The sequence below is a fragment of the Dermacentor andersoni genome, chromosome 2 (genome assembly GCF_023375885.2).
Source record: "Dermacentor andersoni chromosome 2, qqDerAnde1_hic_scaffold, whole genome shotgun sequence".
Lineage (NCBI taxonomy): Eukaryota > Metazoa > Arthropoda > Arachnida > Ixodida > Ixodidae > Dermacentor > Dermacentor andersoni.
Genome location: NC_092815.1, coordinates 56,501,506 through 56,573,594, shown reverse-complemented (window position 1 = coordinate 56,573,594; position 72,089 = coordinate 56,501,506). Strand labels below are relative to the sequence as shown.

At 46.4% G+C, this 72,089-nt stretch overlaps 1 protein-coding gene across 1 annotated transcript; it reads right to left on the bottom strand.

The window, feature by feature from the left end:
* Positions 1-33,493: 33,493 nt before the first annotated feature.
* Positions 33,494-58,584, bottom strand: LOC129380190 (arylsulfatase B-like). The gene is made up of 9 exons (XM_072286129.1): positions 58,472-58,584; positions 54,550-54,709; positions 53,848-53,960; positions 50,351-50,461; positions 46,788-46,913; positions 45,992-46,118; positions 38,369-38,662; positions 34,283-34,719; positions 33,494-33,634 (listed from the first exon to the last, which is right to left on the bottom strand). Exons 1-9 carry the CDS (start codon positions 58,559-58,561, stop codon positions 33,494-33,496), a joined length of 1,599 nt encoding a protein of 532 aa, XP_072142230.1. The 5' UTR covers positions 58,562-58,584.
* Between the last annotated feature and the right edge of the window lie 13,505 nt (positions 58,585-72,089).

The window sequence follows — 72,089 nt, the reverse complement described above, 5'->3', positions numbered from 1 at the left end:
TTCGTAGTGCGAAGATTGTGTCTAATAGTAAACATGATACAAAGCTTGAAAATACTAACAAAAAATTAGGCAGAGATACTTAACACTGCTTAAGTGTGGGGATGCGAAAGCATTATGCCGTTTGTAGACTTCGGAATGCCATGAACGTGCTCATATTATGCACTCGTGACGTGGTGCCGCAGCCTCCCCATTGGCTGTATCGTCAGGTACCCAATGACGCACGCACTAGGCACAACATTTGTCAGCCAGAACCGTGGAGCCGCAATGGCGTCGAGGAAGCGTGCTCTTCTCGCACCCCGGAGGCCCGGGTTCAGTTTCCACTCAGAACAACATTTACCAAATTTTCTTTTTAAATCCATTAATTTACACCAATTTACATTGTTTATAGCAACCTCCCTCGGAAACTTGACCTCAATACAAGTATTTTCGACCTGTTTATACTATTTGCGTCATCAGTTATTTTGGTACCATCTTCCGGTCCCGACGACTTCGACGTATTTTCGCTCAATGGGGCATATAATCTTTCACCTTAAATAAATATGACTTACAAAATACGAAGCGTACGCTCTCGCAAGAAAGATACGTAATTAAGTACATAAAAGACGCTGTAGTTTTTCAGAAGTCTTATACAAATTAGACAAACTACGTAATAAACGAAATATCAAGTACAAAAGATGTTAAAAATTATACTTTGCCTCATGTCTAGAACATTTATATCGGAAAAAATTGTTTCATTCGTAAGTGCATTCAACTGATGTTCTATGCTGTTATAGCCATAATTTGCATTACATAGGCGTACCCAGAGAGGTCAAATTATAGAAACTGTACACTTTTTCTGGAGCGCTCTTAGGTTTTCGTGGAACGTCTTTAGGATTTGCTGCCATGCCAAACTGGCGAACTTCACTGTTTTGTCATAATTGTACCGTCGGCTATGAAGTTCCGCTTGAATCACCTTCGGGTTCTTCATATTGATGATGCTGCCTCATCGGGAGGCTCCATGGCTACGTTAACTTTGCCAGTACCGCTACGGAGAAAAATTTGCAGCGCTAGCTCCGGGCGAGTGTCCGAGGCCAGGGGGGGAAACATGAATTAAAGCAAGGCTGAATAAACGAAAAACAAACAAGTTTGTTTGCCTAAACGGAGAAAGAAAGGGTCTAAGAAGGAACAAGAACAGCAAATAAATACCACCGAACACTTCAATGAAACCCCCAAAGCAAAAGATGTGAAAAAAAAAAACACAGACCGTACGTTCTTCAGAAGGTGATGCCGTTAATCGCAATATATGGAAGTAACTTGTTAAGCCAAGAAAACAAAACCTCCAAAGTAAAATATACACGGTGTTCGTTTCTTTTCCTTTACTTTTAGAAATAAATATCTATAGAAATAGTTCTAATGCGGTGAGAATTCTTTCTTCGCTACTCGCAATCAGCTCAATATTTCGCGAAGGGTTTATATAACGTTTTCTTACTCTTAGGTGCCATATTTAAGTGGTACTATTCCACCGGGGCGTCGTAGAAAGATAAACAACGTAGAGATTCTGGAAGCGTCACTCATTCTGGAGAAATTTGTAGCGTCACCCATTCTGGAGAAAACAGGTGGCACGAAAAAGGGCTAAACAATCGCTCAAACAAATTTTACCACCTCGTTTTGGCTCGTTACACCAACGAATTTACAGCGATTGAGCGCATCTTATCCTGTGTGAAAAACACTGACGTCATTTCGTTATTTCACCGGGTATAGCATCATTGTAGGTTTTGTTTTGAGTTAACTGTTCTTTCGACACACAGAAAGCACTCAACATGAACCGCCGAAACGCCATGTTTTGGCCGGCTTTTGTGAAACCTTCCCTATCACGTATACGCATCACGATACGTTCTATCGGCTGTGCTCGGCGGACTTGGCCCAGTACCTTCGGTCTGTTATGGAGTTTTATTGGATGTGCTCTTGTTCAGGTGCTCTGCTAATTACTGCGTGCACATACTCGCCCCCCCCACCCCCTTAACCTCTCCCATAGTTTTGTGCTACTTCGGTTATTTCTTGTAACGTGTACATTTTTTTTTTCGTTTTAACGCGTGAGCGCGGTAGTGGCGCATAGCAGCCACTCCCATTGTCTTGTGAGAAAAGCACGCATTCACGTAGGCTAGTGCAAGCCACTAAACAGCATGCGCGCAATTTTCAAGCCACAGTTACAAGGGGTAGAGATGAACCACAAGATTGGTCGCGTCGGAGGGTGATCAGTCGCCGTCGTTTGTCTCGCCACCAATTTTGGCCCAGCCAGAAACTTTAGCTCGTGGCACGCAAGTCCCCCTGGCGGCTTGAAGCGGTTACCATGATTTCGCAACAACATGGCAGCACCCAGGCTACTCGCTTCGATTGAAATTCGCTATATCTGCTTCCTTACCGTCGTACCAGCAAAAAATGATAATTTTGTCTCGTAGTAGGGATGGTGGAGTACACAGCAGCAAAACTGTGAATAACATAACCTTTTATTGGGCGAACCTGTGCCCACAAACGTAAATTACGCTCAGAGCACAATGATAACGGTGAGTGTTAAGGAAAACGTGCGCGAAAAATACGTGACGACTGCGAGACAAACGACAAATACGGGCGCTTCTTTCTTGCTCGTCTACGTCTTTCTCGCGCACTTTTCCTTTAATATGCAACCACACCAACTCACCCAGCTCTCAGTTTTGATGACTAGTAGTGAGGACAGTCGGCGATCGACGGAACCTGATCAGCGGGTCAAACGCGTCGTTTTTTTTTTTTTAAACGTCTTTATTTCTAAATTTAATAGGCGAAGCCTTCCGGAAGACAAGGTGTGCTCCATGGGGGAGGGGGACCGGTGCTCTCTTCTTCCTCGAGGTGCAGTGGTGCCGAGGTCTTCTCTGCAAAGAGGGGGACAGGCTCTTCTTTTTCCCTGAAAAAGTCCAAAAAAGCACGCCAAAGGGGGAATGAGTCCTTGGGCCCAATATGCGATGGCGGGTTCGGCTTTAAATATGAGTCGTCGAAGCATCCAGAGTAATCTGTGGTGGCCGCTTGTCTTCCAGAAAGGTGGTGGTGGTGGTAACAACTTTATTGAGACTCTGCTCAGTTATGATCTGGCAGGCCCGGGTCCTAGAATGGCGCCTCACGAGGAGCGACCCTTTCGGCCCAGGCAACGAGGGCTTTTTGTACTTTTTCATCCGGCGTTCAGAGCAGCTCTTCCGACGTCTGTTGTGAGGGAGCTGGCAGGAGCGACCTGGAAGGGGGTAAGTCCTCGCACCCCCAAAGAATGTGATTTTGGGTAGCCAATCTTTGATTTGTGCAGTTTTGACATATTGGGTTCCATTGCCCGTTGGTAATTATGGCTAGCCAATGTGGGCTGCGGGGAACGATTTAGTTTGGATTCGACGCAGGATCGGGGCTTGCGCTCACGTGAGGCTTGCGTTTGGAGGCGGGTAGATTCGCCTTTTTTGCTTGTAATAGTTTGTTATTTCGTGGTATGTCGTCGGTGCCTCATCCATGGGATCCGAGTCTGAGGGGCACATCTCCCGGTTGATTAGACCTCGGGCTACCCAGTGCGCCTCCTCATTCCCTTGATTTCCCGAATGGGCAGGGACCCATACGAGTTCAACAGTGTTATCATTATTAAAGTCCCGTAGGACTCGCGCTGCACAGACGCCTATGCTGCCTCTCGAAAAGTTGACTATTGCCCTTTTGGAGTCGCTTATGATAGTTTGCAGGGAGGGATTCATGATGGCCAAAGAAATGGCAGTCTCTTCCGCTTCCACGGTGGACGCTGTTTTTATGGACGCGGCGTTGAGGATACTTCCCTCTCCGGTCACGACGCTCACTACCTAAGTTTGGTGATTTTGCTTTGCTGCATCGACATAAGCAGTGTGCTGGTTGCTTTGGTACCTTTCTTGAAGGGCCTTGGCTCTGGCAGACCGCCTCTTGTCGTGTCTCCCAGAGAGCATGTTCTTGGGTAACGGTTTTATAACCAAACGGCGTTTGACCGCACCGAGTAATGTTGTACTACACAATTAGCGTCCCGCATACAATCAGGTTACACACTTTTCTGGGACAACAGAGAACGGTTATCACTATCGATAAAATTCCAGATACTTCCGGTACATACAGGCGTGTCATGCCTGAGCCATAACATGTGTAAGAAGGTTAAACGCGGTCACCGGAGGAACAAGTACACATGTCAATACCGCCCTCTTAAAAAGCGTCGTCCTCATGCTACGAACAGACACGAAACTGAAAACGAAGCCACGCATAATAAAGGAAGAACAAGAACAAAGCAGCACAGAAACGAAGAAACGAAGTTCCAAGGTTCGTCAGCGGGCGTAGAGAGGCTTAGGATGCACCGCATGGACGACTTCAGTTCGTGCGCAGAGCCGCTTTGATTCCGGGATGCCGTCATGGTACGACCTCATAGTCCAGTGCACCAATACGTCGGAAAATCTTGTAAGGTCCGAAATAGCGTGCTAACAGTTTCTCGCTGAGTCCTCGTCGGCGTAGCGGAATCCACACCCAAAAAACATGGTCACCCGGCTGGTATTCCACATAGTATCGTCAAAGATTCCTGGAAGTAGCTGGTTCTCGATGCGCAGGCGGGCGAGTTGTCGGGATTCTTCGGCGCGGTAGAGATAGGCGGCAAGGTCTAGGTGCTCCTTTTCGTTGACGTGCAGCAGCTGGGCTTCGAGAGTCGTCGTCAGGTTCCTGCCATTGATCAACTTGAACGGGCTAAGTCTGTGTTGTTTCTTGCACTGTTGTGTTATAAGCGAAGATTACGTAAGCAGGACCGCATCCCACGTCAGCTGGTCGACATCTACGTGCACCCGGCCACAAAAATATTACGGACATTAAATCTGACAAAAAGCTGAATGTCTTCCCAACCTCACACCGTAGTTTGGTATTTGCATTTCGGCCCTCGATTATAATATCCTAACATTGTTGTATAGTTTTACTGGCTACTGCTACAGGCTGGTAGCGTTTTCCATCGCTGGCGGCCGCGGCATATCTTTACGTAATGGGTAACGTCAGCGGTCAGGTGCAGCCAACGGCACTTGCCTTGTATTTTTGCTAGCGTACGGGAAAACCCAACGTGCCCGGCTGTCTCACCGCCGTGCAGGGCGTGCAGGACTTCTGGCCGGAGTAGTGCGGGCACCTCCAGAAAGTAATTTGCGCGGAATGGGGAGAAGTTATTTTTTACAATGACGCTGTTGTGTAAAGGAAACGTTGACAGTCCACATCTAAATACCCTAGGGACAACGTCGGGCCTGTCTTCTAAGTACTCCACAAGACTTCGTAACTCCGGGTCTTTTCGTTGCTGTTCGGCGAAGTCGTCTGCGGTCTATGAACGTGGCCTATGAACAAAAGTTGTTCGTAAGCGAAACGGCACTTTTCCGGGTTCAGTGTGAATCCAGATGACTTGATCGCTTCAGTAGTGTCTGGAATCACCCGAGGTGATCTTCGAAATTCGTGGCAAAGACTACAATGTCATCCAAGTAGACTGGACAAGTCTGCCACTTTAGTCCTGCCAAGACTGTGTCCATGACGCATATCACACGCAGGCTCAAAGCAAAGTCCGATCACCTTGAACTCTAAGATATAGTCTGGCGTGATAAACGCGGTCTTTTCTCGGTGCTTTTCATCGGCTTCTATTTGCCAGTAATCACTTTTGAGATGCATTGACGAAAAGTGCTTAGCATTGCAGAGGCGGTCTAATGCGTCGTGTATTCGTAGAAGGGGGTGTGCGCCCTTCTTCGATATTTTCCTCAATTGGCGCAAATTGGCATAAAAGTGTGGAGTTTCATACTTGTTCATCTTCAATTACACCACAGGAGACGCCCATGGGCATTTTCACAGCTGGATGATGTCGTCGCGCAGCATTTCGTCGACTTGTCACCTTATTGGTTCTCGTTCTCGTGCCGACACTCGGTAGGTGCTCTGGAGGAGTCCTCTAACAGATTCTTCCGTTATCATGCGACGCTTTGCAACTGGTATTTGCCGAATCCTTGGCGTCGAAAAGCAGTCTTTGTACCGTCGGAGAAGAATTTCGAGCTGTTGTTACTTACTCATGGGAAGGCTTGCATTTATGTCGAAGTTTGATTCGGGAAATATGGTGGTCGAGGTAGATGCGGCGGATTACGAGAGGAGAAACGCATTGCTGGTTTCCACAATTTTCTCGACGTATACGATCGTCGTGCCCTTGTTGACGAGCTTGACTCCTGGCTGAAGTTGAGTAGCACGATTTTCGCTTTTCCTTCGGGCAGTCGAGCGATCCCCCTTGCGACACAAATTTCATGCTCAAGCAGTGAACTGTGGTCGCCCTCGATCACGCCATTACGTCTGCGAGTGTTTCGGTGATGACGGAATTGACAATGCTGGAGCGAGGCGGGATGCTCCCTTGATCTTCGAGCACATTCAAGGCGTGGTGACTTCATTAGCGCTCCGGCGCTATCGCGTGATCTTCGCATCGCGTTATCGACTGCGACTTTAGGTCGATGATTGCCGTGTTGGTCCAGGAAGTCCATGCGCAGAATTACAGCTCGTGAGCACTGTTGGAGGCTAACCAAGGTGGCAGCGTAGCTTCGCTTATGAACGATAATGCTTGCAGTGCAGACACTGGTCCCCCACAACGGCCGAAAGCGTTGCCATTGAGGCAGCTCTAAAGATGCTACGGTTTTGTACGCCTCAACCTGTTGTCATTCTTACAGATTCAAAATCTGCCCTTCAAAGGTTAGAGCACGGGTTCCCTGCTGATGCCTTATGTCTTAGCTCCCTACGCTCGGTGCACAATCTCCATACCAAAGGTTTCTCAATACGTTTCCAATGGTTGGCCTGGCACATAGGTATCATAGGCAACGAGATGGCGGACAGTCTCGCCCATAGAGCGCTGTCTGGGAATCCATTGAGAAAACTGCCTCAAGAGGACAAGAGACTCCAGAGAAGCGGTGTTGTGCCACTTCAGTTCTTTGTGGAGCTCACCTCACAAGCATGTGTGACGAAGGGTCTCAAAAGAAACGAAGCAACTTTACTGCTCCGCATTCGCACGGACTCTGCTCGTACTCCTGCGTGGATGTATAAGACTGGCCTGGCGTTGTCTCCATTATGTTCAACGTGTGGTGTGTGCGGTGACACAGAACATTACCTTATGTGCTGTACTCTGTATAACGCGGAAAGGAGTGCGTTATTAGGGTTGGTCAAGAAAACAGCAGTTCCTCATAGTTCTCTTCAGGACATTGTTTTCCCGCGCGGGAACTAGTTGTGTAGGAAGGAGGTTTCTCGCCTTCTTTTAAATTACCTCCAGGACATGGATTTGGCCTCGACATGGTGACCTAAGGAGTGACTATTTGTAATCGTGAGGTCTGTGTCTGATTTGAGTGATTTACTTATTTTAAGTTTCGCTACGGTGGAGCAATTGCCGGCAGCAACTGCAAGGCTAATCCTACCAGTAGCCTACAACCACTCAACTCAACTCAACTAAACTCAACTGGCCAGTTTTATATGTGTCCTTCAGCTAGCTGGACTTAAGGGCCTTCCCAAGCATTCTTTTTTCCACTGGGTGACAATGGGTTCACTCATGACGGAGTAGTCGGCTCCTGTGTCCACTAACACAGTGACTGCATGGTCGTTGAGAAGCACGTCGAGGTCGGTGGTTCTTTGTCTTGCGTTGCAGTTTGGTCTTGTCGTCTAATGACAGCTGTGCCATGTTGACCTGTGGCAGGAACGCCGCGTCGTCAGGTCTTGTTTTTTCGGCGTATTCCTTGCTTCTTGGCTCCGCCGGGATAGCGGTGTATCTTTGATATGTCGTCGAGATGGATCTTGAAGCATCGTCACCGTCGGCAGAGGATCTTTGGTATTTCGACGTGCAGCAACCACACCTCCATCGGTTGCTGCTTGTAGATCTCCGTATACGCGCATGCGGACCGACCCCAGCTGAAGGCTCTACTGAGTGGCGGCGAGGTAGTCGGCGCTATCGCGAGAGAATTCACCTTCCTTCGGGCGCGGTGCCTTGACGGCGAAGCCTCGTAGTCCCATTTCGTCGTATGGGCGCCGGCGGTAGACGTGACCCGCTCCTCCGCAGCGATAGCACAGAGGACCGTGGTCGGTGGCACGCAAAACGTCTTTCTTACTTGGACTGCTGCGTAGGGTGACGAGTGAGTGTGCTGGGCGTTGGTGGCGGACGATGGAGCTGTTTTGCTACCGGGCCATGGCGCGGGCGCACAGGGGTAGCGTGACGGCGGGCGACAGCGGCGTAGCCAATTCCTTGTGGCCGAGGGTGCGGCGCTTCAGGAAATCGCAGTGATTGCTGGAGCTCTTGGCGCTACTTAAGCGTTATTTTGTCCAATAATCTTTCATGAAATGCGCACGTTAGAAATGTCATTATCATTGGCAAATAGAGTTCTTAACTTTTTAAAACGTCACCTTCATCACGCGCCTTAACACCTTTAATTACTAGCTTATAAGTCACATATCCGCTCCAAAGTAGAATATGCGTCAGTCATGTGGTCCCTGCCTACAAACGTTTCTATTCATCACTTAATAGCGCACCGTAGATCACCCCCCCTCCCCTTCATGCTTACTATGTCACAATGGTCACGAACTGCAAGTTTCTCGTACGCGTGTAAGAAATCTTAATATTTCAGCATCTTTCATTCCTCGTGTAACCAATGACTTGAACTGCCTTCTTCACAATATAGTCGCAATCACCTGTCCAGAATATTTATATGTCACTTTGACGGTGCATCTGTTAACACAAGTTTGAGTGTTTTATTGTTTCTTTATGTACATCCACCCCTTATGTGCTACCCCTCGTATGATGTTTCAAGTATATGAGGGAAATGAAGTCAAATGGAGGTCGACCAATACAACACCAAGTCATACCCGTAGTCAAGCAATATACATACCTGGGTGTATATATAATCGAATGAAATACCTATTAAAACACTCACCAGGGCAATGTAAGGATGAATTATTAGCCCTTTATTGAGAAACGTTTCCTACAAACAAAATAGCAGAAAAAAATTTTCTTCCCAAGTTTAAGTATTGACTACGAAGTTTCTAGCTAATTGTGTTCGGCCGACACTGACAGGCAGCAAGCGTCATTTGTTGTTTTAGAGCAGCAACACTGGACTATGAAGAAGTAGTTTGGCACACGATTCACTACCTTTTGAAAGCAAGGCTAAATGACACCGCGCGATGCAAGATATCCAGCTGCAGTGCTGTTACACATATGATATAAAGCAAATTAAACGTACACCTGTGGTTCACATATGATGGGAGCTCTTTATACAATTTGAAAACAAAGCCTTGGGTAGATTGGGGTGAAGCCCAATTCCAGTGTCCTTCCTGTGTTTTTTAGGTATTGGTGAAAAAAATTCCGCAAAGTATTTTTTTGTTGATTATGTGAATTCCTGATATGTTTTGCACATTTACATAGAAATGAAAACATTTTTCTGGGTATTTATATGTCCCTTCCTTAAAAGGTCAAATATGGAGCAATTTGGATGTACGTAATAATGAGGTAGTGCGAAACATTTAAAAAGGAGTAATGGTGCCTGTGATTATACTCGCAAATGCAATTCTGAGCTTATGTTCGGACACTTTGTCGGGGTTCAAAATTAACCAAAGGATGGTTAGCAGATTGGCTTCGAGGTCCACGGCAGTATCACAAATGAAGCAGTGCAGGGTGACATAGGTTCTGTCCGTTTTGAAGTAAGAGAAGCGCAGAGCAAAATTAGTTTTGAATCTCGCCTCTCCGCCTTCGTGAGTAGCTTTTGAATTCCCGGATTTGGGATTATCCACCTCGGAGGGCATAACTTCTAAGCCGAATGTAACGAGCAAAATGGCACCGTGCTTTGTACTGTTGTTGTTGTTGTTGTTGTTCTAAGTGGCCGTGACACATACCCACAGTGGCGGATTGGCCATGAATCGGGTGGTTAAATTAGCGTATAAAAACAAGGGAGTTAACAATTTGAACATTGAAGCTTGAAAAGAAAATGTTTTGGCGTGGATAAAAAAATATGATCAGAAGAAACCTACCTATAAATAAATCTAATAATAGATAAGAAATGAAAGAAAGCTATGTTCGGTAGGGCGACTGATCGGTCTGATAGGGTAATCGATTGGTCTCGATTAGGTAATTTTAGATTGTCAAGCAAACATTTCTGTGACTGAACCCAATAATGGAGGCTCCAAAAGATAGGATCACGGGCACTGATAAATTTAGGACAATATTTCGACGCGCAATTTCGAGTAGTCGTCTTCTCAAAATAGAAAAACGCCTGCAAGACAACAGGAAATCAGGACAGCAGCCTAACACCATAGCCACTGAGCAACCACGGCGGATAAAAACTAGGGTAACTAGTAATGACCTGTAATGACTACTAATGACTACGAAATAACCAGTGTGTCGAACGACGAATCGTAATGACTACAACTGATTAGAAATGACTAAATATGCTTAGTAATGACCAGTAATGACTAATAATAACTAAAATGACTGAAATAACTTGTAATCTCTACTAATGACAATGATATGACCAACATGTCTAACGACGGCTTGTAAGGACCACAATTGATTACAACTGACTAAAAATGCTTAGTAGTGAGCAGTAATGCCTAAAAGAAAGAGAAAGAGAAGATGCAAGGAGAATGAGGCCAATGATATGAAGAGGAAGAGTAGGCTTTCGCCGTTCTCCTCTCAAGAGATATCTTAAGAGACCCTGTAATTTTTTTGTGACCAAGACGAAGCCACAGATCATTTTATGTTCTTTTTTGACAACTGTATAGTGTACGAAAAAGAACTTTAGGAAAATTGTTTTGCCATCTTGAGCTCCATTCAACCGTTCTTTTTTCGCTATTTATAGGTGTGCCATCTCTTGGGCACTTGACGGCAAGGTTAGCTCACTCATTCAGAATTTTCTTTCAGATTTCATGTCGTTTCCCTGCTAATTACTTGCATATACTAAGTCAAAAATAAATATCACATCAAATACCCTAAATTGTATTTAGACAATCTTACGGATTTCTGGAAAAGATAGGAGTTCATTGCTAATCGCTTTACTCGGAAACGTACATAATTGTCAAGAACGTATGTTTTCTAGCGATTGAATGCGCTGTGCTCTAATTCAATCCTTAAATTCGTGCTTCAATCTGTATTCGCTAATTTCTTTCTCTTCTTATTGTATACATACTATACTCAAATGTATGAATTATTTTACATTTGCACAATTTAAAACATTGGATTTGTCTTACTCAGTCATTGGTCTACCCACCAGAGCGGTTAAGTCCCATTAACACAAGGAACTACTACTACTACAAGATGGTGATAATGCGCGTACAGGAAAGAAGCGTGACCCCAGGAGCGGAGGAAGCAGATGGGCTTCCGAGAAGAGCAAGGTAGAAAGGAGTGGCTGCACTAGTTTGTCGGCGTCGACGGAGGCCACAGAGTGAAGGCCTGGGTCCCGCCTCACCCATAGCAGAATTTCAAAAGCCAACCCGCCTGAGGAGCCGGCTCGGCCAGCCCTCAAAATTGATCGCTCTGCATAAAACCTTACACATCAAGGCCTGTTCCAGCAGAGAGACATCAAGCAACGTTGACTGGACGCTGGGTCAAGTTTGCATTCACACCGAGATTCACAAAGAACCTCCAGGCGTGAGTCTCCTAGAGGAACTTTTTACGTGAGGCAGGTAAACCGCGAGAGCTATTTCTTGTGTGCAGCACACATGGTCTTCTATATTTTTTTCGAAAAGCTAACAGTGTACGGTAGAGACCAACGTTCAGTAGCTCCGACACATATATACGTTCTTACTTTGTCAATTCATTATTTTTTTGGCTTTTGAATACTTCAGTGAAATTTTTCCGTACAGCTGCAAAAAAAAAAAAAAAGCCCTACGTGGTAGCGTAGTGACTCTGACGTTGCGCTACGCGACACGGGTGTTTTCGCATTTCGCCTCCATCGAAATGCGGCCGCCGAGGTCAGGGTTCAATCCAGTGGCCTCGTGCTTAGCAGCACCACACCACAGCAACTAAGCAACAACGACAGGTGACAAAACGAGATCGAGAAATGGGATCTACCAACTACAGCAGAGCTGACACGCAAAATATTGTGTAAAGCGTTGCTCTGAATGCCGCAAAGTCGCCCGCCAAAGCCTTTCGATGTCGGGGCCACGCTCTGTTGAGACACAGCTGCAATTGTGCCCGATATCACAAACTTCCTGCAAGTTCTCCTTGTACTCGGCGCGCAGTGCATGTACAATATTCCGGAGCCCCCCCCCCCCCCCCCCTTTGCCCCCCTAGTCCGCAAAAGAAAATAACCGCGACAAAAAAACAAAGGAACGACAGTCAACAGCTGACCTACTTAGTCGCTATAGAATCCTTGGAGAGCTTCAATCCTGAAAACGGTGAGATATACTTGTTCAGCTAGCATTATAGCAGATTGGTGTCGTACAGCTGAGCTGTGAGAAACAGCGCATATGCGCCATTGCGGGATATGATTTTTATTTCCCGAAGCTCTTTGCGAAACGAAGGGAAGGGAGACCGCTTTCTCAAGTATAGGCTGGATGTTTTCCTCGGTACACATTTTAATGTAATCGCATGTAGGATACAGCCGAATTCTACCAGTTCAGGTGGACTACCTGAAGAAGTAGACATTATTTGCACGATAGAACGCAGCGTACAGTTTTCTAATTAAAATAAACACGAGTAAAGTTTATTTTTTACTGTTCAACTCTGGAGCCACGTTGTAATTGCAGAAATAAACCTTGATAAGTAGTGAAGTCCCGCAGCGTTACGAGAAATTCTGTCCTTAAAATGTGCTATGATACATTGGCATTAAAGTTAGCCATTTTCCAAAACCGCTTTTCTTTGAACTCTAGGTGATATGAAGCGCCAAAGTGGTGCTAATTCTACGATTACTCTTAAGCGGAGATGACTTCACTACAGCACGGATTCAATTTCGCTCTTACAACGGGCGCTCTATAAAGAATATATAATGAGAAATTAATAAATGATTAAGCAAAATAATCTACCTCGATATTGCCATTTGTCATGAAGGTAATTTCTCTCTGTTCAACATATTGAGCACAAAAGAGAGAAAGTGCTACCTATCACAGGCGATCTATAAAAAATCTATTCGAGCTAAATAGACAAGAAAAATTTGGAACATATTGCAAAGCAAAACCATTGGAATACGACGTCATCAACAAAAGCAACGTTTTCACGAGGAACACACTAATTAATTGTCAAAGTAAAAGCTCATTTCAGCGCAACTGTAGAGCAGTTCTAAAGATGAGGCGCTGAGATGAAGCGATGAGGCGCTGAAACTGAGCGGCATCGATACAGGTTTCCTTCGCAATGCCCAGCCCGTATCTTTCGATAATCTGTTGTCGTTGGTAGGAAGTCTCGAGACGCCGTTGAGGTATGACGCCCAATAAACATAGATTTATTCGTTATAAATCGTGTAATTCCGGTTAACTCACATTTCGTAAATTTCGTCACAAGCACGCGCACTTACCGCACTTACCAGCGTCAAAATTGACAATGCACTTCCAATTCAAGAAGCCTGGCTTTATTATCCATTGATGCGAAGTGATTGTGCCTAAAAAATTCTGGCCCCTTGGTTGCTCTTCTCGTCCAAGCGACTGTAGGGTTCGTTCTGCATATATTGGGAATGGTAACGGTAGAGACGTTGATGGAATTGAAATTCAATGAATTTGTCGTACTTACCTCCGGAACATTTACGAAGGGTATGAGTATGCAAAGTGGTAGTTCTGTACAAATCTGGTGATAAAAACTACTTGCACAATGCCAATCAGTTTCAGTGATAGCTATATTAGGCAAACGGTTTGAAACAATTTAGTTTTACGCGTACAAATTCTTGATGTAATACACCGTGCTCGACGTTTTCCTTTTCGATATGGTTTCAGGAAGAAATCGTCCAAGAATTATTGAAGTAAAGGGGAATGCCTATTATCTATATTCAAGACAGAGAATCCATTATGAGGATTTTGTGGACTTTTCAAATGTTATTGATGCATTAAATCACCGAAAATTATTAACAATATTATAGCTTGACATATTTCCATGGCCCAGCCTTCAATTTTCTGACGTCACACATTACTAACCGACTGCAGGCGGAAAAATGATAAATTTTCCGTGATAACAACTTATACGTGTATGTGCCTCAAAACAGTGCGTTAGGACCGTTATTACTTAGTTTCTATGTTAATAATATTATATAAATAACAGATCAGGCTTCATTCATAATTTGCCCTGATGATAACAAATATTCTTATTTTCAGATAGCGCTGACAAACTCTGTTAGCGCAGACATTACTCTCGAGAAATTAATGAGAAGTGTGTCTACTTCTGAAGTAAGTAAGTATCTATTCCGATATAAAATGGCTTTAAAGTAGAATTGCATATCAATTGTGTCAATGGGCAAACTAAAGAGCGCTTCAGAAAGAGTGTACTTTTTCCAGAAGACGACCTGGCTGGGTACGTTTCTGTAAACCAAATTAGGGCTATAACTGCATAGAAAAGTACACTTTCGTATGAAATAAATTCTCCAACTATAAATTTTCTAGACATGAGGGAAACTGATATCAAAGTATGATTTTAAGGACTTTTCTGCTTGATACTACGCTATCATGTATTTTGGCTAACTTCCATAAGACTTGTGAAAAGTGAAAACGTTCTATTTTCTACTTCAATGCGTGTCTTTATTGCAAGTGCATACTTCTCGTATTTTGTAAGTGAGATATTTTTACTTTTTAGTAGTATCGAAGTTTTCGTCATTTCCTAAATGTTTAACTGCTATTAGGCACAATTCTCGCACTACGAATGACTGTCTCAAAGGGTCCAGACCCCGTTAATCTGTCCATTGACAAGCTGTGTTTCCGTGCTCCTTGGATTTCTCCTGTGCGAAATGCGGAGATGAATTGAGTATACGGGTATACTTGTGCAGGTGGCGACAGTGTTTAAGGGAATTTTTTCTATTTTGTACGTTTACGCTGGTGCTCCTGTATAATCAGTTTTCCAGCTAGACACCGGCCTCAGCTAGTGAGTTTCATCATGCTTCAGGGTTTCGCTGTAGCTGCAGTTGTTACATCCGGGAAAATAGTGCGGTGCCTATATTTGAATGGACGAGCTGCTTTGTTGTCACCCAGCTCAACCATTATTCGAACTTCGGTTGCGCCTGAACACCGGCATCGTAATGTCTAAGGTGCGCACGGCGACGTCTAGCCCGTCGGTGCTCTGCGCAGTGTCCAGAAGTTTCTCATTTACACTGTCTTCCTGGATGGGAAGTAACCTAGCTATGATTCTTCGTATTCTAAGCCCAATGTTCTCAGCCAAGCTTAACACTTATGGGAGGCATCAACATTGCTACTTTTTTTGCGTAAGCTCTCTCCCCCATAACTGCTCTCACAAAAGAAGATCGATCCAGCATTGGACTCGGGCGATCCCAGCAGATTCAGTAAATGGGGTCTCCCGAATCTTCATCAAAGACTGTTGCACATAACTGATGGGCTGTGTTATAGAGGCTGCGGTAAATATTTACCACGTGTGTATTGACATATCTATTGGCGTCACATGTATTGACATAGACGGATCGGACAGCTTTACGTCTTGGCTCACAGCAAGCTAATTCCCCGAGAGAGATGATTGCAGTGTTCAAATGATGGAGGGATCACGGTTTCTGTCGGGATATACGTCGAAATAAAAGAACCGTGTTATGTTTTGTTGAAAATATAATGACAGACGCATACTGTAGTATTTCACATTTGAGCTAAAGTACAGATGATGGGTTTCTTGAACACGGTACACTCGCTGCTGCAAAAGCGATAAATAATACTGATAAACACGACAAACAAGAATCGAATAGCTGAGCAAGATATTGGCTGCAATTTAGGCCTTTCAGACGCCACTTTATCCCGTTGATTGAAATGTTGCTTTCACCGCATCTCTTGCATCTTCAGAATCATAGAAAGTGTAGAGCTGCAGAAAAGATTAAGAATTTTCAATTGTTTAGTGAGTTTTGTCAAGTTTACAAAATTTCGACTCCATACGAAAACTCACTACAGGAACAGAAAATATGAGACCATGTACTATTTCATGTCTTGAAAAGCCACTTGAAAATTATGCCTTGTGCATGACATTTTAAAAAGAACGAAAGAAGTGAACCCGCTACATACAATATACTGACACAGAGTAAAAACACCCAGCCGTCTACCTTCCCACTCATTTTGCTAAAACATTCTGCATGTAATCAAAATTGCAGCACAGTTCCAATAATAACTGTTTCAAGATGTATGAAACACATTTTAAGTACCATTACTTTCATCATTACTTTTGCTATCGATGCGCTCTCCTGCTGTGCAGAATTGTGTAGACAGCGTCTCAAAGGGTTAGACATCACTTTTGTTATTTCTGTGTGGCCAACCAAGATGTATGCAAAACATGTCTGTAGTCCCGAGTGAAATCTCAAAACCTTAACTGCATCGAAAATGTATCCCATGAGTGCTTCCACGATGTATGCATTTTCTCTTTAATAGGTGTACACGGAAGGTGGTATAAGTAATTCTAAGCTCCTTTCTAACCCGTCGCAAGGCCGTGCTCCGTGCCGGAGACCTCACGTCGGAAGAAGTCGAGCTCGGACAGCGTGGCACCCCCCAGGGCTCCGTCCTTTCGCCGACGCTGTTCAACCTGGTGATGATTGGGCTCTCCGAACGCCTGTCAAAGATACAAGGCCTCAACCATACGGTATACGCGGACGACATCACCATCTGGTGCTCCGCGGGGTCGGATGGCTTCATCGAATCCGCTCTGCAGGAGGCAATCGAAACTGCCGAATCCTACCTCGACCACACGGGCCTCAAGTGCTCCTCCGCCAAATCGGAGCTGTTGTTGTACAGCCCAAAACGACAAGGCAAAAGGCCTAAGGGATGGAAACCACCGACCGAGCGCAACATCACTGTCCGCACCAGAGACGGTCGCCCAATCCCCAGGGTCGATTCCATCCGAGTACTGGGAATGATTATCGAGGCGGGCGGATCAAACATCCAAACGGTCCACAAGCTGACGACAAAGACAGACAACGCAATACGACTTGTACGCAGGGTGGCCAACCGTCACCACGGCCTCAAAGAAGACAATCTGCTGCGTCTCGTACACGCGTTCGTCCTATGCCACTTCACCTACGTCGCAGCAATGCACAAGTGGAAACAATCGGAGCGTGACAAGCTCAATGCACTCATACGAAAGGCAGTGAAGCGGGCCCTTGGGCTCCCAATCACGACGCCGACGTTTCGACTCCTCGAGCTCGGGGTGCACAATACCCTCGAAGAGATCGCTGAGGCTCAGGAGAGAGCGCAGATGATACGTCTGACGATGACGAAGACTGGCCGTCACATCTTGCGTGAGCTGGGGTACTTTCCACCGAATACCCTGGATCCACCGGAGCTTACGCCGGTTCCCCGCGAGCTCCGCGACCTGATCACAATCGCACTCATTTCGCGAAACGTCCATCCGGAACACAATCGAGGCAGGCGCCTAGCCCGGGCCACCGCGTTCCTCAAACGAATAAACGAGAAAGCGGACGACGTCGCTTTCGTGGACGCCGCCGCCTACCGATGCAACCGAGCCTTCGCCGCGGTAGCCGTCTCGTCCTCGCAACGCCGCAACGGTACGCACACGTGATCCCGAGGTGGCGGAGCAAGTGGCCATAGCCCTGGCAATGCTCGACGATAAGCGAACGACAATATTCAGCGACTCGAGACCGGCCATCAAAGCGTTCGAGAGAGGAGTCGTCTCCGTCAAGGCGTCACGCATTCTCCGCGGCGCTGATCCAAGCACCCTCAAACACCACACCGTCGTCTGGTTTCCCGCCCACCTGGGTCGGATCCCGGGCGCCCCGCCCAACCTCAACGAGACAGCCCACGACGCTGCGCGCGCGCTTACCGACCGCGCCGTCACCCCCGGGCAACCACGTCTCGATGAGTTGGAGGCGAACAGGGACGCCCCAGTAACCTACAATGAAATAACCAAACACTTCTACTTGGGACGACGTCTCTTTCCGCCCCCGCACCCCAAACTAAACACGCCACAGGCGCTAACGCTACGCTTATTACAGACAGATACCTATCCGAACCCCGCCACCTTACACATCATCTACCCGGACGTCTACCCAGACGATGCGTGCCCCTCGTGCGGGGTCACGGCGACACTCGCACACGTGCTCTGGTAGTGCAGCAACGCTCCGCCCGACTCTACCTCCGACAAGTGGGAGAAGATACGAAGCCCGTTCCTACAAGATCAGCAATGGGCCGTACAGCAGGCTCGCGCAGCGGCCGCCAGGTACTCCCTGTCGGTCCCTGCGTGGGAGACGCCCACTGCGCGCTGACGTGCGTTCTGCAGGACTTCTATTAAAGTTTTTCCAATCCAATGGTTTCGCCATCCTTTTCATGTCTCGTTTTTGACGCACTACACACAAGAAAAGCGCACAGTGCACATATGAAACCACAGATGGGCCAGACTAAAAACAAGTTTTGTGCGTGTGGGCATATTCACGCAAACATTTCCATTCTCAAACATTGGTCTCATATTTTTCAGCATTTTTCATTGCCGGTTAACCCATTTCATATAATCTTGCGGTTTTACCTCCGCCTCGTACATAGATCAATAATCAAAATTAAGAAACGTGCAGTGAGAATAATTGCATTGGCCACAAAGGACGCATCCTCTCCAAAACGTTTTGCACATTTCATCACGTCGATTTCAAAGAAAAGTGATTTTGGAAAACAGCTAACTTCAATGCCAATGTATCATAGCACATTTCAAGGACAGTATTTCTCGTACGCCTGCTTCACTTCGTTACTTCTCAGGGTTTATTTCTGCAATTACAGCATGGGTCCTGAGTTGAATAGTTAAAACACTTGACTAGTGCGTATTTTGATTAGATAACTGTCAGTTTCGATCTATCGTGCAAATAATGTCTACTTCCTCAGGCAGTCCGCCTGAACAGGCCGAATTCTGCTATGTCCTACGTACGATTACATTAAAGTGTGTTTCGAGCAAAACATGCAGCTTATGCCTGAAAAATCTGCCTCCCTTCCATTCGTTTCCCAAAGAGCTTCGGAAAATAAAAAAAAAATCAAACCCCGCAAGGCCGTACATGCACTGACTCTCACAGCTCAGGTGTACGGCGCTAATCTACTATAATGCTAGGCGGACAAGTACATACAACTGTTTTCAGGATGGAAGTTGCCCAATTAAGTGCTCTACAGAAACGAATTAGCTGAGCTGTTGACTGTCGTACTTTGTTCTTTTGTCGTGGTTATTTTCTTTTTCGAAGAGGGAGGGGAGGAACAGGCTACTCATTACTAAAGATGTACTGTGCGCCGAATACAGGGTGATTTAGCAGGAAGTTTGATATGTCGGGCAAAATGCAGCTACACGTCTACACAGCGTATCCCCGACATCGAAAGACCTTTGCGGGTGACCTTACGGCATTCGGAGCAGTGCTGTGCACAATATTTTGCATGTCAGCTCTGCTGTAGTGGGTAGAGCACATTGCTTGTTCTCGCTTAGTCACCCATCGTGGTTGCTGAGTTGTTACGGTGTTGGGCTGCTAAGAACGAGGTCCCGGGATCGAAACCCGGCAACGGCTGCCGCATTTCGGTGGCGGCGTTAAAGAACCCCAGGTGGTCCAAATTATTCCGCAGTTCCCCCCTACAGCATGCATCATAATCAAATCGTGGTTTTGGCAGGTAAAACCGCACGTTATTTTTCTCGTTTCGTCATGTATCAGCAATCCTTACTTAAACACTGCTATCACTGCACTTTGCTTGTTACTTTGCTTTCCGTTTTCCTCGGTACAATGAACAAAATAACGACTGCGAAACAGCAAGCTTGTCACGCTGGCCGTTCCGTTGCTTGATCGAATGAAAGTTACGCAATAATTTATGCAGTTTAAATTAAGCAGGTTATTTCGTTTTGCGTGCCAAAACCACGATATTACCATGAGGCACGCGGAAATAGGACAATCAGAAATAATTTTGACCACCTGGGTTTATTTAACGTGCGCCCAATGCACGTCACACGGGCATTTTTGCACTTCTCCCCTGGTGAAATCCAGCCACCGCGGCGAAATACTTTGCACTAATGTGAAACTACGGTGAAATACTTTGAAATCGTGAAGCCGCGCTGACGTACCGGTGGGGGAATTTAGCGCGAAATAAAAAAAAAAGAAAAAGCTTTCACCTTCAATCTCACTTCGAATAATCAACTAATATCATGACATTAGCGACAATAGAGTCTTCAAAGCATACTTTTTCCGTCTACACTGAATTGTTGCTTCTCTGTAGCGGCACATTGAGAGAAAGCTTTAGCTCGGTCGCAACTCCTGTACTGCCTATTCAAATTTATGCAAGGTGCCGGAATGTTTTTATGAGACAACAGCTGGACCAATTTGAATTAATTATGTTGTATTTGGCAAAGTTATTTTTTAAGGAATTCAGTTAGAAGATTTCATTAAAAGCCTAGAATTTTTACAAGTATTTTAATACAGCTAAGCTTAAAAAACAAGTCGAAAAATGGGCCTGATTCTCCGGTCACACGACCATAATGGCGAGACCGTCAAGAGGCTGCAGAATCACGCGATGCAGACCCTGAGACTAATTAGGTGGGTGGCCAGCAAAGGCCGAGGGTTAAGGGAGCAAAATTTGATTAAACTAATACAGGCGTACATCTTCAGCGGGGTGAGCTACGTAACGCCACATCTCAATTTTAAAGCGGTGGAAAGAGAAAAGATTGATTCTTTAATGAGAAAATGCCTAGAAAAAGCGCTGGGACTGCTTATATGTGCACAAAAGTCTGATGGCTCTAGGGGTGCACAACACATGGGCAGAACTGGCGGAAGTGGTGCAAACCTCTCAAATTGCTCGACTTAGCAGCACGAAGACAGCAAGAGCCATATTGACTAAAGTTGGAATAAATCCGGATAGAGGCCCCACCCAAAAGGTGGAGGTAGATAGGGAAGTCGCAAAAAATCTGATTATCCGCCCCCCCCCCCCCCCCCGTGCCAAAAAATATGCACCTGGAACATAACAAAAACGGGAGGCGAAATCTCGAGCCGAAGCATTACAAATTAGATTCGGCGAAATTTCGGTACATGAGGTGGCCTATGTAGACGCGGTGAGAGGTGGCGGCGGTTTTACGGTGGCAAAGGCCGTCAGCGGCAGGGGTAATCCCGTGACAACTGCCGCTCTGCGCGGGCGGAGCACAGAAGTTGCCGAGGAAAATGCGGTAGCATGAGCTTGCGCTGGAAGGGACGCGAAATTTGCGATCAGTGACAGCAAAACCGCCATGCAAAGTTTTAGCCAGGGAAGGATCTCGGCCTCAGTGGCCAGAATCCTAGGCCAGAGAAAGTTGAATAGAAAAATTCAAATACTTGGACTCCGGCGCACGCTACCGCCGAGTCGAGATCGCTAGCACCGAGCCTCGGCGGGGCCCCTCAATGGCCGAGGAAGCGGAGAGCGCATGCTAAAAAATGTGGAGATCACGCAGCATTATAGATTGGATCGTAGACTGGTATCCCCGCTAGGCCCGATATTAAACAACAGACAAAAAGTCGAGTGGAGACGACTGCAAACTTGCACGTACCGCACCCGGTTATGGCAAACCACATGTTCCCCGAAGCCATGAGCAATAGGCGTAATCTTTGTGGGGCGAGAGGGAACCTCGACTTAATAATATGGGAATGCCCGTACTCTCCCGGGGGGACGCACAATATTGCTAGTAGAGACACCTGGGAGACCCTGCTGCGCAGCTCAGACTCTGAGCTCCAGCTCCGGCTCGTCCAACTGGCTGAAGAGAGTGCTGGGACCCAAGACCACACAGCCTGCACCTGAGGTGGCGGCGCCCACCCCCTGACCTGTGTGTCGGGGGGTGGGCAGATCACCTTATCCGTTGACAATAAAGTTTATTCTGTCTATTTATATTTGGCTTACGGGCCAAAGATTAGTATATATAATGGCTGCCTTAAATCGTTTTTGGCGCCCGAGGTCCGACCGCAATAAAAGAACCCGTACCAATCACTCCGCATTCTCTTACGCGAGGAAGACGGAAACATAAATGAAATGTTGCACTGCAGTTTTTCCTTTCTTTTTCTATAAAAATACTTCCCGTAAATCCTGATGGGGCCGATACGTTTTCGTTGTTTGAAGCGGCAAGCAGGAAGTTTACATTTGTCTTTACGTCTGCGTTTCGCAAGGCCTACTGATGGAAAACGCAAAAACACACATGAGAGATACATGCTGCTCGAAGACCAAAAAAATATATTTGTCCTCCAAAAGGAACCGTACAATAACATAGTAGAATGAAAGCCGACACTGCGGCCGCAATGCACGCGGAATCACCGAGAAGCTATAAAAAGAAAAATGAAATAAATATGAGAAAGAAATGCATATATTTCTAAGGCATAAATACATCTCATATGGAATATAAACACCGTTTGAGTGGTCTGAAAGCATATATCAGCGATCAAAGTAGTGCGCATGACCCTTCCGAGAAGCACCCCCAGCAGTTTCCAACGGTGCGACCTTGATGCTGCCCAATTCACTTCGATTGCAGCCCTGCCATAATATTTTTCGTCGTCGCACGCCTCACTGCAATGCATATTGGGGGCGAGCTCCGCCACTGGAAAAGCTGGCGCCACCGTCGGCGTCACGCAGCATGAGGGTTCACGTGGACACAGCGACCGCGCCGGCTGCTTCGGAAGTGCTGATGCGAGTTGAAAACGAATGTTTAAAGTCCCACCTGCGCTGCGGTTCTCATTAAGTGGGGAGGAACTCCCGCCTTGGGTATCTGCTTGACAACATTTGAAAGTGCTATAAAAGGTAGTCACTACCTTAGACGGACGTACGCAACGGAGCCAGGTGTCAGCCGTATTTACACGTAGCCGCAGGACAAGGAGGTGCGTGAAGCTTGGCTCGCGAAACTTACACAGGCAGAAAGTCATTGGCTACAACCCTGGTATGCAGCAAGCACATACGCGAGGAAGATTGCTGCTACGGTGCCGGGACTGCGATGTCCGATGAGTTTCCGAAAACGCGCACTGAGACGCTCGCCCGCGCACGCTGAGCGGCTAATGTCATGACGGTTTGTTATATGAACTTGTTGATGCTATATACTGGCAAGTTCATTGGAACGGAAAGTGAGCGGTAAGACGCACATTAAAAAAAAAAAGGCATGGCATATGGTCATGTTTGCGCTATGAATTAATGCCCTGGATTACGAAAAAGAAGCAGAGGGAAGTCGCACGCTGTGAAGACCGATAAACATACAGTGCGACGCAACTTGAGAAATAATATTGAAATGTCCAAGAATTTAGAAGGCAAAAAAAGATTGAATCGTCGCGATTGCACATCGCAGTCGCCGTAGGCATCAAAGTCTCTATAACTCAATTATTTTTGAACAGTTCTGATAGCGTCCACGCAACAATGGTTGCTAGTGTACTGTCAAATACTCATATGCTGCCCTAACGGCAGGGTGCGAAAAAGCGCTCGCAGCGAAAGCAAAACATCGTGCGTGGACATGCATGCAGACGCGCAGTCAGTCGCTGCGAACCCGTGCGATTGGTGCATTGAGGCTTCATTTTGTTAGGCTCCATTTGGTTATACAGACAGCCCACTATAAGAACATATTTCACAGTTTACTCTCAGCGTTTGCCTACCTTTCACGCAAGAAGTCGGTCCGGCCGGGAGACTCCATCGCGGCGACCGCGTTCACTGGCGTTCACTGTACGTATTCGGTAAAGAGATAGCGTCTGTAAACGATTCTGAGCTTGCAGTTTGCCCAAGATTATTATATCGACATCCAAAAGCTTCCCTCGTTATGAGAGTGCTTACATAAATGTCCAGGAGGGCTGCCGCGTGGTGTTTTTATTGAGCGCAGTAAGGGAAACCTATGAAGAGCGCGCCGCGTGATCCCTCACACTACGCAAGGGAGGCGCTTCCGACAGATAGCGACTCCGTGAGTCCTCGCCCCCAGTACGCCGCCCCAGCCGCTCGTCCCACTCGACGGTATTCTAGTACACTCTAGTAGATACCAATACCAAGTTTGACAGGCGCGCAGGAGCAATCCGCATTTCTCACGGCGCGACGGCGCATGCGTCCTGCCCTACCGGATTAATCGCGAAACGTTTTGGAAGGGGTGCGTGCGCAGCCGCGCAGCGCGATTGCGGGCGAAAGCCCCCTGAAAAAAGAAATCGCTAGGACGCGCGCGGCTGCAAACACTCCTGCCGTGTGTCGCGTTTCAAATCTACTGGCATCTCGACGTCGGAGTGGTGCCGAAAACGTGTAGCGTAGGACTGTAACTGCATTTAAACACAGAAAGCGACCAAGGGCTTTGTCCGGACCGCACCGTGAACCACCTTTCTTGTGGCCGCCTTGCATTGATGGCTAGTGAATTTATCAAAAAAACTTTGCGTTACACTTCGGCGACACTTCAAATCATCGCGTTGCTGACGAAGTCTTCTTGCAACGTCGGCAGTCACTTGCTGTAGATGGCAGTGAGTGCCTCACTTGCCGTATTCGTTTGAAGCGCGGCAGCACAGGGTCAATACGAGACCGACAAGACGCTGACGCGGGCGATCGGCCGACTATTCACAATAGTGTGTTCCTGAGACCATTTTATCATACCAGACCGACAACGACGCAACTGACTGGCGCGAGTTGTCGTAGCGCGACGAGCTTTTTTGACGATGGCACCGACAAAAACAGCGTGACGACCCTCGTTTGACCGCACCCTGCGCGATCAGCCATCAAACCGAAAATGTGATAGCCGCAGCGCATTCGCTTGTACAAATGATTAATTGCGTTCAAAATGAGTCGAACATGCCTACGAAGATAAACTGCACAAGCTTGAACCCTCTCAAGGCATGCACATGAAGTTTGAGCCAATGTTCATCCTGTTCAGCGAAAGTAGCCTGGCGCCGTCGAGTTGGTGCACCCCCTATCAGCTGACCTAAACTTATGTGTAAGCAGTCAATAAGAGGGCAACCGCTTTTATAGTTCAGTTCTGGCCCTAGCGATATAAGATCAACTGCGATTCACTTCGCACAGTGCGAACACATAAAGCGTAAAACGACGACACAGCGCTCTGCCAAGATATGTCTGTACATAACCGTTCCCGTAGGCTGCCAGTTGCATTCGCTACGTAGATGGGTGGGTCTTTACGTGTTGTCATGCTGACACTTTTCTCAGTTCCAGAGATGCGCAGTTTACCTCAGCGTCGAACGCGAAAACAAGAGACGATGCATTCGGTAGAGTAGCGTAAACAACCTCCTCACTCCGTTATATCAACGGTGTCAGCCATGGCGTCCGCGTTATCGCGAGAGAACAACACGACCTATAAATGAGCGCTTACCCAAGCCCAGTATTCACTAATAATGCTTTATAGCACGCGGAAACAAAATATAATGAAGTTAAAGAAAAGCGAGAATCAGTAATAATTTAACAGCCCATAATATATGTATCTGGTTCACAGTTGCCGTTGTTCAAGTGGTTTGGCCGCTCATATTGATTCGCCTCAGGGCAGAACACCACCACTCATATGCGTAGATATGTACGTTTTGCGAAGTTTTGACATTGTTTTATATCTTCGATGCAGCTTTACTCAAAAATTTGACGCTAACAACGATCTGTGACTGTAGGTGCTGATGTAAACTAGGGTCCGTTCCGCCCCGCAGAAGACAGCTGCCATCGCTATGTTCCCGCGGCCTGTTGACAAAAACGCAGTGCCTGTTACAGGCGCTTTGTAAGAGACTTTTCAAGCATTGCGGAACCATTAACTCATCTCACGAAAGCCTGCGTGGACATTAAATGGGAAACAGGGGAAGATGACGCATTTGAGGAGCCTAAACGACGGCTGCAGTCACCGCCGGCGATTTCATAGTTCGACGAAGACGCCGAGACGAAAATCCACACTAACTGAAGTAGCGTAGGCCTCGGCGCCGTGCTAGTTCAAAGGAAGGAGGGAGTTGAAAGGTGCGACAGATGCAACGGGCAGAGCGCCCACGCATCAAGGACAAATACATTGTTGCACCCGTTAGTCACGTGCGCACGCACCTGTGTGGATGTACAGCATATATCATCATTCTTCTAGGCCGTCCGCCAATCACAAGTGTCTTATTAAAGATAATGTTTAATAGCAAATTGCGTCAGGAAATGCGTAAAGTACGGCTTACGCACAAGTTGTAGGCGTGATAGCTACGGACTGTAATTCGAATATACAAGAAAACATAATTTTATAACGAGGAAACTCGAGGACAATGCCTTTTTCCAGTTACCGTTTCAGGTCTGTCTGAGTCGCCGCGTTCGCTAGGGGGCGGTACTGTTTTCGGGTGAGCACAGCCCACGAAAAATCCCAACCAAGTAGAGGCTTACAGCTTCTGTGCAGAAGCGTTAACAAAATGAGCAGGATCATTACTGAAGCACATCAGATCGCCATTTTTCTGACGTTTGCTTCAGCTAACCAGGCCGCTCATTATCGGGGAAAATGTAAAAATTTATTCGCATAGCACGATTTTACACCGAAGTGTTTCGCTTCTAGTTGGCCGGAATTTTTCGGGATCTCGTGCTCACCCAAAAACACCCAAACAGCTGTAGGTGCTCACCCACCTACATCCAACATTCTAAAGTACAAAGTGGAAAAGACAACCGGCACCAATTTTATCGCAAAACTCGATAACATTACTTGCAGCGCAAAAGTCGAAGGACCGCTCAGCGGGGTTCATTTAGGCATTACTGCTTTGGCATTCACAACTCATAATAAGTGATTAGGTGTGCTCGGATTTTTTAACAGACCATTGATTAGACCATGTCTCATGGGGCCCCCGACAGTTTGGTAAATTTTCTGCGAACTCGGGATTGTAGAAACTTCACACGCAGTGCTTACGAGAGTGAAAGAGAGAAAAAACCATTATTGATGCCAGCAATCACGAGGGCGGACGCAGCCTCCCTCCGCTTAACAGACGGCCGGGATCACCTGGTTCTCAGCGTCTGCTTCGGCTAGCCAGACGGCCCAGGCCTGGTCTCGCTGGTCTGAGCTGATCAGCAGAGTCTCCCATTGCTATCTTGGTAAGAATTTGACCTTGCTCACAAAATTTACCTCTCGTAAACGCCCTACCCGGGTCCGGGTATGGCGTTCACGAGAGGATAGTTTTGTAAACAAGTTCAGACAATTCTTACAAGAATTAATGCAATGCCGACAGCTTCCACTCATTGCTCAATAGGACATCTTTAAATACAGCGTCAAATATTAAGTGATTGCTATTTCATGTAAGATGTCACCTTGTCATGTAAGGGATCACCTTTACGATACACTTCAGATGCTACACGCTTTTGAAATCCATGAGCCAGTTTCAACGCAAATACAGAACTATGAGATGGAAGTGCACGAGGGGCAGTGGTGCGTTTACGTACAACACGTTCCAACGACGAAAAGACCGAACAAAGGGCTCTCGTCGATGAAAAGTGAGGCGCGCTTTACAAGCAAATAGTATAAATTAAATCAGGTGGGTTTGTATACACAGAAAAGCCGCAAATAAGAACCGCATTCTAAGATTATTATTCAACTATATGGATACCACAGGCGCATTTCTGCCGCCGCCGTCGTCGTGATGTTCGGATAAGGTCCAAGGGCAATAACATCGTGGCCGCACGCCGTATGCTATACGTTTGAGCGAAAACGTGAGAGGGTCAGCCGACGATAACGGCTCAATCTCTCGCACGCGAGGGAGGAAAGCGGGGAGGAGGCGCACCGCCTTCCGTCGCGCGGAAGGCACCAAGGTAGGGAAATGGGGGGATGAGGCACAGGGGCTTACTACTACGGCGGCTGCTGCGTATGGCACTGCCACGCGCGCCCTGTCTTGAAAGCGAACTGCGATGAGTACAGAGTGAAGCGTTGAAGCGAGAGGCGGCACGAAGGTCAATTCGTTCGCTGCTGATGCCACGCTTCTTCACTCCAGCATTTTGACAGCGAGTTTCCGCGGTCATCGAGTGAGATGTGTTCATGTTTGTTTGTGCTGCCGTGACCTCATGCTTGTTAATTTAGTTAGTAAGCGAATGTTCACAAGTCTATACGGCCGATAAAAGTACTATCCTTACTTCAGACAAAGTGTTACGCCTAACTTAGACTTAGTATTAAAAAAACATAGGCGCTGCAGAAAAAAAAACTGTAGCTCTGAGAGCTTTACTACTGAATTTTATATAATTGCTCAGGAAGGTCTGCGTCCTTTCCTTGAGCACATTACTAAAGAATTCAATAAACATGGTAGGATTTCTCTCTCTCTCCCTTTCTCTCTCTCTCTCTCTCTCTCTCTCTATATATATATATATATATATATATATATATATATATATATATATATATAGATATATCAACCAAAATGTCTAGAAATTCTATCGACAATTGGATATTCTGAGCTGTGGAAATCTCTATGTACTGAGTTTGCACAACGATATTACTCTCTAAACGTCTACCTAGTCTGAACGTATTTTTCAGCTCACCAAACAATGTTTTTCTTCTACGCACTTCGAAAGCTCTAGTTTTACGGCTTCAGTACCATTCTACATATCATGGATGCTACTGTAACTGACCTGTATCAGCTCGTATTATCGTTATCACCATCGCCTTCATAGATAAGGTTCATCTTGCTTTTGCGCCGCCAGCTTTCATCATCCTGCTTTTATGCCGCCTTCTGGTAGGCTGAAATCAATACCATGCGGGCTTTTAAAAATCTAAACGATGAAGTTTAAAAATGACAATCACTGCGAAACGCACTGCACATAAAGGATGCAGTCAATCCATTCTTGCCCCGGGATGGCACGCTTCAACTTGCTTTCATCATCATCATCATCATCACATTCACACACATCACTTCATATAGGAAAGTTAGCTAGGTTTTCATTGCCAAATTTTCGTACGAAGCACTTGTTGCAGGGTGAAAATGACCCTTAGATTGCTGTGTGACCGTTTCACGTTTAGCTTACCAGGATATGACCATTTATTTTTTGAGAAACTGAAGCGGAAACATCTGCTAGTGTTTGTACGGGTTGCTAATATTTTTAAAGAATTAGACAGGTTAACGCAGACAATGTCCTATATTTTATTGTGTTCCGCCTAAGTGCTTACAGCCCGCGCACTCTATAACATCGCGACGCAACGACAAACGCTCATCCCTCTTATCACTCGAAATCCCTAAAGTGTGCTTTTTTTATAGCCTTGTCCTTAACTACCTTCATACGGATATCACACATTATCTACATCGTATAACTGGCACGTTCTGCTTTAATGTCCCGACAGAAATCCTACCAACCTGCTACTGTGTATCGTGAGCAACCACTCCGTGATATGCATCAGTTCGTGCTACACCACAGCAGCCCCCTTGGGCGGGAATGACCGTTGGGCCGAAATCAATCTCCCCCCCCCCCCCAACCAGTCAACTCTAGTTGGGGGGGGGCGGGACCGGAGGCCAATATACCGAATGATGCTGAGTTGTTGAGTACATGTAAGCTCTGGGACGCGGTACCTACGGGCACCAAGTCCTCTTCCCAGCTGACAACAGTGCCCGGATGTTCTCGCTTGAGTGCCCGGATAACGGCTGTGGCTTTTGGCTCAAGGTCACTCGAAGGTTGCCGACAACGGGAGCTAAAAGCATTTCAAGCTGAATATTCCTGATCACTTGCTCTATAAACAGGCTATAACTTTGGCTTTGTTTAATTTTCAGTTTGATGGCAGTAGGAATACACATCAGGCAGGCGTATACAGTGCAAGGGCCATAAAGATAGAGGCACTTCAGTCTCCTTACGTGCAATGAACACGAAAGCAGTAGGGCTGTACCGCTGTTTTTCACTTGATCTGGCACTCGAATTGGGCAAAGTCAATTTTGAGGGTGGGCCACCCAGATTTTGGCGGTGGACCAAGCCGGTTTCGAACGTAGGTTAGCTCAAGTTTCGAAGTGGGCAGTAACTTTTGGGGGAATTATGGGCTAGGGCGTCCGTCCGGCACCGTGGCTGTCAAATATGGGATTTCGCTATGCGAGCTGCAGCAGGTCCAGCGCCGGGAACGTTGCGTCGTCATTTCGTCACATGGGTTTTGGTACCACAGGAGGTTAACGCCGTACGCCGTATTTTCCGCTTCATGAGCCATATAATGCTTTGGCATTAATATATAAGCTGTACAGCTTTTTGTGCACTTAAATGGAACATATTTTCTTGATTTGTCACAGGCTTTCCAATATACTGCTGAGAACAATTGCTGTGAATCTTCGATTCTGTGATGGTGTACATACATTGACTTATCGCTGCTAAGCCTGAGGAAGCCTCATCAGATCCTGGCCGCTGTGGCCTCATTTCGAAGAGGGTGAAATGCAAAAAAAAAAGAAAGAAATAGAGACCGGTGCACCATGTATTGCCGGAAAGTTACAGAAAGAGAGTTGGTAAAAATTAACCAGCAGTCCTTCAATACGGAGTCCCTCATAATCAGATCATGGTTTAGACAGGTTAAAATCCCAGAATTAAAAAAAACAAAGTACTGTGTGTCGAAAACTACGCGTTTTCAAAAAGGTGGTGTTTGTTTAAAATGCTGTTAGCATAAGCGAAGTCTTCTTTTAATGTGACGACTACAAAGCCGTGAAACACGCTTACTTTTATGCTAATCCATGCTGCGTTCGAGAACAACATTATATGTTGTTGTTCTCGAACGCAGCATGGATTAGCGTAAAATTAAGCGTGTTTCATGGCTTTCCAATGTAGTCGTCACATTAAAAGAAGACTTCGCTTATGCAAAAAGCATTTTAACAAACACCACTTTTTATTTTTAAACCGAGTATATATTACACGCACACTGTGAGGAAGACGCGTCTCCGTCCGGCAGCATCGCCAACGCTTGGCTGTGGTATGGGCGCTTGGCAAATTCCGCCCGTATTCATACAGCCGTCCCTTTGACCTAGTAACGGATAACTACGCGCTTTGCTGGCTCACCACGTTGAAATATCCATCTGGCTGCTTAGTACGCTGGACACTCCAAATCCAGCAGTACTATATTCGCGTCATCCACCGCTGCGGATGCAAGCACTCTGACGCAAAGACGCCCTATCTCGTTCACCTCTATTTCCATACTCGGCCTAAGAAACCACTTGCACGCACTCCATGTCACCTCTCGACCTTGACTCAATTGGCACCGAATAACGCCGTACCCGTGGATCGCTTCTCTTTTCGCCTGCCTTTCTGGATCATGAACAATCCTTTTTTCCCGATCCCTCCAACGCCAAGCTGTTCATTTCGCCATTCGTGATCGGCTGCTTCATGGACGCAACTACGCTCCTGAACGCCGTAGATTGTTACCGGTCATTCCTCGCAGTTTTAGATCACAAATATGTACCTCTTTTCACGGTGATCCGCAATATGGCCACGCCAGAGTATTTAAGACATACGAACGTATTCGCCATCGCTTCTACTGGCGCGGAATGTACACTTTTGTACGAAAGTTTGTTCAGTGCTGCACTGACTGCCAACATCGACCGTCACCACTTCTACGCGCATCTGGCGCCTTGCAGCCGCTTCCACGCCCTGCCATACCCATCGATAGCGCGCCGGTGTTTATATCCGCGGCCCGCTTCCAATAACACACGATAGCAATCGGTGGATCATGGTTGCTGTGGACCATTTGACAAGCGACGCCGGAACTGCGGCTTTACCGAATGCGACAGCACGGGATGTAGCCTCTTTCGGCCTACATCTCTTCATCGTTCTTGGCGCACCTCGAGAACTCCTTAGCGATAGAGGTCACGCTTTCCTATCTGAAGTCGTCGAAGCTGTGCTTTCGGCATGCCACGTTATTCATCGAACAAGCACGGCCAACGACCACCAGACTGAAGGGCTCAGAGAACGGTTTAACCGAACTCTCCGGGACATGCTCGCCATGTAGGTGGCACCCGATCATGATAACTGGAACCGCGTCCTTCCTTTTGTAACGTTCGCGTACAACACCAAAATACAAGCCACCACGGAATTTTCACTATTCTTCCTCCTGCATGGACGCGAGCACTCGCATACTATCGACACCGTTCTTCCATACCATCTTGACGCTTCCGAGTGCCCACCTGTGTAGTGTTAAGAACGGCTCGCTGAGGTGCAAGTTTTGCCAGCCAGTTGCAACAGCGATGTCAACTTTTCTTGGAAAGCCGCCGTCATCCTCTAGCCAAACGGCGTCACTAAGTCTACTGTGTACCAAGGACAATGCGCCGCGTCCGCCACTCTGCGTCGCGGGATTGCCGAGATGAGTTCGACGAACCAGGCTTTATGACTGAAAACGCCACCGCCGATCTGGTCTGCCGAGAGCGGGGGAGTTGCCGAGGGAACGTATTTGGCGGCAACGTCCCACGCGCCTTTCAAGACGCAAGACAATGGAGAACCGGCGGCCGCGCTGCGGGGGTCAGCTCGGGGAACAAGACGCGCCTTGACTGACGTAAGCCCCTAGTTCTGCGAAGACCATCTGACGTCGGTGGGGGCCGTGAACATGTGCGGAAGTGTGTGTGTGTAAGCCCTCCCGCAGAGAGGCGGCTCGTCTACTGGTCGAACGTCTCCCTCACCTAGGGATCGAGGGAGGACCAAGTGTTTATAAACCGCTGTTGTGCACCTGCTCAGCGTACTTTCTCTCGCAGTCATGCTAGACTGATGAACTGCAACGTCCTTATGTAGATACTGTAAATAAACCCATATTCCTTGTTCTCGATGAGTAGTAGTCCTTCCCTTCAACAACGTCCTCAGCGTGGATAAGTTGGATGACGGCATGGGCCAGCTACCATCTAATTCATGCCGGACTACAATTTTGACAACTGGTTACGAGAGGTCGGATTGACCTCCCAATCCTCACAGTAGGAAGCTGCCCGACAAGCGTAACAGTGCCACCAGCTCGCGTGCAACTTTACACACAAGAACAACAGCGCCAGAAGGAAACTCCGACTCGCTTCCTAATCCCACCTATGCCCCAGGGTTTCTTGTATGGCTAGCTGTTCCTTTCCAAACTCCTGGGCTTTCCTCGAAACTCGTCCCAAAGTACGAAGGGAATTACCATGCCTTAGAGCGAGCGTCCCCGGTGAACTTTCTCATTGAACCACTTTCTCTAACTGACCACATGCGCCGACGTGGACGTGACCTCGTCCACGTGACCCGTCTCAAGCCCTACCATGACCCTATGCCTCCATACTTTTAGATCGTCAGGATAGCTTTTTCTGCGAGGGGCTATTGTGAAGAAGACGCAACTCCGTCCAGTAGAATCGCCAACGCTTGGCGCGCTCAGCTCGCGCTGCTGGCCGCTGCTATCTTTCTGGACAGTGACTCTCGCTGCTTCGCTGTTCGTACTCGTATATAGCGTCCTTGACCGCATTAACTCACCGCCAATAAACCTCTTATCCACACATATTTTATAATTCTATCCGCACGATGTGTTCACCCACGGCGCCCAGGTTCCATTGTTATTTTCGGGAAAGCCAGCGGGATCTTTGGGCTCGTGCTGCAATGGCATTCCTTTAGCTTCAATGACGCCGATGCGAGTCCTCAGGAACGTCACAACCTGTTAAAATAGTAAACAAAATTAGCGCACATATGAGTTACAGGCCGAGTTTTATAGAGAAATGAACACAGGTTGCCCTGGTGTGAGCTATTTCATCAATAAAAAATAAAGCACGAATTGCTGTAAACGCCTTATTATAACTGACTGCCCATTACGACGCACCTTGGCCATCCTGAACGTGCGTTACTTGAACAGTTACGTCGAAAAGTGCCAAAGGAGCGAGCCGTCGCATGTGACACTCACAAATCTGCAGATTTGACGGCACATGACCTGCTAGATTAGCTACTCGAGTGCTATGGCGCGTGCTGTACATATGCCGACTGAAATTGTGTTGTATAACAACACGAGTGGTCCAAACATAAACCACTTGTAGAACAGCTGTGCGTACTTCTTCATTGCATTTCCCTCTCGCCGACGGCATTTCTTCAGGATAATTATGCACTTGTGTACATGAGACCACATGTTTGCTTTTTGATTGGTTGCCTGTTTCCTTGTTCGTTCGTTCATTGATTGTTTGTTTATTTGTTTCTTGACATTAATCAAGTCATTTTAATTCTGAGTTCAATATCCCCTTATGTTTGAATGATGCGCTATTATCTAATTAAAATTTCTGTTACGATTCCGAGCAGACTTTCTGTTGGTACTGACCTCCGTATATAAGCTGGCCACATTGTTCAATTCGCAAGGATCTTCTATTATGTCGAACAGGTGAACCGTGCCGTTCGGGTAAAATTGTCCGCCGTCCGGATTGCCACATTTCAACGCCGCTCTTTCTCTCCAGTCCTTGGGAAACCTCAGATGCTCCCTTTTGTGGAAGCCTCTGAGGACTTTGGCTGCTATCGACTGGGTGAGCAACTTATCGAGGTCGTCGTACGGACGGACGCCACCTGGTCGAGTGTAGCGCTCACTCATTAATCCGGTACCATCGAGCACCAACTTGAAACGGCCGCTTCGCAGAGCTGAGTTGTTAAAAAACCGCTTGTCGATGTTGTAGAGCATCTCGACACGAGGCGAGCCAATTCCTTGAGACAGGTACCGCCACATATTAAACCCATCCAGTTCCCCTAGCGTGTCCACGTCACCTCCTGAAAGAGCATGCGTCGAATGAAAGTGAGATTAGCAGGCAACATAAGTATTGGAAGGGTAAGCTTAGGTTAAGCTAGTTTTTTTCTCAATATAATGAAAATAAAAGAAGTAGTCGCAACACACAATGGAGGTTCGCGAAGAACTGCCCTATTGAAAGCTGGGGCAGGGCACAACTGAGGATATAAGTACATCTTAGTTTGCTGCTCATGGGAATGGAATGGCGCGGAGTCCAGTGCTTGATTAGAAGAAACAGCGCGAGTAATGGCAGCTTGCTGAATTGACAGCGCCTTAAAGATGGGAACGTATCTGCCGGCAGATGATCCCAGAGCTTTGCTGAGAGTGGAGTCTATGTTCTGCAATACAGTCAACGCTCCATACATAACCAACTGCCTGCGCGATTTCAGCCGTTGTGTTATGGCGACAAACACCTATACATTTCTGCGGGCTAAGTTGACAACGTCATTAATTATGTTCACTTTTTTATTGCGACAGCTACTTACGAACCATGAAACCGCATGTGGTGTTTGTATTATTATACCTCCTTTCCGTTACGCCTTTGTCGTCGTGTCATGCCGTCAGTCCAGGCCACTTCGTCATCCAAAGGGCTAACCAGCTCTTCTGTGAAGCTTTACGCCAGGCTCCCGACATTGCAGTTCAACTGCACACACTACACACCTTACAGCCTAGAACCATATCTTGTCAGGCGCATCTTTCCTCGTCCCCACACGACACTTGCGCGTGCGCATTGCCTTCGATTACGGCACGCTCAATCGAACTCCTAAGCTTACTCTCTCCAACCCGCATCCACCTTCTCAGTGCTTTTGCAGATAAGCTCTCGCCCGTCTTCACTTCTTGTGGGGATTACCCCCACTCCCAGCACATTGTGTGGCATTGCCTCCTGCATGTTTCTACTAGCTGTCCTTCTTTGTCCCCCTCTTCGCCACCAGCTGCTTGCGTCAAACAAACAACCACTTTACTGGCGCAGGAGTACCTCGTGGAGCTTGTCGACGCTGTGTTAAAGAATCCCGCTTATTCACGGCGCATGCACATCATCTTGGTGGAAAAATCGCGAAATTTAAATGGGTCCACACGCTTTCCACAATCTCGTTGGCCTTGGAAGGGTTCCAGCGATTCGCAATGCACGCGGACGCGTACTGTTGCAAACCGTTTCGCATGCCCCTTTGGAGCTCGACCGATAGTTCCATGTTGCTGCAATGCCAGCGTGCGCCACGTACGGTTGAAAATCAGTGTCTTAAACGGGAAGCGGTGTTCGCTAACATGCGAATTGCCCAGAGAATAAGTAAAACGAATATATTGGGCTTGCGCGTGCAGAAATCATCGATGATAAATTCCACGGCAGCAACGCCGGCAGAAAGAAAACGGTGGCCTATATGCCAATACGTTAAAGTACAAGGCCATGCACAGAACTTCTCACCCAAAGGTCTGTGAGTGATACAGAACTTCCAAGAATGCGTTGCCCTGGAGAAGAAATCTTTATATATTCGCGATCCATGACCGCCCAACCAGCGCGTACTCAACGTGGGCGCACGTACACAAATCACCAGGTAAAAGCTCCCATACCGTTCAAACATTGTGCATGTCTCACGCCCTGTGGGAATCGAGGTTATGCGAAAGATTTTACTGGTGCACATGGCTATCTGCATTGTTTGAAGTTCCGCAAAGCGATGCCAGGTGGACCAACGTCTTTGTGTAAATTGAGTAGTTGTACATGTAGGTCGCGGCCGTGCGTGTCTATGACGAGATCACCACGTCGTCGACCACCTTGAACACGACGGTACGGCGGCAGCGACAAGATTTCCAAGCCGGCCGTTCGACGCGAGCTTTAGACATGGCACTTGGCTTTACATAGATGGTTCAAAAGCCTAAGCGAGAGAAACATGGATTGCGACGTCATCAGCGATTACGTGTTAGGCATTCGTTCGTACCTACCAATGGTTTAATGTGTGTTACGTGAAAACGACATTGGCATTTGTACTCCGGCAAATAAATGTAAAACACCGTTCACTTGGGTGATCATCAAGCCGGTTCAACGTCGCATATTTACTACGAAGCGCTGTGGAAACACGCCGTGGTTGCTCAGTGGCTGTTGTGTTGGGCTGCTGAGCGCGAGGTCGCAGGATCGAATCCCGGCCACGGCGGCCACATTTCGATGGAGGCGAAATGCGAAAACACCCGTGTACTTAGATTTAGGTGCACGTTAAAGAACCCCAGGTGGTCCAGATTTCCGGAGTCATCCACTACGGTATGCCTCATAATCAGAAGGCAGTTTTGGCACGTAAAACCCCATAATTAAATTTTTTAGGCGCTCTGGGAGGAAAGTACTTAGGAAAGTGAGCCGGTCCTGGAGATATTGCAGTATAACACGACACCTCAGAGCGCGAGCTATCACAACGAACGAATATGAGAAAGTGTCACAGGGTGCATGCGCCAGATTCTTCAAAGAGCTAGCTGTGGTTGGAACGAGAGAAGCCCCTGTATGACTTGTGGAAAGTCAGAAATAGGCAATAAAGGGAAAAAAAGATCGGGGCCTAATGGCTAGAGCAGCGGGCTGCTGATATCCACGGCAATGGTTCGATTCCAACGTCGTCTAAACGTTATATTCTTTTTATTAAAGCGAGGCGAAACAGAGACCAACCTATAGCTACCTGCCTGTTACAAAGTGCCAAGAATGTGGCGAAGAATGCTCATTAAAATGTTTTCAGTAGCTCCGGCAGAGTGCAGCTCACAAAAATCAAAAAGACGGTTAGTACCACCGAGGTCTTGGAGTGAGGAATATCACGTAAGGTGCAAGGAGTGTTATGAAAGAGAAAATTGCATCCATCGTAATCTAGAAAGACAGGAAACCATACTGCTTTCTCAGAAAGAAAGTTTCGCAGTTGAGCGAAAATGGTCCTGTTCCAGGATTCGAACCCGGGACCAACTGCCTCCTGGTTACCTCAGATGGTAGAGCGACCGACCCGGAGAGGCGTCGGTCCAGGTATGAACCACGAACCACGAAAAGCTTTCACTCACCTGCAAAGCTTTCTTTCTTAGAAGCCGATACTGGTTTCCTTGGTAGCTTCGTGCTCCATTCGGGCGAATTACGATTCCCATCCCCCCGCCTTTTTGTGATATGAGATGTTGTACTTGTTTTCCTTGTCTACCCACCGTGGTTGCTCAGTGGCTATGGTGTTAGGCTGCTGAGCACGAGGTCGCGGGATCGAATCCCGGCCACGGAGGCCGCATTTCGATGGGGGCGAAATGCGAAAACACCCGTGTACTTAGATTTAGGTGCACGTTAAAGAACCCCCGGTGGTCGAAATTTCCGGAGTCCCCCACTACGGCGTGCCTCATAATCAGAAAGTGGTTTTGGCACGTAAAAGCCCATAAGTTGTTTTGTTTTCCTTGTTTGTACTTGTGTAAATGTTGTAGCTTGCTGTCATGCAATGAAAACAGGCTACTTTAGTGAGCGCAGTCATGACGTCACCGTTCTTAGATCAACTGTTCGCTATCACGCTGCGCTCATCTACCTCCATACAATTTTATACTTAATACTTTTTTTCCGACACAAATAGATATTCTTAAGCTCTCCTGCTCTCTCTTCTTGATCGTATTAAGAACGTAAACTGAGAGTGCTAGTGGACCAACCGGCGATTGAGTATAGCGTGGGTAGCCAGTCCGTGATGTGCATGAGTTGGTCGGACACCCTGCGAGTGTTCGCCAGGAGGGGACTCCAGACGAAAGCGGGGACTCTGGTTCCTCCTTCCCACACCGTGCCCTTGGATCCGCGGAGGGGCCAGTTGAAGCTGCGGGTCGTGTGCATACCCCAAGGTTGTCCGCCATTGTCGCTGCAGAAGATGAGGATGGTGTTGTCGAGCATGCGGGCATCGCTGAGAGCCTTGAACACTTCACCTACAGACTGGTCCAGCGCGTCTACCATGCCTGCACATATATCAAATAGCAATGCTAGAGCTAATTCCAAAGAATCTCCTACATTCTGTCAAGCAGCTTGAAAATTGGACCTCGCGGAAAACATCTTAAGCGCCAATATGAAAATCACGTCCATCTTGTGAATTTAGTACATAGCTTGAAAGCCGAGACGCTGCATACACACATACAAACAACTGAAGATTTTACAAGCGACACGGAAACAGCCACAAGCCCATAAAACGCTTTTCTCGCAATGACAACATTAATGCTAATAGCATGCGAAAGATGCAGCCTTTGCGCAGTTGTTGTTGTTGTTGTTCAGTAGCACATTAACGTTCATTGCAGGGTCAATTCTCAGGAATGACGCCGAAGATCGCCGAAGTTCACCACGCTTAAATTGAGTGCTCTTGGGCGCTCCGTATTTATTTCTGCGCGGAACAGCATCCAGTCTGGTTCCGAGTTTTCAAGGCAGTGCGAAGCGGCGACGCTCTCAAGGTTTCCACCCGCGCTACTTGTTCGGGTTGCAAGTATCAGGTAAAAACGGCCGGGATTGCCACCGAGTCAGCGGTGGTTTTCATCACCGAAATCCAATTCGCAAACAAGCCACTTCTGCGAGTGACCGCTTCCCTCGAAATGGCTATGATTTAGCTCGGAGCCCGAATGATGCCGATCGCCGACAGCCAGTGTGTGTTCCTGCTGCTCCTGCACGTCAGTGGACAAATTAGGGTTAAAATGGCTTCAATTTGGACCATACTGTAAATCTTGGGATTATGCATTGAACACCCTCTCTCTACTGGTGCTACAAGAAGGTCAGTGGTGCGAATAACGAATAGCGCAGTGGTTTAACAAGGACAAGAGGAAACATAAGTTACCAAATTTATCGTTTTCGCAAAGAAAACTTCAGGCGTACCAGTGCGCTTCATACTCATACTTACATATGAATGTGGAGCACTCAGGTAGACATATTCGGAAGGCATATTTGACTTGTGCCTGCTTTTTTGGACAGTGTCTGGAGCAATGTCTGTCACTTGGGTTGCTCCGGTGAAAACATTCCAAAGGCCAGTAACACGCTTAGCGTGTACAATATGTAATTATTGCAGCGATGCCTTGCGCCACCTCATTTGTTTGCCACCGTAAATACCAAGCATTGTTCCTGTCATTACGGTACAAGATTTACGATTACTCACATCAGAAGACAATGCAGATATTACCAATGCGCTTTTTCTTCATTGACAAACGCTCGTTAGTGTGGCTTTTGCAGATGTCTACCAATCTCTGTTTGTTAGTTTCCTTGATATCCTCGCGCACGTATTGGGCCTCGCCGAGAGATTTGCTCTTTTCTTTGTGTATTATAACGATGGATGACGTTTATTTACATGAAGAATGCAAAGGTATCACTCAGCGAAAGCAGTTCACAGCGCCGCGCGCGAGGCAGCCCAGGTTTGTTCTCCTCGTAATCCAAACTCCACTCGCACGTTTTACTTCCCCGTTCGCAGACGATGCCCGCTGGGCGAGTCATTCAGATAATCGACTGTAGAATTGCTCAAGGAGCGCGACATGTGTAAGCTGTGCTTTCTAGAGCGGTGACCATTGCTTATGACGCGGAAGGTTACATGCGTAATGTCACTGAGGCGGTCGACAATCGCGAATGGACCGGAGTAGCGGGCCAAGAACTTTCGAGACAGACCACGTTTGCGGACCGGTGTCCACAACCAGACGAGTTCACCTGTAGTATAAGACACGTCACCATGTTCACCTGTAGTATAAGACACGACCCCTGATGGCAGGGGTCGTAACGGATCTTTGAACGCTAAAGTTCGGAGGCGTGCGATGTGATGCGCTTCTTCTGCTCGGTACAATGATTTCCACGTCTAGCGTAAACGGAAGAATCGTGTCGAGACCGCTGCGAAGAGTTTGGAGGGGAGCAGATAAAATGGAGGGTACCCTGTGGTCACGTGCTTCGTGGTGTTGTAAGCGTAAGTGATATAACGTAGTACGTCATCCCAGTTTTTGTGCTTGGAATCGACATATATGGATAACATGTTCGCAAGTTCCTAGGTTCTACGAGTCTGCTGGTCTGCGGGTGATACGGAATGGCATGGCGGAACTAGCAGGCAGACAGACGCATGATCGTATAGACAACGTCGTCGACGAACTGACACCCGCTGTCACTGATGATGACTCGTGGAGGCCCGTGGTATAGAATTTCAAAGCGAAGCATAAATTGCGAGTGTTCCTCAACTGGGCATCTTGAAATTTTGGGAAGCGATTTGACCGATTCCTATTGTGGCGATGCGGTTGGTGAGAAAAGCATGCACGTAGTTGTACGTTCGTTCTCCGCATCCCGTCAATTCGAGTTCCTCCAATATTGTTTTGTGCGAAATGTTATCAAATGCTCCCTTGAGGTCTAGTGCGAGCAGTAGTCTTTCCTCTCCGTGGGCGATGTTAGCTATAACTTCTTCTCTGGTCACTGAGAATGCGTCTTGACAGGATAGCCCCGTACGGAACCATATCATGGTGTTTGGAAACCATCTTATTTCTTCAAAGTACCGCTGCAGTCTTACTTGTACTACTCGTTCGTACAGTTTACCCACGCAAGACGCTAGAAAAATGGGCTGCAGAGCGCCTATTGAGGAGGTTTTTTTAGGTTTGGCGATCATGATAATTTTAGCGTTTTTCCATTCTGGGGGCAATCGGCCTTTGAGCCAGCTCTCTCCATTGAACAGTTCTGTGATTTTAGTCGGGACTCTAGCGTCCAGGTTCCGAAGCATCACGTTCGTGATGGCATCACCGCCAGGAGCCGAGTTTTTGGCGGCTGCTTGAGCTGCCTCAAAGACTTCTGCATATGCGAAAGTTTCATCTAATTTGGAATTGGCCTTTCCAAGGTACGGTCGCGTCTCGTTGGGGGCGTCTGTGTTTAATGGTGGTCCTATGTATTGTTCTGTGGCGACACACTCCGCGCATATTTCTGCGCACCCTCCGTCTTCTTATCTGGCCCAGCATAACACAGCTGCACGCGGGACTGCATGGTCGATAAAACATAGCGCCACCGCCACGTCACCCGAGGTATGCGTCACCGACGGTGGTTATAAAAACAGGCTGCCTGGCTGAGAAAGGCCGCCTTCTACCTTCCGCTACTGGGACGAACGTAGCGTTGGTATGCCCGTCCGCTGCCATCGTTAGTCGAATAAAGAAGCGTTACGTTTTTATGCTGGGATTCGTCCTTCGGCAGACACGACATCCCACAGTTCTTTCAGTTTCTCTAGTTGTTGCGCGTCTGTGCCTTGGAAACGGTCCGATATGATTTGGAGTCGTTTGTTGTTTTCCGTGCGTGTGCTATCCGGGTCAAGCATCCCACGAAGGATGCGCCACGGGTCAGCGGTTCCCAAGGTCCCCGAGAGGGACCCGCAGAACGTAGCCAACTCGTTTTTTGCTAATTCATCTGCGTGTTGTTGCGCCGGCTCCGCCAGAAGCGTTATGCGGGCACATAGCTGTTTATTGAGGCGTTGTATTTTCCTACGCTTAACTAATCTGTCTTTTGTCTCACAAGTTTACAAGGTGGGAATCTACCACGGGGGCCTCCTAAGTGCGCTTTATGGTTTTGGTAGTGTCTGTGTGTTGACCGGATGAGTTTTGTCCATTCTTGTATGTTGTCGGGAGTCTTTGCTGTGTTGAAGTTCCGTTGGAGCTCCTTGTATTTTGACCAGTCGGTTAATTTCTTTGTGCCAATTGTTCTACGTAATTTGGTGGTGGAGAGTGAGATGCGAATCAGATCATGATCACTCCCCAAGTTTTCATTTAGCGATGCCCACTGTGCACCTTTGATGTTTAGCATGTACGCGTGATCGGGTGTTGTGTCCGTGCACACGCTGTTACCTGGGCGTGTGGGCGTGCCTATGTGGTTTGCTGTCTGCATGCCGAGGTTCTCAACCGATTGCTCAAGTAGGGCTCCTTTAGGGGATGTGGACGCGTAGACCCACATTGTATGTGACATGTTGAAATCGCCCAATATCACCATCCGGCCTTTGGTTCCCGCTATGATCTTAATATCCGATAAGATTTGGGGTAGGTCCAGATATTTACTTTTGGGAGGGCTGTAAATGTTTGTTATGATGCTGTGTGCTTTGTCTCTTTTCCGCGGTAGCATGCTGATCGTTACGGAATTGGTTTCCCCGGTACGTTTGGGGAGGAATATCATTCGTTCCGTGATTACAAAGACGGCGCCGAATAAAACAACACACGAAGAAGGGAGACACGAGACAAGCACGTAGGCGCACTAACAACTGAGTGTTTTATTTGTTGACATAGTAATATATAGCTGCTGTCAAGGATCAAAACAACAAGAATAAACAGGGCAGTCATCTGCATCGCACAAGGAAGCCAAGATACAGAATAACTTCTAAGTGTCGCTCTCAAGATACGCCAGTTCCTTTGTCGAAAGAGAAACTGAGGCTTCACTGATAGAATCAACACCACGCTTTTTGATTTCAAGCGCTTCCAATATCTCCCTTGTCAGTTGATCATCAGCTCTGTTCAAAACACTGGTTCTATCAAAATCTGGGATGTTGACCGTCTATTCAAAATCGTGTGTTGTTTTATTCGGCGCCGTCTTTGAAATCATGCTTAACCAACTAGCCCACCAGCACATGCTCAGCGAATTCGTTCCGTGATTGTCTTGCTCACCAGCGTGGAAACTTTAGGATTTTGGGGGTCGCTCAGAACATAATAGCCCTGCAGTCGGACCAGTTTGGGCCCGACCTCCTGAAGGCATATTATGTCCGGAGCCAACTGACAAATTTTAATAAATTGCTGGAGGGCTGCCGCCTTTCTAGCGAAGGATCGGCAGTTCCATTGCCAAATCTCTAATTGTTCCGGGTTATGTGGTTTCGTTTTCTCTTTAACTATGGTAGCCATGGTTCCCACTCGTTATTTATGCTTTGGCATCTCGGTGTCCGAGCCGTCCGCATCAATTATGCGGTGGGCCGTCTTTGTTTTGGCCGATCCGGCGCCGACTGCTATGGCGCGTTTCTCAGTAGTTGAGGTTTTGGCTGCAGTTTTTAGCTGCTCCGTCATTTGTTGTTCGTGCTTCTCGATTTCTACCACAATTTGTGATTGGAAATCGAGGAGTTTCTGATTGACGGGGGTTATGATCTCGTGCTTTATGGATTTAGACGTTTCTGCCAATAATAGTTGGATTTGGGCCATTGCGGGTGGCGCTTCGGTATTTGGTATTTGCGCTGTTGGTGTTGGTGGTTTTGGTTCGCTAGGTGTGAAAGTGTTGGTATTTGAGATGATTTGTGTCGGTTCTGAGGCCGATTGGCTACGATCTGATTCGAGCTGTTGTATTTTCGTGTGAGGCGTTCCTCTAGCTCCTTAATTTTCTCTTCGGATCGCTGTCGTTTGCGTTCCTCGTCTCGAAATTTCGTGCGTAGTTGCGCGTTTTCCTATTTCGTAACCGGGATCTCGCTGTGTGTTTGGTGTGTGTTGCGGAGCATTGGGAGATACAACGGTCGCCCAGCTCACCTTGTGCTTTTGTGACTGCAGGTGCTGCGGGGGCAGTGGCGCTTGTGCGGCCCTGGACAGCTCCCTGGATGGGCTCCTACTTCTTTTCCCATTAGAAGATGTGGATTTGTGGTGATGGCTGTCTTCCTCATCCTCTGAGCTGAACCATCGCAGTTTCTTCTGGCCCACTCACTCTCGTGAGCGAGAATGACGGTTGGTGTTCTTGGAACGAATGTTCTTTAGTTTCTGTGGGCAGTTTCTGTGGGCCAGTCTCGTGGCCTGCCGCCCCGCACACGGCGCATTTGATCACACATTGGTGTCCAAGGCCGGGGGGATCCTTCAGGCCACATTTTTTGCAGATGTTGATGGGGTGCGGGCACACATCCGGTCGGTGTCCCGCTTGGAAACATTCCGTGCATATTTGAACAGTGGGCTTTTATGGATGGAGTCGCATATCTCCTCCCATGTAATAAGCACATTTGAAAAGGGAGCCACCGGTGAACGTGATGAGTGCGGTGGATGACTTGCCTAGCATCTGAGCTCATTCGATTTGAACTTCGTGTGTTCCTACTCGCAGGTTGGCTACTAAATGTTCCATGGCTGCGTCCACTGGAATGCTGTGAACCACATAGCATAGCAGTTGTCGGGGTCAGCTACGTATGTGTTGAATTGGTGCACGCGTCCATTCAATTCGAGTTGCGTGATGTGGCGGAGTACGTTGGCCACTTCCGTGCTGCTCACGGAATGTTCGATCCGGGGCGAGTGAGGACGATGAAATTCACGCCTTTGATTCTCTCTCGCTTCACGGGTCCATCTTGACTTTGACTGAGATAGTCTTGGATTTGTCGGCTTGCCTTACGAATGGCACTCACCAAGGTCGGTATTAGTATGTGTGATTCTTAATCTCTTTGTTGGACGCATGATGATTTTGACATCATCCTTTGGTAGTGCTGGCAGACGTTTGCGCTTTGGATGGCGGAAGCGATTTCCTTGGTTGTCGGCCACACCATACGGATGGTCGCCGCGTTTCCCTGTCGCGAAGTTTGCCTGACTAGGTGAGCCGCGTTGCTTCGGAGCTTGGGCTTCGTTGCCTTTTTCGTTCTTCTTGCGTCGTTTCTTAGCTCTTTGTGATTCTACTATGCGCCAACTACCGCCAGTGCGGTCGGCCTTTGTCCGGCCGGTTTCGATGAGGTCCTTGTCGAACTCGTGTTCCATCTGAGTGGATGAAGATTGTTGGTTATAATCCTTCGGTGAGTGCCCTGAGGTGGAGCACATTGGTGCCGGTGTTGTGCCAGTAGCGGTCATAGGCTCTTGAGAAGCATTCTGAGGCATTTTCTGTATCGTTGGGGTGGCAGCGGTCTCACAGACCACGCCTAGGCGTAGCGAACGCCGTGCGTTTCCGTGAGCGTTCTTGCTGCGTTTGTTACCCGACGCAGCTGCGCCCACTTCGAATCTTCAAACTTCAATATTGAGGTAAAAAATTCGCCTACCGATTTGAAAGTGATGTCCGGGTGTAGATCTCGTCGAGTATAACCAAGAACCGATATCTTGGTTGTTGTCCTACGGTCATTTGGAACAGGCGTAAAACGGTTCTCAGTGAAGCCGATGTCAGGCACGTCTGCTCCGTCTGGCCCCCTCTGTCGTTCAGCGATGACGAACTCCCTGGCACATGTAAAACTGACGTGCGCTTTAGGAAACAAGCATCAGGCAAACCGAGGAGTTTGACCATAAACCTTGTATTATTGATGACGCTTGAAGGGGCACCTGAACAAACTCAACATATGCGATGATAGGGTTTAGGTTGTGAACAAGAGAAATTTTACCTGTTGGGCGCCTCACCTGCGTAGATTGTTCTGTTCTTTTCTCCAATGTATGGAAATTTCTCCACGTTCTCCTGCGGTGCCTGAAATGTTTCAGGCTCTCCAGCGCCGTGCGGTGACTGGTGACTCAGAAAGAGAAAGAACGGCTGCGGAAGCAAAATCAGCGTGACGTTTTTTAACGTACATTCAACGACTCAGTGGCTGCAAGTATAGGCATGCGTTAGTGGCGTATGTCTATTAATTAGTGTATATTAGCGGTTAAAATGCTGCAATGTATTTTCCTCAGGCTAACTAGTAACATACAACACAAATAAAAAGCGAGTGAAGAGAGGTACAAGAAAACCAAGCTTTGAACAGATGAAGCATAAAGTGAAACTTTATTCTTATAAGTTAATGCATAAATGCAACTTATTAAAGTGAAATATAAAACAGCAACTAAATTAATCGACGTACACCCGTCAATGTCATTGCGCAGGTAAGTCAAAAGAGTAAATGTAGAGGCAAAATATACTTTAAGTTATCTTCCCTCGGGCTGGGATAAAGCCAGTTTATTTATTTGTAAGAAAGACCGATTAGCGGCATTGTTGTCTCTAAGGGTGAACGTTGTACAGGGTAGCTTTTGGTATGATTACGTTAAAGCAGGTAGAAACAAAAATACGTGCTAATAAAGAATGATTCTTTTATCACGTTCTCGTATTCTGGCCTATTATATAAATTCGCCGTTGAAAGATCCCAGCTGTGCACCATATATTTTTTTTTCTGTTCTTAATATTCCTTGCGTTTTGCGACACTGCCATGAGATGACGTCTACCCACCTTTGACCTATTCCTGTTCTGGATGAGGTACTGCGCTCTTTCCGTGAACAATGTCGTTGAATAAGCGCCACTTTCGGAGAACAATGGTTCCATGTTGAGCCAGAAGTCGACGCCCGTGTGGTTTTCCTGGAATAAATGCAGAGACCGCTGCATCTCGCACACATTACAAAATATTACACTTTTACATTGGAGCGTTGCCAATAATGTTTGGCAATAATATATTAAGCCTCTCCAAACATACACAGTGCATTGAAGGAGATAAAACATATTTCCTTTCATGCATTTATTATGTGACTTTTCTATCATGTGACATTACGACGGAATGAAACTACTTGTAAGTGTGCAGACTGGTTCCACGAAGTTAGCTACTTGTGGGACGAATTTAAATATATTTGTCTCCACTCCAAATAAAATAAGGCAAAATCCATCGGTCACTCCAGACAGTTCACAAGGGACACAAATTTCAACGTTACAGTAATTAAACAAGGAATCATTTTTCAATGTTCAATTACCTGAAGCAAACACTTGCACATGACATTCGAATCTGTAGAGAACATCACTTGTCTAATATACTTTTCACAGCTTATAAAACCGCTTCCGGAAAGTTCTGGAGCCATCCTGAATCAAGTGCACGTAAGATGATTGACAGCATCTAAGTGGATTAGGCACTGTTTAGGGACAGACATGAAATAGCTGCCGCATTGAATGTGTACTTCCCAACGTGTCTTCCCAATGTGTCTTCCCAACTCCGGAGGCACAATACTACACGCCCACGAAAAGCGTGGATGACGTGAATCCTGAACTTGTAGCTAACGAAGGTGTTTTTCATATACTGCTAAGCCTTACGCCAACAAGGCTTCGTGTGGACCAGATAACATACCTGACGCCTTCCTTTACCGCCTTCCTGTGCTGAATCACGTACCCGGTTTCTTCTTACCACCATTGATTCCTCGCTCTCAAGAGGCATCGTTCCTTCAGAGTGGCGGTCACCCCGAGTCATATCGGTTTTTAAAAAAGACGATCGTACCCTTTTAACAAACTAAAGACTAATTTCCCTCACCTGCACGTCATGGAAACCTTTAGAACATTTAATATCACATTCAATCCAAGAGTACCTTCTGGAGTGCAGCATTTCAACCTGGCTTTCTGAAATCCCATTTCAACCACTCATTTTACTAACGAGATAATGTTAACGGTCCCGTGTCGCAGAAAACCCGATGTCGGTGTCGCCGTTGTCGGAGTTGTCCATGCAGGAAAATTTCCCTATATATTTAGGCAAATGTATATGCCACTCCTTGCTATGACATGCGGTATTTGCGGGTTATATTGCCACACCATTCTATCACTAAATATGCTCATACCATGTATAATATTCTTGGCAAAGTTATTCCGCGGAATTTTGAGAATGACAACCAGAAACAAATGTCACGAAACAAAACACCGACATCGTATGCCTTTCATGTTTAGTCTTCTCAAACTTAAGTATTAAAGTGCGAAAGAATAACAGAAACCTAAAAAAAAAAAATTTTTGGCGTGGCCCCCGCAAAAGGCCGCATTTCTATTAGAAAACTCGCCTTTGTGCATAGCGTTCGCCACCAGCGTTTCCCGGTAAGTCTTACGGTTACACAAGCTGCAGTTGCCGGGAAGCGTGAGCAGCAGTCGGGGATCTTTGAGTGCTATCACGTTCCACTCTTGAAGGTGAAGTTTAGGCATACTCCAATTTTTTGTGCTGTTCATTACGTCGCGTGCATCATCAACAAAGGTGGTCGAATTTGCATTATTTTTCTTGATTAAAAAAGTTTTTGTCGTTGTTCTCTAATTAATAAGTTCGACAGTATTGGACTGCTAGGCACTTTAGTCAAATAGATCTGCTGCTATCTGGAAACACTGACACCGCTTGTTGATGCTGATGGCCAAAACTCCTATCACGTACCTATAAAATGTGGTATCCCGCAAGGGAGTCTGATTGAACCGCTGTTATTTTTAATTTATATTGATGATTCGACTAAATGTGTGCTTGAGAGCGTCAGTATTCGCGTGTTTGCAAATGAATTTCTACTGTGCAAACCGGTTAGCAGTAGAAATGACCAAAATGCTTTAAATGAAAATGTTAGTGATGTGTCGAAGTGGTTCACTTACTAGAAAATGAAGCTAAATCAGACAAAAATTGTCTTCATGCGGATTACTAACAAAAGCCAGCCACTTGAGCATCTCCATTCAATTAAGAGTATTTCCCTCATCCGCACCGAGAATCTTAAGTACCTCGGTGTTACTTTCACAAGCTGTCTAAGTTGTTCATCTCATAATAATCGCATATGTGCTTCGGCACCTCCCAATATAGTATTAATTCACCACGAGTTCAATAATTGTCTTTGTTCTGTCAAACTGCTTGCGTATAGCATAATGATACGGCCTCGGCTAGGATAAGCTTGTGTTGTGTGGGACCATTTTGTTAATTCCCATACCGAAGAACTCGAAAATATTTAGATTTGCAGTTAGCTTTATATATAACTGCTATGGCCTTATGATTATCCAAGTCCACTGATGAAATCAAATAACATACTGTCTTTAGAATCTCGCAGGAACCTTGCAGAATAAAAATTGTATATAACTTGCGGAATGATAATTTGAAATATAATTCTAAATCTTACTTGAAGTATTGTCAACGAGACCTAAAAAACACTACCATCCTTACAACATAACTCCCATATTTGCACATACTGATTTCTTTAGGCACTTCTTCCCAGAAGTGATATGCCACTGAAACTCAATGCCCCGTTACATATTCAATAAAGATGACGTGCACTTCCCTCTCCTGCTTATTTTTTAAGTAATTAAGAATCATGTTCTTCAATTTTGCAGGGTGCTGTCTGCTGTATATTATAAAATATACGTTCTCTCTTATTTTGTTGTGTCTCAGGTAAGCAAACTTAAGCAAATAAAAATCTTTATTTTGCATTCAGTTTCACTGCTTTTTACGGAATTCATATTTCACTGTGTATAGAATCGTTGGCTGTTTCTGAAAATTGTATTCCACTCTTGCTTAAGCCAAACGTGGTCTACAGTGTGATTAAATAATTAAATAAAACAAAAAATATTTGACAGTTGGATAGGAAATGTTTCGTAAGTCGTTCATTCATAGTCTTGAACAGTTGCTCGCTTCAACAATTCAGGCCACAAAGTGCACTTTCGTGGGTTGGCTTTATCCCAGCGCACGCCTGCAGTATAGCTTGCGAGCATCAGCTGAAGGCGCATGATGTGCGAAAGCTCCTGTCTTGCACTTGTTTCTTCAACCCTCTCCTAGTGCAGAGTTTCCTTTTTTTCCGAATTGATATGTTTGACACCAGAATAAAATTTTCGAGCAAATAGTCCGCAATATTCTGTGTAACGTTTTCGAACGGGCGGTCAGTATCGTTTGATGCGAATTCCTTTGCTTTACAGTTTGAAATCATTAGAATGCATATCAGTGCATCTGCTACGTCAAATAACGTGTTCGTATTACTTTAAATAGAAGTGAACGTGCCCATTCATGGAACACGCGCCCCTTGCACAAGTCCACGTACGTAGGTTATGCTGTGCGTGTAGTAGTCCTCTTCTCCGTTGTAGTATCCGTAGAAACTGTCAAAGCCACGGCATGTCGGAGTGAGGCTTGTCTTGTAGTAGCCGATTCCCCACTGCATTGAGAATGTGAGGGAGAGAGGCGGCCACGTCTAGTGTGCTACTCTAGGTGGATGTGATGATAAATGAAGTGATACACAGAAAGACATTAAGTTCAGCTAGTTGCTATAGGTATTCATGTTAGAAAAAAATCACTGCCCCTTCCAGTCCACGAAGATGGTCCAAAAGCGAAGCTGTGTTAGTTACGCCGAGTGTTACACCATGCAAGTAAAACTTCGCAAGCAGTCCATACTGTAAGTCTTTTGTTTCACCATTGTTTCACTTCATTTTCGCTTTTGCGTACTTCGCGTAGTAAGCATGCTTTTCGAGCGCAGCCATTTAAACTCGGCATCTCTGGCGCGAAGCTCGCGGTCGGCCGTACGAGTACGAACCCGTTCACGAGCCAACTCTCGCTAACGCTCACAGTAGGCAGCTTCCTCCTCAGGAGTACGCACTACTCGTGGTCTTCCAATAGTTATAGCTAGGATGGAATTTGCATAGCCACTAATCCAAAACTCCGTATACTGGGCGCAAGGCCCGTCACTGTATATGCTGGCGCTGCAATTGTTTTGATGATTGGTTGGATTGGTTTGACGATGACGTGGTGACCGGCACCTCTTGCCGGCAGCCACGCCCTCTTACTGTCGCGTTTCGATCGCTGGTCACTGTTCGTTGGCCGCAAACGGCCAGCATAACATATGTTTCTTTCGCGGCAAAGTGGAATCGATTGTCGATAAATTCGATGTCGATCTGACTCGATCGCCGAAAATGTACCGTTTGACAACCATATAAGATTCGCGTGTCATATTGCATTCTCACATTCTAAATCCCTTTCCCCTTGTTGAGATGCTCTTTTCATCTGCCGCTAGGTCACGTGGCCCCTTTTTAGCGAAGTCCGACAACGACGGCACAGGGTCCGCATAAACAGTTTCGATGTAAAACATCACCATTACATATTCACAGAGTGGAATCGTTGTCATTTTTGCGTTGCAAGTCTGGCGTCGTTGTTCGTGCGGAGGTGCCCGGGCTCGCGATTGTCGTTTTCGTTCAGCATCGCACGAACGTTCTTAGTCGGTGGTCGTTTCGCGCCGGCGCCGTTTACATTCTGCTTGCTGTTCCCTCCAGCGCTCCTCGTACGCATGTTGTTCTTCCGGTGTACGAACTATATGTGTGCGCCCCATCGACAACACAGCGTTTTTTAGCGCCGATACCTCTCCTGCTTATATGCTGCGATAACCTTGACGTCACGCTATTTTTCAGGGCGAGCGTGCTAATTTGTTCCGCATTTTGACATCTAGGCCACCGCACTGCGTCCATATGGGTTTGTTGGAAATGGCTAAATCCGTTTCTGTTGGCGGACGCCGAAAAATCTACGGAAGGTTAGTCATATGGAGCTTTCACAGTAAAATGTTAGGCGTGGATATACGGACACAAGAAGGGGGAAACAGACAACACAATGCCGAATATCAATTGAAGGGGTTCCACTGTGGCGGAAAAAGAAGGTAGACACAGACTGTATCTGCACATGCTCAGGAAGGGGTATCGCCTCCCGTCAAACTTATCGGCGCAACCTCAGGAGAGGCAGCACTAACCGTCAATGTGGGGCACGCTTGGCCAACGGGAAAGATAAATCTTTAGGCATGATATTTCATTTTTATGTAAGGTAATCAAAGCCTGGCTAACGCATGCACTTCGGTTAGTATTAGTATGTCAATTCTGGGGTTTTACGTGCCAAACCCACAATCTTATCGTGAGGTATGCCGTAACGGGTGCTCTGGATTAATTTTTACCACGAGGGGATCTTTAACGTGCCCCTAATGCACTAGACACGGGTGTCGTCGCATTTCGAGACAGCCGAAATGCAGCCGCCACGGCCGGGACTTGATCCCCTGACCTCGTGCTTAGCCGCTAAGCCACCGCGGAGGGTTAGCCTCAACCATAAGACGCCCTTCTTCGTTCTTATGTCTCAATAAAACTATACTGTCCTCAATGTTTCGAGCACATTACAATCGTGACAGGTCACGCAAAGGTTAATTAGAGGGTTTGCCTCGGCTTAACGACATATTATGTTCAAGTAATCTCTGATTGATGCAACAGCCTGCCTACCCTTCATAAGAGCGATCACAGCCTAAACGAAATTTCTTTACTATGACCATAAAGCATGATGTGAGATTGTTGGTGTGTTTTACATTGCACTTCGCGGGCCTTCTTTTGCCATCCACTCACTTTTTTTTCTGCACGGTGGCGCATAGCTTCCCTAACCTTGCGACTTCCGTATGTACAACGCCCAACCTCGTATCTACTACATATTTTCTTACGTCTGTGCGACAAGGAATGGATGTAGGGAGTACCCACAACTGTGTTCTTATTCTCATTACTTTCTGTAATTATATGCAAACTATAAAATACAATGAAACACTTCAAGCATCCTGAAACATTGGTTACTGCACCGCGAGGATAAACTAGCTGCTGCTAATAAGCGCGTACCTCGCGCGTGAAAGTTGACGCTCATTTCGTGCACACGAGACTTGGCGAGAAAGGATTAAGGGAAAGAGTGGGTATTTCAATTTTTAGAACTTTAACGCCTTTCGACTAGTCGTTTAACAATGGTTTTGATAACTTCAGACAGTATTGGTAACATACCCGGTTATTCCGAAAGGCCAGCATAATCTCTAGAGATTATATTCTGTTATGCGTGGTAATTATTTACTCAACTTTAAGCCCCCGCATACTACTTTGAATTCTTTATTTACCGAGGCAATCAAACCTTCAAATTGATGACTACAACAAGGAAGCTAAGTAATCATGCGCGTTGCGAAAAAATATTTAGTAAACGGTCAATCCAACAGCGGTTTAAATTATTATCAACCTTACATAAGTAAACATCGTTCGTTAGAAGGACAGCCTTAAAAACAATGCAAATTCCAGAATTGTGTAGAAACACACCGTCTTTCCACCCTACTACCATTTACCTTAAATACAGGGATGAAATTTTCAGGAAAACACCCGCTGAAACACCCCATTAGTCCGTGAAAACTGACTGCTGAATTTGCTCGTTGATACACTGTTTAACACAGCTCGATAACTCGGCATTCGGTCGACAGTAGATAGAAGTCTTCAATGTACATACTGAAAGCTAAAGAACTACCAGGAATATTTTTTTAGAAAGAGAGCGACTGACTTGGAGTTAAGTACACCGAGCGCTTCTGAAAAACTGTGAAGCTAAGGAGTTCTGTAGGTAACTAAAAATACCAAACTACCTAGTCCTTTTCTGCAAAACAAGCACTAGGAAAAGAGTCCCCTATTGATGGCTTTTAGCCCAAAAAAGAACCGTTCCAAAGGTTAACAATTCAGTATTCTTGTCGCTGGAAACAATCTTCTCTATCGTCTGTCTAAAACTGACCTTTCCAACGAGGTGAGTTTCGTATCCGATCTCCCTGAGATACTCGGGCAGAAGGCGCACGTTCAAAGGCAAGCCCCATGGGTCGGCTACGTCCACCGGGAGCCCTTGCAACCCTGCATGGCACGGGTAGGGGGCCAGTGTGTAAGTGAATAGATTTTACATGCTGGTTTTCACACTTTTACCAGATCGCTAGTTCGCACCCTTTCATTCCGGTTGGTCAGCAAGAACACAGGGGGAGAAATAGAAAGAGCAACAAAAAGAACTGTAACATTCTTGTTGTGTTCAGAAAACTCGAAATATATACGTTTTTCACGTCCCCTGTTTAGTAATCACGGATTATTAGGCTTTCCTTTCCTTCAGTTAGTCCTAAAGTCCCAGGTGGCTTAACATTCTTACTAATTGTCTATGAGTTTTGTAACCCCAAAATCATGTTAGCGCTCTCCACATGTAAAGGGATGGCAACACCGTCGCATCGTGGGAAACATTATTCGCATAAAACGGTACTTCCGCCTTCGCTATCCCGAGAGGCGAGAACCCGGTGTCACGAATAATTGTTTCAGGATAATGGCTTTGTGAAATCACTGCATCTCTTTTCCTATCTCTCGCGCATATATACATACGCGCCAATGCTTGAACACAGACGCGTGCGCATGCATATGCCATTCATCTTACTTGTTTTTGTTTTTTTAACAGAAATCTCACCTGTTCGTATGGCATACAGTCCGGTCAGGAGGGCCGACCTCGAAGGTGTGCAGGACGGCTGCGCGTAGAAGCTGTTGAGTATGATGCCGTCCGCAGCCAAGGCATCCAGGTTTGGCGTGGGAATCTGAGAGGACCCGTGAAAGCTGACGTCGTCCCATCCCTGCGATCATCACGAATGTTAACGGTGAGTGAGAACATGACTGCTGCTCATACCCACAAGCACGCCAAACAAGCATTCGCAAAGTATTCCTGGCTATGTATACGGCAGCCTTGATTATGCATATCTCGTAATTTATGAATCTATGGGGAAAAAATCTACAGGAATGACCTCTTAGCCAATTATTTCCAACTCAGAAAAAAAGAGACGCTGAAATGAAGATTTTCTGTATCCAGCAAGAGATCTTAATAGAAACACAAGTAGCTAGCCCCGTTAGTGTACGTTCGCTCACGCCACTTTATTTGTGCCTTATGGCTGCTTCGTCCATAGCTGTGAGCTCGTCAGGGGCTTGTTCCTCTTAGCAATCCCAGCAGCAGTGGCGTAGCAACGGAGGGGGGGGGGCCGTGGGCCCCGGGTGCAAGGGGCCAGTGGGGGGCGGGGGGTGTCATATACGTCTGAAGACACCCGGAAATTGTCTATATCCTTGCCTTCCTTGACTACACCCGGGGGGGGGGGGGCGGGGGGGGGGGCTGACAGAATACCTACGGGCCCCGAGTGCTAGACGACCTAGCTACGCCACTGCCCAGAAGAGCCGTGTTCTTCTTAGCATTCCTCTTAGTCCCACAGTGGATTGCTCCATTAGTACTCCCACCGCACCAATCTCGTTGTGATGCATCAGTTTTATAAGTGGAGATTCCAAGTTCGAAGTCAACTGTTTCATATTAGCAGTGCCATTTCGAAATAATAGTGATCGTTAACAGGAAGCCACTATGGCAAGAATGATACTCATATATGGAAAGTACCTATAACACTGTCGCTATGAAAGCAGCACTCAATTTGACTGCCTTTTTATAGGTACTGTGATTTCGAAGCATTTTAAAGTGTAGTAAGGCACATTTATTCAAGCAGGTGAGCAATATAACCTGCGCGATATCTGGTCAACATTAGCCGCCGCAGCAAGTTATTTTGCATCTACAGGACATATATCTCTGTAAAGTTCTAAAAACAGGCAATAATTACAGCATTAATTGGTTAAATATGACTAGCTATACCGATATAACAAGTTTCCGATGAAATGGCCGTTTGAACAAACTAAAAACAGGAACTTCGCCAAGACAGTAGAATCGACAATTCGGACTAACGCTGAGAAATACGCCTACGCTGTTAGAGGTTATAAGGCTGATTGATATCGGCGGCGAGAAGTTGTCGTGGCTCCTTTTCCTGATTATCGTCACAGCCAGGACGACACTCTCTCCGGCGTCCTGGCTGTACGCCGTGAAAACTGACAAAATGGCCAAGCACAGTGATTTTATGAGGGCTAATACACTGGGATTTGGAGAGTTCACTCGAAGGACTGCTCGTCTGTAAACATCGATAACTGCCGACAGGCCTGTGAGGTAGCTCTCAGGTGTCGGTGAAAAAACGATGATATCATATCTAGCTAACAAACACAGGTGGACGATTTGTAGCCGCGCAGGAGAGAGTCCATCATTCTATGAAATGCTTCTTGGGCACTACACAAGCCGAAGGGCATCACTTTAAATTGAAAAAGTCTATCGGGTTTAACGAATTTTGTCTTTTTGTGGTCCAAGTCATCTACAGAAATCTGTCAGTGTCCTGACCGTAGGTCAATGGAAGAGATATAGGTAGACCCTTGGTGACACTCGAGGGTGCCGTCAAATCGCGGCAGAGGTTAGATGTCCTTTCTTATAATTTTTTTAACGTCACGGGAGTCTACGCAGAAGCTCCAGCTGCCTTCCCTCTTTACTAGTACGACCTGTGATGGTCAGATACTGCAGGAAGGTTGAGTGATGCCTTTCATCGGCATTTTTTCGACCTCACGCTGCATCACTTGCCGTTGTTAGATATGGAGCTGTTTCCTGCGCCTACTTCGAGTTCCCCCAGACCACATCGAATCGCAGCACAACTGATTGAGAAGCGCAGAAACGCGGAAAGCACATTCCAGAGGAGTGCTCGAGCAAACAAGTTGAAGGCCACAAGTTCACGTGCAAACAAGTTCGTACGCCGCCGGTAGCTATTCACTGCTTGACTCTTCCAGAAAGCGAGGGGATAGCCCGGCACTGTTGGAAGTAAAGTGGGTTCCAAACAAAGACGGCGGTATTGCGCCGGGATGGCCAGACGGCGGTAATGCGCCGTGACAGCCGGACGGCTGTGATGTACCGGGAAGGCCCAAGCGTCCCCCTTCTTCGCCTTTGAAGAAGGCATTTGCCACCACAGCGGGGTCGTACCACCGGGAGTAGGTGGGCCCTCGGACAATGGAGCCCAAGCGTCCCCCTTCTCCGCCTTTGAAGAGCGCATTGCAAGTCTGCAAGGCAAGACCGCAGAGAGCCGCCGGGTGTGACACCGCTACACGGGCGCAAACCATTGGCCGAAAATAGCGTCATCTGAGCGGACTCTCCCATTGGCCGAACATGACGCGACTACCAGTCCTCGAAGGGTTTAAAAGAAGCATTCCAGAGAGACCAGAGCATTCCCGGATTCACCTCTCTCGAACTTCTTGCCGCGGGCCGCAGCGTCCGAGTTGCTGCCGGCCCGTAATGACTGTACGACTGTTACTTGACTCTCACCTCTCCGTATATAATGTAAAATAAAGCTCCCAAGTGTTTTTCATCCCGAAGTCCGTCCCTTCAACCCCTACGCCGTTCACCATGGGACACGCGATAAAGACGTTGTCTGATGAGGCTGGCGTCTCCAGTATGGATCCGGTATCCAAGTCAAAGAAGTCGAGATAAGGCATGAACATGTGCCTGATGCTGTCGCATGTGCTGGAAGGAGGCCAAGCGCGATCATCTTCGTGATGTTTCGATCGGCTGTACTACGTGAAGTCGGGAATGCAGCGGGGAACGACACATCGCCGGCCGCTAATACAGAAACAGCATGCTCATCGATAGAATGGATGATGGCCAGAGTAATGCCGTCTGGGATAAGTTTCACAAATCCGCTTAAGTTCAAGATACGAAGGCAGGCACGAGTAGTAATTGTATGGGTAACGGTGACATTGCTGGCCAGTGTAACGTCAATAATCGCAGTTCGGGGGTAATCTTCATTGGGAATAGCAGGAAGAGCCGTGGGTTCACATGCTAGATGAATGTCATACACGGAACACAAACATGGTCGACGTGTGGTTGGAGCGTCATAGTAGCGTGGTAGGTAAAAGTGAAGCCGGCAAGTTCCACAATCAATAAGGGCGGAGTGGGCAGGTGGAATGTCCATGCGGAGGATCACTTGATGAGGGTGGTGCTGGAGCACAGCGAGTACTACTGCCGCCGTGCAGCGGCCGGCGGTACTTATTCGTGCGAAGCACATCCCAAGGACGGGAAGTGTTCCCCCGATGGCTATGCTAATAGGGTGTCTTAATCTGGGGCATAGTCTTTCAGTATCTAGTTATCAAAAAGTGGCTTTAAATTACACTTTCCCACAAATGTATTTTGTTTGGTTTTGCAGGTGGTACATCTCTTTTTTCTTAAGAGAACCTCGATCGCCAACGAAAAGCTTTTGCTGCATATGTCCACGTCCCTTTCTGGGAAATAACAAACAATATTTCAAAAGCGCATTTCAACTCTGCAATGATATTTAGCGTGGGCTTGCCGCTAGTTCCTAAAAGGTGCACGCACAGAATCTCTTGTGTAGATTTAGAGGTAAAAAAAAGGTCACCAATTCTCTGAGTGCCACTTCTTAACATGTTGGACTCTAGTTACCCAAATCACAAGTAACACACAACATTATCTACAACAATTAACTTACCAAGTCGTCTGCCATAATGAACACAATGTGAGGCTGCCGTTTGACACGCCCTGCTGGCAGCAGCAAAAGCAAGAGTACAATGCAAAGCATTCCAGCCAATGCTACGCCAGCCACTGTGGTACTGCAAAGAAAAAAGAAGAGGGGGGGGGGGGCAAGGAGGGAGAGGTTAGTACAAGGACATCTGTGCGCAGGATCTTTAACAATTTTAAACTAAATTGTTTCGCTCATTCATTTTTTGCGATCTGAGAATTAGCGACCGATATAAGATCCGCATGTCCTAAAGAGGCGATCCGCATTGGCAAGGCCAGCCCGCATATTCAGCCTAAAGGCGGCTCCCGCTGGGTTAAATGTATGCACACCTGTCAAGAGAGGCAGGCCTTCGGCAAATTAAAGCAGACCGCTTTAACCAGAATGAGCAAGGGGTGTACCTGATCATCGAAGTCACTAAACTGAACTAAAACAATACTTATGCGCGTTCCAAAGACATAACGATCCCTAAATTAACATACTGCTTTAACGTAAAACTAGTTCAAGAACTGAACGAATACAAATAAGAGGGACCATCACGAACACTGTTTCATGTCCACAGACATATCAAATGTCTGTGCATCGGCTTCACGAAAGCTTGCGTTTCTGCGGCGCAAGTTGGAGAACGCACTTTCTGGATTAGAAATTCTCTCGTATAAAGCGAATATTTTGCCGAATCAGAAAATGCGTGAATGGGTTGGGACCCGTTCTGATACTGTTATGATCAACCTAAGTTTTCCAAGAAGCCAACGACTACCACATCTGCTGACGGAAGGATGCCCCACCAGCAACACGCAGCTGTCACGGTTGATGTTAACGCCTCATCATTCACTTCTCTTCAAGAGATGAACGTCGTCCTCCTGACCATCACGAAGTGGCCACTCATCGGTGAAAGGGCCCTCGTCGAAAACTATAGGGGGAAAGTGCCGACCACTAGTGGTTGCCTCCAATTGTGCCACGTCGGAAACAGGTGTGCCACGTTCAAGCACAATGAGCAGCGCATAGAAGACGTGAGCACCACGAGCAGCACGCTGACAGCACCAAGAACACACATTGTAGAGCAGTGAGGGGCGACAGAGGTGTTGAACGATTGGGAGTTTGTGACTGGCCAGTGGATTCCCTCAAGGAGGCAACGAGGGGTTATTTAAGGTCTTCCTCCCGCGTGTTCGATCATAACCGCTCAAGACTCGGATAAGAGTCGCAACCAAGCGTCAATGAAGTGAATACATTATTTTGTTTCTTTCGGTCGGCACGATGCCTAGTAAATTGCGTAAATTAATTAAGTAAATTATTCGCCTCCTATAGTGGCACAGTGACAACGCACCCTCCTGCACCGACGTATAGCACTCCTGCAACAATGAAAAAACCGGCAGACAGCCTTTTCTTGGGGAGATGAAGCAGTAAAGGCGACATGTTAAAAGAAAGTAATTCAAAACTGTGCATTGAAGTCAGCCAGTTACATCCCTTCCTGTGAGTCGTTCAATCTTTTAAGTACAAACGGTTCTTGCACGTCCACAGCTGATAAAGTGTGCGGAAACATCCATGCCTTACATGTTTCTAATAATAGTTTCTAATAAGTTTGGGATCACATTTATCAATGTGTAAACCCGTTAACGATATCCTCTGAGATTGCTACATTTATAAGTAATGAAGTACCCTGCTCCTTGCGAAAACATATCACCTTGGGATTTTAAAAGAAATTTCTGAATTTCAACTATACACAATACGCAGTTTATTTAATAAAGGACCACAAGGAGCTTTGTTGCAATGACACAGTTATTGCGAGTTTTACCTACATACCGGCAAGAAAAAAAAACAAATCTGTCGACAACAAAATTCTTGTTCATTCATTCACCTGCCACTGTGGCTATTGTATTCTGCTGCTAACACAAGGCGAGGGGTTGAATTACTCGCCATGGCAGTCGCATTTCGATGGGACTCATAGATAAAGAAAGGTCTTGCACTTCGATTTAGTTCTTCATCATTTATTCAACCCTTACAACTTCAACCCCAACAGTCCAAAGACTGTTGGGGGCGTGCTTATGCTAAATCTAACAAGCAATACTAACAGCAATGGAAAGCAAAGGGCACAATTGTAAATCAAGCATCTTTCCTGATTCCTGAGTGTGTAAACGTTTATTGAATCAATATGTATTCTTCAACAGCACTGCACAAATAAGCATGATCGTGCATAGCAGGTACCCTATCGTAAGATGGTTCTACAGATGTATAAACGTCAAGACATAAATACTCATACCACATCAGGCACACAGCCCCAAAAAAAATAATTTTTGAAGAGTTATTCCTTCTGGCGGATATCAGTCGGCCATGAGCAGCAGGAACATTACTACAGGGCATTTTGTAACACCGTTTATGATAAAATGAAGAGAGTGAAGAGACTTTTAATACAGTACATCATGCTACACTAATGAGAGGAACGATGAGCAAGAAAATTTCTCATAGAGCACTTAGGTTCAACCGTAACTTTTTGAAAGACAAAAAATTTCAGGTGAGAGTTGGCGCTACATTTGGCCCACCCACACCAATAACACAGGCATACTACAAGAAGTACTACAGTCCATGGTGTACTACAGTCTAAGGAAAATCTATTTTATACAGAAATAAAGAACGATGCAGCGAGCTCATGACAACACTGTAGACTTTCTTGGCCGGTCTGGCTTCTCGCTTTCTGATAGGTCAGCTTACATCGACGTCCGAAAAAAGACTAGAATAAAGAACTACCTCAGATTGCACATTATGCCCCACATAGCTGGACAAATATGCCCGCAAGTCAACATCCAAACATCCTCAGCTAGTGTAAGACCAAAACGGCAGAGCCAGCACTGGGTGGAACAATTACGTCATGCCTGGACACAAATTCTACACCTGGTGGAAAGAATAATCTAGGAATCATAGAAGGTGGACGAACGGATGCCATAGAAAATCGCAGATGGTGCACTTGTATCCGTGGTTTTGTATGACCTGAATTACCAGCAGCGCACAAAAAAGACAACTCATTGTATACAGGCATCGGATACTGACAGGTCTTTCCAACTTTACCATGCTTGAAGGCCTCTACGAAAAAGAGCAAATGAAGAAGCACTTAAACAGAATATAGATGCAGTCTGCGGCACAAATTCTTTGCCTCAAGAGCTCAGAACATGGTCCCAAGATACTATACCAGATGACATATGAGATGCCCAAAGATGTCTACCCCTCCCTTCAGAAACGCAACCTTGGGAGCAGCTGAACTTGAAACGCAACAGGCCCATACCATGCAATATGCAGGGAAAAAATTACGCCAGGAGACTATATGCAACTTCCAAACACACAAAGGAGGTTGCTAATCTTGAAGATACAAACAATCAGGCACATATAGTAAGCTGCTGTGCCAATAATAGTGTAGCAATAGCATGGCACTACATAAAATTAAGCACCATACAAATGGGGACCATTCCAGGATATCCTACACCTAGAAAAGCTGAACTGAAAGCAATCAAAGCAGCGCTTGCAGTGCAAATTTGCAGACTATAACATCCTGCATGCCTGTATGGATTCACCAGAAACTGTCGGGGTCTGCACATTACATAGGAGAATCAGGAGATTTGCACGCGACTTGCAAGCACATGGCCAAAAATTGAATTGCAGGATGCATAGCCATGCAGATATTCCAGGGCGCAAGCGAGCTTATGAGCACGACATAAGGACTGAAAAGTGGACGAGTTGGTGTGTATTCATTATTAACTAAAACGCAACAGATAGACAACGGACACGAATGAAGCGCTCTGTGTGTTCACTTCGTTCTTGTCCATTGTGCCACACAAGCACACAAGCACACGCATAGGGGCTGCCTTCCAACTAAGGTTTATTAATAATAATATATGGGGTTTTACGTGCCAAAACCACTTTCTGATTACGAGGCACGCCGTAGTGGAGGACTCCGGAAATTTAGACCACCTGGGGTTCTTTAACTAAGGTTTATTGTAAAAATGTTGCAATTTATAGTTTACCAGAAAAAAAAGACAGCTTTGAAGGCTAGATAACACATTGGTGTTTAATGCAACTAAATAAGAACGCTACAGAAAGAAAATACAAATAAAAATTCGAAGTGCAGGAGAAAAATCATTACAATCGCCAATCGTGCATGCCAGCACCTTTCAAGAAACACTGTTCTTATACCGGTGGACACATGATGACCACAATATTTCTTTTTCCCTGGACGTTTTTTTTATTATTTTTGGTTTCGTGAAGCACTAGTCTTTATCAGGCTTTCTTGCTGTACTACTTTCTGGTAACCTTTATAAATCACTGCATTTTCACAATAAACCTTTTAATTAGAAGTTAGCGTACCCTGTTCTTACTGTTTCACACTGTACGCCCTTGCAACATTGCCCGAATTAAAAATTTTATAAGGCACACAGAATCATCATAAGGGCTCTTAAGATGACTTCTTGCAGTCTAGAAAAATAAAGGATATCGAGGCTGCAAACGGCACCAGAGAGCACATGGACAAACAAGAAAACCGAGGTGATCTAACAACCGGAAATTTAATGTACATGCCAAGTAAATGCTCGCTGACAAGCAATAAACCGAACATACGAGAAAAAGAAAAGCAAAAATTAATTTGTGTTGCTTGACAGGAAATACATCCATCTCTACCGGAAGCCATGCTGACAAGATTCTCCCCGTGTCTTTACATCTACAGCTTCCATAATTTCTCTAGGCAGCCGATTCGCACAGAATGCTAGCTTCTTCCTCTGTAATGCATGTCGAGAGTGCATTGTAGAGGAAGAAGCTAGCATTCTGTGCAGATCGGCTACCTGAAGACATTATGGAAGCTGTAGATATAGAGACACTTGGAGAATCTTGTGTCACCAAGGCCTCTCTTACGCTTTCAGAGATGGATGCGTTTTCTGTTGGGATCTGTATGGACACACATCAGTTCTTGCTTCTCCTTTTTCTGTAACTTCGATTTATGGCTTGTCAACCAGCATTTACTCGGCATGTTCAATAAACTTTCATTTGGTAGCGTGCCTCATGATCGTTTTGGTCTCTAGCAGAAAGGTGTTCGTTCGTTTTACAGCGAAACTATATACTCCTAGGCGTATTAACATTAACCATATGTGACATTAACCATATGTGACATTAACCATAAGTGACATTAACCATATGTGACATACGTGATATAAAGCAAATGAAATTTACACCTATGCTTCCCCGCATATGACAAGAGCTATCTACACAAATTGAAAACAAAGCCTTAGGTAGCTAGGAATAAAGCCCACTTCCAGTTTCCTGTCTGGGATTTTTATTTTATTGCTGAAAAGATTTCCGCAAAATATTTTTTGTTCGTTATGCTTATTCTTGATGTTGTGTATTTTGCACATTTAGGTAAGAAATAAACATTTTTATGGGAATTTATATGTCTCGTCCTTTAACGGCTAAACATGAAGAACTTTGGATGTACATAAATATGAGATAGTGCGAGGTGTTGAAAAAGAAGTAATAGTGCCAGTGCTAACATCCGCAAATGCAATTCTGAGCTTAAGTTCAGACGCTTTGTCGGGGTTCAAATATAACGAAAGGTTGGCGGGCCGATTGAAATCGGGGCCAACTGCAATATCGCAAATCAGGCAGTGAAGGCTGACATAAGTTCGGTTTCTTTTGAAGTAAGAGAAGCACAGAGCAAAATTAGTTTTGAATCTCACCTTTCAGTCTTGGTGAGTAGCTCTGAATTCCCGGACTTGGGAACATCCACCTTATAGGCCATGACTTCTTCTACGTCGAATGTAACGAGCAGAGTGGCACGGTGCTATGTCTTGTCTTGTCTTGTGTCCCAGACAGTGGCTATGTACTAGATTTGCTTACTTCTTTACTTCCATACTATTATGGCGCGTACCCACTACGGGAGATTGGCCGAGAAGCCGGTGGTTGAACGGGTGGGGCGGGGGGAGAAAACTTCAGGGAAAAAGCATATGTGAGGGAACAGTTGAAATTATACAATTGAACACGCTAATGTTAGAGACTTTATTCCTTGGAGGAAAACGTGCGCTATTTAAAAGGAGAGCAAACTAGAAGGTAACCAATGTATTTATTTGAAATAGGAATTTTGTAATTTATTAAATATTGAATCAGTAAATTAATGAAGTATTCTCTTCATGTCGCAAAGGAACTCGCATAATTTTGCTCGCCTGCTCCCTCCGTAAACAAACGCACGTATCCACTACTGGGGATTGGCCTTAAAGCTGGCACTTAGTTCGAAGGAGGAGGAGGAAATAACTTTATTGCGTGCCCTGCGAGTAGGTAGGGAGGGCCAAAGGCCCCGCCTAGGTGACGGCCAGGAGTTCGTGCGTCCGGGCGTCATCCTCGGCCCGCTAGACGGCCCATAGTTGATCCTCGAGGGCGGGGCTGAGCAGCGCGGCTGAGCAGCACGTGCGAAGGCTGTTGCTAGAGGCCGCGTTCTCGTTATTGTTATATATCCCTCGGCATTCCCATAATATATGCTCCAGAGTTGCTATGGATTCACATGTGTTGCATTTGTCCATCCGATATATATCAGGATATAGGATGTCATATGAATATGGGATATATGATATATGATATGGATATATGATGCATATATGGTATATGAGGACGCGAATACGTCCTTGTTTGTAACTGCCGCCATGCGACAGACTGCTTTTTGTCAATCATGCGTGAGGTCGACCTATAGTGTCTCGTGATGTCGTTATATGTGGTCATTCTGTCCTCCCACTCCTACTCATGTGCCGCACCATCACGTCCCGAGTGTGCCGGGGCGTCACTTGCGACTGCGACTCGGTCCGTAAGCCCTCGAGCTGTGTCGTATGCCGTCTCGTTGTTGCCGTCCTGCGTGAGGGTGTGAGCGGGTGTCCATGTGATGGATGTCTTTCTTTTGCAATCTTGACCTCCTGCAAGAAGAGTGCGTAGTGCCTCCGGGGAGATTCAGCCGTTGGCGAAGTTTCTTATTGCCGTCTGAGAGTCGCTGACTATCACAGTTGCATTAGACTGAGCTACTGCGAGCGCTACGGCTACTTCTTCCGCTATCTCGCTACTTTCTTTGCGTATCGTCGCGCACGTCTTACACTGTTTCTCGCTATCGATTACGGCTGCCGTAAACCCCCGTCTGCGACTGTATCAAGCCGCGTCTACGAAGACTGCGTCCTTGTCGCTGCCGAATTTCTTCTGTATCTGCGTCGCTCTGTTCTGTCGTCTGTCCTTATTGTGTTCTGGGTGCATGTTCTTTGGTATGGGGGGCATTATCATTGTTTCCTTCGTGTCTCTCGCGATGTCCACATTGGCACCGTGCTGTGTGTGGTAACGTGTGTCTAGTCTCTTTAGGATGTGTCTGCTTGCTCTAGTCTTAGAGAGGCGTTCATATTGTGCCGTGCATTGCGCTTCAATGAGCTCGTCTATCGTGTTGTGTAGGCCTAATTGTAGCAACCTGTCCGTCCTGGTGCTGATCGGTAGCCCTATGGCTAGTTTGCATATTTTCCGAATGAGGCATTCTAGTTTGATCTTTTCCGCGACCTGCCATTTCAAGTACGGCGCTACGTATACTATACTACTTATTACGAAGGCCTGTATTAACCTGATCGTGTTTTCCTCTCTCATCGCGCTGTGTTTTTTTGCTATCCTTCTGATTAGCCTCATGATTTGCGCTACAGTTCTTTCCAGTCTTCTGATCGTTTCTTCGTTGTTGCCGTTGGGTTCGATGAGGAGTCGCAATACCCTGATCCTGTCGACCTTGGGTATGGGTTTCCCATCGGCCGTCTTTAACTGTATCTCCTCTCTATTGTGAGATCTTGCCTGTAGTTGCTTGGTTTGTGACCTCTGCGAGTCGGTCTGTACAGCAACAGATACAAATTCTCTGCCGAGCAGGTTAGCCCTGTCCCCTCTAGATATCGTTCGATTGTTTCGGTTTCGACCGCTGTTTGAAGCGTTTGTTCTATTTGTCCGTCACTTCCGTTTCTCGCCCATAGGGTGATATCGTCAGTGTGTAAGGTATGATTGAGTCCCTCGATTTCTTGTAGCTTGGCTGGCAGCCCAATTAGCGCCATATTGAATAGCATCGGTGATAAGACCGAGCCCTGTGGCGTACCGGCGCTGCCTATCTCGATCTCCTCCGAAACTAGGTCCGCTATCGTGATCTTTGCCTTTCTGCCCGTTAGGAAATTGTGTATGTAATCGTACGTCCATTTCCACAGTCCTAGTTCTCCTACTGTATCCAGTATCGTTGCATGTGTTACGTTATCGAAGGCATTTTTTAGGTCCAACCCGAGAATTGCCTTTGTCGATCTGCTCGAATCTTATATGATCTGTTTTAGTCGTAACAGAACGTCCTGTGCTGAGATATTTCTCCTGAATCCCATCATCGTGGGTAGGAGCGCGTCCCAGTCCTCGAGGTAGGTGGCTATCCTCGCTAGGACCACGTGCTCCATGAGTTTCCCCACGCAAGAAGTGAGAGATATGGGTCTCAAGTTCTCAAGCTGCAGTTGCTTGCCCGGTTTAGGTATTAACACGATTTGTGTGGTCTGCCATTGCTGCGGAATCTGCCTTACCGCCCAGCATGCGTTAATATATTCTGCTAACTTAGTCATAGACCCTTCGTCCAAGTTCCTTAGCGTTTTATTCGTTATCCCGTCTTGTCCGGGTGCCGACTTGGTATTGAGTTTCTGTAAGGCTGCCCTGACCTCTGACTCACCGATTTTGTCGTCTAACTCGTCATTTACCTGCCCTGTGTAGTCGGGTGTATGACAGGCATCGCTTGCGAGATGTATCTTTTCTCGATTTCCTCGAGGAAGTCCTGCTCTGTCGCTGGGTACGCTTGTATTAGCCGATTTATATTTTGCCTATGTGCAGTGCAGATATTTCGTGTAACTTGTCCGCTTAGAAAGGTGCAACATAAATGCATATGTAAAGAAAGTTTATCAAAGTCTGACGTTATTGGCAGTCTCACAGTGAATGATTGAGGCATTACTTTCCGCCAACGGTGTGATTATGGGCGCACCTCCAATTTGGATAAGTTCAAAAATTCAGTTCTGGCGTTTTACTTACCAAAACCACAAAATAATTATCATATATTAAGGGTCTCCAGACAAATATTGACCACCTGGAGTTTGTTAACGTGCAGCCGATGCGTGTAGACGGGCGTGTTTGCATTTCGCCCCCATCGAAATGCTGCCTCCGCTGCCGGAAGTTGACCCCGGGAACGACAGAAGTCGTGGCGCGTCCTATGCTGTATGTGCGAATGAAACTTGCGAGGGTCACCCGACGATCACAGATCAGTCTTGCGCGGGCAAAGGAGGAAAGCGGGCGGGAGGAAGCACACCGTCTTCCGTCGCGTGCGAACCACCCGAAGAATGGGGCGGGGGCGAACGCAGGGGGAGTTCTACTCCAGCGGCTGCTGCGTACGGCGACGCCATGCGGGCGTCGTATGTTAAAGGCAATCTGCGATGTTGAAAAAGTGCGTCGAGTGCTAGTAGCTTCGTGTGCGCTGTACTGTCAACGCTTAGTGGCAGCACGAAGGTCAATTCGCGTGCTGCTGTCGCGCTTCCACTCTGCAGCGTTTTGACAGCGAGTTTCCGCAGTCATCGAGTGAGATCCGTTCATCTTTGCCGGTGCGCACGTGACACCGGGCTTGTTTAGTTAGTAAGCGAGTGTTTGCAAGTTTATACGCGTAAAAAATCTGCTATCCTTGCTTCGTATAGCTGTTCACTTTACTAATCGACGCTTCACTTTACGCGCGGAAATGCGACATTTTTTTTAGAAAGACATACCCTTCAAACGAGATGTGTTTCGTATCCGATGGCATAGAACTACTGGGTCATGAGATGCAAGTCCAAAGGTAAACCGCAATAGTCGGTTACGGCAACTCCGTACACTTGTGGCACTCTTGATACATTTGCGCTAGAGTGGCCCATTAGAGAGACTATACGTCTCACAGATGTTCCCAACCTCCTCTATATTTTTCGTGGCTCTGATTTCTCTCCACTGTTCTTCCCGCCTTTCATTACCCGCCACCCTTCTCCCAGTGCATGGTAGCAAACCAGAATCTCTTCGGGTTAACGTTCCTGCCTTTCCTAGCCCGTTTATCTCTCACTCTTTCTTATTCCGCACACTTCCATCCATGCAAGCCCGGGTAGCCTGTGCATGGGAAAATGAATAAATCATGTTTTGTTTTTTTTTCACATGCTTACCAAACCTTTACATTCTCTTCCTTTCATTCCGATTAGTCAGCCGGAGCGACAGCGTAAAAAATTACTGTTGTCACCTGTATGATTAGCATAAAGTCCGGTCAAGAGGACCGACTTCGTAGGCGTGCAGGGTGACAGAGTGTAGTAGTTGTTGAGTATGATGCCGTCTGCAGCCACGGCATCCAGGTTTGACGCGGGGATCGGAGAATACGATCATCACAAATGTCAACTTCGAGTAAGATTATGACCATTGCTGGTATTGTCAGGCATGCGAAGTATCCTTTGCTATGTATACGCCCTCATTTGGTGTACTTTAAAGTCTAAAATTTACGGCAGAACATATACAGCAGCGAGGACTTGGAAAATAACTTCAAGTGGAGAAAAAAAAATGATCGCTCGGCAACTCTCTTTTATTGCTTATTTTTAATTTTTTTTGCATGGAGCAAAATAAGCGCTGTGCTCGTCCACGCACTCAACCATCTGGTTACACTCGGTTCCGATTAATCAACGGCTCGCCCATGCGTGTAAGCCCCCCAGAGGCTTGCTCCTCTACAAATTGCCGCAGATGATTACTCCCTTCAGATGATTGGTCCTCCTAGCATTCCTCTCAATTGCAGAGGATGGCTCCACGTAGCAGATTTCGAAGGCGTGATTGCAGGTTCGAAGTCAACTGTTAAATTTTATTATTGGCATGATGAAAACATGACGAAAATTAACAGGAAGCAACTGGTGCAAGAGTGATGCTAGAAAGTACCTGTTGCAGATATCGCTCTGAAATGAGCGCTTAATTTGACGGCCGCGTGCATCAATGCAATGTATGTGTAACAGTATCTCACAGCATATTAAACTGTACTACGGCCCATTTATTGAATCAGGAGAGCAATATAAGTTGTTCAATATATGGCCAGTAACTGCCACCGAAGGCACTTTCTCATATTCAAATAATCTCTCTTTGTAATGTTCTTTGTAATGTGAAATCTTTGAAGCGATTTACAGTTGTTACAATGCCATGCCATCAAGGCCGAAAGCTTACACTTTTGTAATCGCTTTCGTCGAGAACGACAGAATTCAGGAACAACAACGAGTTCACATAGAGGCCATCACATAGAGGCCACCATTCTTTCCTCGGCTTATTAGAGATGAGTGTTTGGTGAATGCTTAGTGTAGGTTCACACTGAATCTCGCGGAGCATGCCTTGTATCCGGCTACGCATGTGACACAAACGCAGCATGTTCAGCTAATCAAGCCAAATAATTTTTGTCCGCCGTGCTTGCTTAGTGGCTTCGGTGTTGCGCTGCTAAACATAAGGTGGGGGGGCGAAATGCGAAATTTTGATGGGGGCGAAATGCGAAAATACCCATGCGCTTATATTTAGGTGAACGGTAAAGAACACCAGGTGATCTAAGTTTCCTGAGTCCCCTCTACGGACTGCGTCATAATCAGATCATGGTTTGGGCACATAAAACCTCATAATTTAATTTATTTTTACTTTTATTTTCATACTGATCGTGCGCGTTGACCTCTATTGTCAGATATGCCTCTAGTGACACCAGTCTGAAACTCTTTGTTTCCCCTCACTACCACCATGCTATCGTGTTCTGCTTTTGAGTATTGAGTGGCTTAAAGCAGTCAAGTGCCGAATTTCTCGCTGAAAAGAATAAGAAGCCAAATGGAAGCGCGCGCGAAGTTGTAAACAAGCCAAAAGTTCGAATTCTGAAACCAGGCAGAGTGAAGCCAGAGCACGTGACATATGTGGGGATTTCAAATAAAGAAGCGAATGTATTGATGAGTCCCTGAGACGCCTTTGCGAAAAATGGTGTGCTGAAGAGTGAGTGAGCTCTACGTTGGCGTAACGGACGTTGGCATTCGAAATATTTACACAAATTTCGATAGAAACAGCATTCGACATGCTGTCTTCTTTTTTTTTTTTTTGACACATACGGCATTGGCTGCAGTCAGTGTTATGATTATTAGCTTTAATAATGGAAGGCTAACTACAAGCTAAGCAGTAAATTTCTGCAAGTTGATTGTGTCACGTAAGTACACGCAGGCAGTGCACGTGCCGTCCCTGAAACTCAGACGTGAGCCAGTCGACGTGACGGTCCACCTCAACAACGACAAGTTCCCAGACGTCGTATATACGTCATACCATGTGTGGGGATATGCGAGACTGATAACTTTGAGACAGGGCTTCAACAGCACGGGAACGCCGTCAAGAACACTTCATGTCGAATGCTCTGGCCTAGCCCTGCCGAACTACGTCACATATCATCAACTGAGCAGAAGCACATTTCATTGCCAACGATGATTTGTCTCTCCGCCTATATTTCGAGTCAAGCACATCAATCCTTGTCCCTACAATAGTCGAAGATGTTATGTAAGTTTTTGCTCATTCACCGTTGCACTACGAGTTTCCGTTGACTAAAGCATTCGTTGTGTCCCAACAAGGCGATACTAATTGGTATGGCCAGCACGCGTGCAACCCGAGAAAAACCTGTCAAGAAAAGCAGACCTACGACTGATACAGGTTATGATAATGTTTAGCTTTCTGTGAGGCTATAGCAGCTTCCCTTTTGCGTTCTGTTTGCATACTCTTTTGCTAGTAATACCATAATCATACTATTACTCTATCTTCTTTCAGGCATCCTAAAATTCACAGGTGTTTTCAATTTTTAGAGTGAAGCTTTCTTTGCAACCCTCCCGTACTTTCTTCACAGGGGCTGCCACTGTTGTCTGACCGAATAGCTCAGACTACATGCGTTGAATTAGGTTTCCAATTATGCGATCAAACATCGATCACCCAGTGCTGCATCCCGACGTTCTAACTATTAGACTACAATAGTACGCATACTCTTATCGTGCCGGCGCCAACCACTGTTTGAAATGACCGCTGCGTTTGCCACATTGCGTAGTATGAGTGCGCGGGCGCACAGGCACGTGCGCCAACTTTCTTTACAAAGAAGACGCAGGAATGAAATGGGCAACTTTAAAGCACTTTATTTACTGCTCCTAGAAAGCTTTGCTTCCAATATATTTCAATATGTGCTGTGGATCCGCATAACTTCAATGAATACATTATGCGCCTCCCGATGTCGGGCTCGAGGCCGTCATTTAGGTAGAGGCCTAGGTCTCAAATCTGCTGTGCACAAATAAAGTTTATTCCTCCTCCTCCTCCTCCTCCCGGTGTCTTCTCTTTGCTTGTTTCTTTCGTTGTGTGGGCCTGGAATACTTTTCCGTCCAACATGGAACACTGTATATTCCATGGTCTAATGAACTATTAGAACACTGTGCATCTCCGCTGACAAAAAAACTGGTTCAAAACCAAATGTCGCACCAACCTGGGTCACTAGGTATGCACCGCTCTTTAATGAACCTGT

Excerpts from the sequence above, each read along its gene's own strand:
- LOC129380190 (XM_072286129.1), bottom strand. The coding sequence starts at position 58,561 with ATGCTTTGCATTGTACTCTTGCTTTTGCTGCTGCCAGCAGGGCGTGTC. Across the intron at positions 53,961-54,549 it reads ACTGTATGCCATACGAACAG|GGTTGCAAGGGCTCCCGGTG; the intron begins GTGAGATTTCTG and ends CGTGCCATGCAG. Across the intron at positions 50,462-53,847 it reads AAACTCACCTCGTTGGAAAG|TGGGGAATCGGCTACTACAA; the intron begins GTCAGTTTTAGA and ends TTCTCAATGCAG.